Source organism: Meriones unguiculatus, chromosome X, assembly GCF_030254825.1.
Source record: "Meriones unguiculatus strain TT.TT164.6M chromosome X, Bangor_MerUng_6.1, whole genome shotgun sequence".
In the NCBI taxonomy this organism is placed as follows: Eukaryota; Metazoa; Chordata; class Mammalia; order Rodentia; family Muridae; genus Meriones; species Meriones unguiculatus.
In genome coordinates, this window is record NC_083369.1 from 147015099 (window position 1) to 147087187 (window position 72089).

General features: G+C 40.0%; 2 protein-coding genes across 2 annotated transcripts; one reads left to right on the plus strand and one right to left on the minus strand.

The window, feature by feature from the left end:
• Window positions 1–13666: 13666 nt before the first annotated feature.
• On the plus strand, window positions 13667–56056 carry LOC110544785 (acyl-coenzyme A thioesterase 9, mitochondrial). The gene is made up of 15 exons (XM_060375371.1): window positions 13667–13882; window positions 21205–21299; window positions 23405–23450; window positions 25853–26023; window positions 26252–26289; window positions 31448–31531; window positions 31894–31997; window positions 41757–41833; window positions 50023–50090; window positions 51536–51647; window positions 51794–51884; window positions 52035–52120; window positions 53070–53157; window positions 53299–53449; window positions 54048–56056. The coding sequence occupies exons 1-15, from the start codon at window positions 13863–13865 to the stop codon at window positions 54134–54136; spliced, it is 1320 nt and encodes a 439-aa protein (XP_060231354.1). The 5' UTR covers window positions 13667–13862; the 3' UTR covers window positions 54137–56056.
• A 5348-nt stretch (window positions 56057–61404) lies between these two features.
• LOC110543641 (E3 ubiquitin-protein ligase RNF168-like) lies at window positions 61405–63557 on the minus strand. Its single transcript, XM_021629909.2, has 2 exons — window positions 62217–63557; window positions 61405–61891 (listed from the first exon to the last, which is right to left on the minus strand). The coding sequence occupies exon 1, from the start codon at window positions 63555–63557 to the stop codon at window positions 62220–62222; it is 1338 nt and encodes a 445-aa protein (XP_021485584.1). The 3' UTR covers window positions 61405–61891; window positions 62217–62219.
• Window positions 63558–72089: the final 8532 nt, after the last annotated feature.

Genomic DNA, 72089 nt, shown 5'->3' on the forward strand with positions numbered 1-72089 from the left:
CAGTGAGTCTCAGCATCTGAGTTGAGCCCTTGTTGGGTGGAACCTTTCAGAGGATGCTCTAGAGTAGGCTCCCATCCTGTTTCCTCTTTTCCACTGCTTCTGATGTATATCCTGTTTGCCACTCTGAATGAGATTTAAGCATCCTCCCTAGGGTCCTCCTTGTTGTTTAGCTTTTTTAAGTCTGTAAATTTCAGTATGGCTATACTATATTATACGGCTAATATCTGCTTATAAGTGAGTGTATACCATGCTTATCTTTCTCTTTATGGGTTACTTCAATCAATATGATCTTTTCTAGTTCCCACCACTTGCATGCAAATTTCATGATTTCCTTATTTTTAATAACTGAGTAGTATTCCATTGTGTCAATGTACCACAATTTCTATATCAGTTTCTCCATTGTAGAACACTTAGGCTATTTCCAGATTCCAGCTATTACAAAGCTCTATGAACATAGTAGAGCAGATGTCTTTGTTGAATGGTAGGGCATCTTTTGAATATATGCCCAGGAGTGGTATAGGTGGACCTTGAAGTAGTGCTATTCCCAATTTTCTGAGAAAGCAATCAAAACAGCTCTAAGATTCCATCTTACACAGATCAGAATGGCTAAGATCTAAAACTCAAGTGATAACACATGCTGGAGTGGATATGGATAAAGGGGAACCCTCCTTTATTGCTGGTGCAAATGCAACTTGTACAACCATTTTGGAAACCAATTATAAAGTTTTAAGAATTGCTTCTGGTTGTTTAGTTTTCTGAAGTGAACCATTGTGAGTTCCACCACTTCAGAATGGAAAATCCATTGCTTTTAATTAAAAAGCTTTAGGCCCTAGGGCCTTGGAACTAATACACTAGATAGCAATGAAAGATTCCAGCTATGTTTCCTTCACTTGTAAGCTTTGGCACTCTTGTTTCCTGATCTATTTTTGCACAGTGATTGGTTATATATGTTCTACAAAGAGGCAGTAATTGGTTATTAGAATTTAGGTCTCAGATTTAAAGAGAAAGTCCCTACCTTGATGAAATTCAGCAAAGTTTTTGTCTGTGAAGATAGGATGTTGAGGGTAGTCAAAGAAATCTGTTAATAGAAATAGAAGTCTACCATTCAAAATGAGTTGTAAACAAGAGGGCATTGCAATGCATCTGTAATCCCAGATGCATCTTGAAATTCCAGGATTTCAAGTTCAAGACCACCTGGGAAATATAATCTGTCTGGGAAATAAACTGAGGCCTCTTGGCCAATACAAGCTCTTGGCCTTAATGGCATCATTTTTTATTGTAAACTGTGGCAAAAATTAGGGTGAGAAAACTTTGTCATTACCTTGGTTGCAAAAGTTAAGGAGGCACCAAAAAAAAAAGATAATGAAGATAAAAATGCTCCTGTGTAATATTTTTGAAAATCAATTACAATCAAGGGGTAGGCCTGAGTCACAGTAATGCTTGGCACTGGCGCTTTCCTCAGTAACAAAGGGAATGAATGATGGTGTTAACCATCAGCTGGGTTTCAGATATCAGTAAAAGTCAGAGATGAACTTTCCAAGTGAAATACGAAGAAATCCAGGTAAGCTGAAATAGAAGATTTAGAAGATTGGATTGGGAGACCATCTATCCCTGTTATGTGCTTCCAGAAGTATTTTCCCAACATCTAAACTAAGAGGTCATGCTATTATTATTATTATTATTATTATTATTATTATTATTATTATTATTATGGCAGCCACATCTCCACAAGGCACCTGGTCTAGAGCCTTGCATCTCTCTCTCTCTCTCTCTCTCTCTCTCTCTCTCTCTCTCTCTCTCTCTGTGTGTGTGTGTGTGTGTGTGTGTGTGTGTGTGTGTGTGTCTGGTAGGTTTCTAGAACATTCCTTGTGGGTAATACCCTGCTGTTGCACTTGAAACTGCAATATGTAATTGAATTTAACAATGAAGTGGAGAAATTGGAGAGAAAGCAGTGACATGACAAGAACTTAAAGCACATGAAGGTCTGTAGAGATAACTGACCTAAAGAATGGGGAACTCCTGAGGAAAACGTCACAGAATAGCAGTTTAGCTTTATGGGACCGATTTACTGAAACCTGTGTTTTAGCATTCTTGTCAATTCCAACATTTTAATTTTTCTTCCTAGATTGAGTTGCAGAAAATATCTGGCTCCTCTATGTTTTTCATATATGTTTAGAGTAATTCCATAAAACTTGGCTTCTATACAGAGGGAAAGGCAAGATAGAAATGTGCCATCTGTCTTTGGCCCAAATTGAAAATGAAATTTGTTCAACTGATTCATGAAAATGGTTTGATTACTTTTTCTGTTTTTGCACTACATATCCTCTACATATCCTTCATTTAAAAAATATCACAGCTTTATTTACTAATTGGAAAGTGTGTACTGTTCTTTTACCCATACAAATATCTGTTTTGTCTGTGAGAGACAGAATAGGTGACTGGAAATGTCTTGTTTTGGTCTTAGAAGCTTTGTACTAAAATAATGGTTCTGCTACTGTTGCCTTAGGTAAGGCTTCTAACTTCTCTAAGCCATTTTCTTTGTAAAAATTGTTGTATATTGATATTGGTAATAATGGATAATTAGTAAGAAAGGGAGTAGTAATAAGTGATGATATCAGCTATATTCTGGGTTTCTGACATCAAGAGCCACCAGTAACATGCATAGTGAGCACTTAAGATATATATGAATCCTGCACAAAACTAAAGTCCAAGTACATCAAAGACCTCAACATAAAATCATGAAAAGACGAAATCTAAGAATAATAGGAATTGATGAAAAAGAAGACTCCAGGCTCCAAGGTCCAGAAAATATTTTCAAGAAAATCATAGAAGAAAATTTTCCCAACTTAAACAAAGAGATGTCCATAAATATACAAGCGGCCCACAGAACACCAAATAGACTAGACCAGAAAAGAAACACATCACGTCACATCATAGTCAAAACACTAAATCTACAGAACAAAGAAAAGATATTAAAAGCAGCAAGGGAAAAAGGCCAAATAACATATGAAGGTAGACCTATTAGAATCACACAGGACTTCTCATTAGAAACTATGAAAGCCAGAAGGGTCTGGGCAGGTGTCATGCAGACTCTAAGAGACCACAAATGTCAACCCAGACTATTGTACCCTGCAAAGCTTTCAATCAACATAGATGGAGAAAACAAAATATTCCATGACAAAACTAAATTTATGCAATATCTACAGTTCAAACCAACCCTACAGAAGATACTACAAGGAAAACTCCAATCCAACGAAAACAACTTTACCCAAGAAAACATAGCATACAGACAATATCCCAACAAAAATAAAAGAAAACAAGCAAAGAAACACAGTAAGACCACCGACTCCAATATAAAAGGAACTAACATTCATTGGTCACTATTATCTATCAACATCAATGGATTCAACTCTCCAATAAAAAGACACAGACTAACAGAATGGCTGCAGAAACAGAATCCAACATTCTGCTGCATCCAAGAAACACACCTCTGCAACAAAAATAAACAATACCTCAGAGTAAAGGGCTGGAAAAATGTCTTTCAAGTAAACGGACCAAGAAAACAAGCTGGGGTAGCTATCCTAATATCTAATAAAATAGACTTTCAACCAAAATTAATCAAAAAAGATGAGGAGGGACACTACATTCTCATCAAAGGAAAACTCAGCCAAGAGGACATCACAATTCTGAACATTTATGCCTCAAATACAAGAGCGCCTACATTCATAAACGAAACATTACTAAAACTTAAATCACACATTGATCCCAACACCTTGATAGTGGGAGACTTCAACACCCCACTTTCACTAAGGGACAGATCATCTAGGCAGAAGCCAAATAAGGAAATAAAGGCACTTACAGAGGTCCTAAATCAAATAGATCTAATAAGATGTTTACAGAACTTTCCACCCAAACTCAAAAGAGTATACCTTCTTTTCAGCATCTCATGGAACATTCTCCAAAATAGACCAGATAGTTGGTTAGAAAGCAAGCCTCAACAGATACAACAAGATTGAAATAATCCCCTGTATTCTACCTGACCACCATGGGCTAAAGCTGGACCTAAACAAAAATGGAATTAGAAAAAAGCTTACAAGCACATGGAAACTGAACAACTTGCTGCTCAATGATAGCTGGGTTAAGGAAGAAATAAAGAAAGAAATTAAAAACTTCCTAGAAGTCAATGAAAATGAAGATACAACATACCCTAATTTATGGGACACAATGAAAGCAGTGCTCAGAGGAAAATTCATAGCACTAAGTGCCTTCAAGAAGAAATTTGTGACATCTCATACAAGCAACTTAATGGCCCAACTGAAAGCCCTAGAGAAAAAAGAAGCAAATGCACCCAAGAGGAGTAGACGGCTGGAAATAATCAAACTCAGGGCTGAAATCAATCAATTAGAAACAAATAAAACTATTCAAAGAATCAATGAAACCAAGAGCTGGTTCTTTGAGAAAATCAACAAGATAAACAAACCTTTAGCCAAACTAACTAAAAGGCAGAGAGAAACTATCCAGATCAGCAAAACCAGAAATGAAAATGGGGACATAACTATAGACCACCAAGGAAATTCAAACAATCATTAGGTCGTAATACAAAAGCCTATATGCCACAAAATTTGAAAATCTAAAAGAAATGAACATTTTTCTTGATAGAATCTATTTACCAAAATTAAGCCAAGATCAGGTAGAAAGATTGAATAGTTCTATATCCCCCAAGGAAGGAGAAGCAGTCATCAACAGTCTTCCTTCCAAAAAAAAGCCCTCTGCCAGATGGATTCAGTGCAGAATTCTACCAGACCTTCAAAGAAGTACTAACTCCAATTCTCTCCAAACTATTCAACAAAATAGAAACAGAAGGAACATCACCAATTTTATGAAGCCACAGCCACCTTAATACTTAAACCACACAAACTTTATGAAGCCACAATCACCTTGATACTTAAACCACACAAAGACCCAACAAAAAAAGAGAACTTCAGACCTATCTCTCTTATGAACATTGATGCAAAAATACTCAATAAAATGCTTGCAAACTGAATCCAAGAACACATCAAAGATATCATCCACCATGACCAAGTAGGCTTCATCTCAGGCATGCAAGGGTGGTTCAACATACGGAAATCCATCACATAAACAAACTGAAGGAGAAAAACCACATGAAAATCTCCTTAGATGCCCGAAAAAGCATTTGACAAAGTCCAACAGCCATTCATGTTTAAAGTCTTGGAGATATCAGAGATACAAGGCACATACCTAAACATAGTAATGGCAATATACAGCAAGCCTATAGCCAACATCAAACTCAATGGAGAGAAACTTAAAACAATCCCACTGAAATCAGGGACAAGAAAAGGCTGCCCACTCTCTCCATATCTCTTCAACATAGTACTTGAAGTCCTAGCCATAGCAATAAGACAACTAAAGGAGATCAAGGAGATACAAATCAGAAAGGAAGAGGTCAAAGTGTTACTATTCGCAGATGATATGATAGTATACATGAGCGATCCCAAAAAATCAACCAGAGGACTTCTTTAGCTGATAAATACCTTCAGCAAATGGCAGGATACAAAATCAACTAAAAAAAAAATATCAGAAGCCCTCCTGTATACCAAAGACAAAAGGGTCGAGAATGAAATAAGGGAAACAACACCCTTCACAATAGCCACTAATAACATAAAGTACCTTGGGGTGACACTAACCAAGCAAGTGAAAGACCTGTTTGAGAAAAACTTCAAGTCTCTGAACAAAGAAATTGAAGAAGATATCAGAAGAAGGAAAGATCTCCCGTACTCATGGATTGGTAGGATTAACATTGTGAAAATGGCCATCCTGCTAAAAGCAATCTACACATTCAATGCAATTCCCATCAAAATACCAACTCAATTCTCTATAGACCTTGAAAAAAAAGATTCTCAGCTTCATATGGAGAAACAGAAACCCAGAATCTCCAAAATGATCCTATACAACAACAGATCATCTGGAGGTATCTCCATCCCTGATCTCAAGCTGTACTACAGAGCAAGAGTAATAAAAACTGCATGGTATTGGCATAAAAACAGAAAGGAGGATCACTGGAACTGAATAGAAGACCCAGAAATAAACACACACACCTATGAATACTTGATTTTTGACAAAGAAGCCAAATCCATTCAATGGAAAAAAGACAGCATCTTCAACAAATGGTGTTGGTCCAACTGGATATCTACATGCAGAAAAATGAAAATAGATTCATATTTATCACTCTGCACAAAACTAAAGTCCAAGGGATCAAAGACCTCAACATAAAACCAGATACTCTAAGTCGGTTAGAAGAAAAAGTGGGGAACAGCCTAGAACTCATTGGCACAGGAGACAACTTCCTGAACAGAACACCAACAGCACAGGCTCTAAGAGCAACAATCAATAAATGGGACCTCTTGAAACTGAAAAGCTTTTGTAAAGCAAAGGACACCGTCATCAAAACAAAACGACTGCCTACAGATTGGGAAAGAATCTTCACCAACCCTTTATCTGACAAAGGACTCATATCCAGTATATATAAAGAACTAAAGAAACTAAAAAGCAACAAACCAAGTAATCCAATTATAAAATGGGGAACAGAGCTAAACAGAGAATTCTCGATAGAGGAATACTGAATGGCAGAGAAACACTTAAAGAAATGCTCAACCTCATTAGCCATTAGGGAAATGCAAATCAAAACGACCCTGAGATTTCACCTAACACCCATCAGAATGGGCAAGATCAAAAACTCAAGTGAGAACACATGCTGGAGAGGTTGTGGAGAAAGGGGATCCCTCCTCCACTGCTGGTAGGAATGCAAACTGGTACAACCACTTCGGAAGTCAATCTGGAGCTTTCTCAGAAAATTAGGAATAGTGCTTCCTCAAGACCCAGCTATACCACTCCTAGGCTTTTCTCCAAAATATGCTCAAGTACACAACAAGGACATTTGCTCAACCATGATTGTAGCAGCTTTATTTGCAATAGCCAGAACCCGGAAACAAGCCAGTTGTCCATCAATGGAAGAATGGATACAGAAATTGTGGTATTTTTACACAATGGAATACTAGTCAGCAATCAAAAAAGAGGAAATCATGAAATTTGCAGGCAAGTGGTGGGATCTAGAAAAGATCATTCTGAGTGAAGTATCCAAGAAGGAGAAAGACAAACAGTGGTATATACTCACTTATACAGACCTACAAGATATGATAAACATAATGAAATCTATACATCTAAAGAAGATAAAAAAGAAAGAAGACTCTGGGTAAGATGATCAATCCTCAGTTAGAAAGACAAATGGGATGTGCATTGGACGAATGACAGGAGTCTACCACAGAAGGCATCTGAAAGACTCTACCTAGCAGTGTTTCAAAACAGGTACTAAGACTCACAACCAAACCATTGGCAGAAGGGGAGTTAGTATGATGTGGAAAGGATAGGAGCTCCACAAGGACCCAATATATCTGGGCACAGGAATCTTTTCTGGGACTGACACTCCACCAAGGACTATGTATGGATATAACCTAGAACCTTTGCTCAGATGAAGCCCGTGGTAGCTCAGTAACCAATTGGTTTCCCATAGTACTGGGAACAGGCATAATTTCTGACAGGAACTCAATTCAGGCTCTTTGACCTCCCCACCCCCTAAGGGAGGAGCAGTCCTGCTAGGCCACAGAGGAGGACTTTGCAGCCAGTCTTGAAGATACCTGATAAAACAGGGTCAGATGAAAGGGGAGGATGTCCTCCCCAATCAGTGGACTTGGAAAGGGACAGGGAAGAGATGAGGGAGGGAGGGTGGGATTGGGAGGGAATAAGGGAGCGGGATACAGTTGGGATACAGAGTTAATTAAATGTAACTAATAATAAAAAAATAAAATTAAATTTAAAAAAAGAATGACCTTGTTCACAAGCCATTTTTGCCTGACAAATATAGTTCTTACTCCTTATCAAAGAAGCTGCTCTTTGCATCTGACAGAAACCATACAGAAAACTACAACTGGTCAAAATACACAGAAGAACTTGTTGTAGAATACTCATCCTCAGTGGATAACACAACTCCTGCACATAAGACTCAGGGAATAGTGAGGAAGAAAGAGCAGAAAGGTTGTAGTTACCATATGACCAAGAAGTCTGATGTGAGATTGTATCTCCTAAAAATGACAGTGAAGGTACACCCATATGCTACAACAATATGGCTGCTTAAACAATGGTAATATTATGTTGAAGGGGGGAATTTCAAAGCACTATCCCTAGAAAAAGTACTATGGACAAGTAATGATTGCTGGGCAAATTAGATTTTCCCTTGGATGAGCCCTTCAGTTGGTTAGCCGTAAAGTCATACACTTGGAAGCAACACTAAATACACTGAGTAGTTTATAGTTATATTTATATATTTATTTGCATGTATAACAATAGTACAATAAAGAGACCCTCAATTTGAGAGGGTGCATGGAGGAATTAGAGCAAAGGAAATGATGAGATTCATTATCTTTTAACTAAAATAAAATGAGTGGGCTGGAGAAATGGCTAAGAAGTTAATGGCATTGTGGAGATTTGAATAAGAATGGCCCTCACTGGCTCATATATTTGGATGCTTAGTCACCAGGGAGTGGCAATATTTGAAGGATTAGAAAAATTAGGACGGTTGAGCTTTATGGAGGCAGTGTGTCATTGAGGATGTTCTTTGAACTTTCAAAAGTCATGTCAGGCCCAGGCTCCCTGCTCTTCTGTCTATGGATTGGAATGCAGAATTCTCAGCTACTTCTCCAGAACCACATCTCTGTGCATGCCACCATGCTTCTCACCATGATGACTGTCAGAAAACAGTCTGTGAATGAAGCTATGTGAGAAATCTGATTACCTGTGAGAAAACTTAAAGACGAGTGTGACCTCAGTGCTCCAAAATACAGGATTGTTCTTGGAATGTGCTTTGATGATCCCTCTCCCCACCACAGGTGTAGTAAATAGAAGTAGGTTTACTTCCTGTCACCCATCATCTTACTATTATTCAGATGATGTTCCCAAGCAGGGGGTTGTCCTTGTGAGGACATACAGCTTGAACTCATGTTAACTGTGCTCAGCTCAGATGACTTCGCTTAACCCTCAGAATATAAATTGTCTGATCCTCTAAATAAAGTTAACTTTTGCACGAGACTTTAGCATGCCTCATTTTAAGGCTCCATTCTCCTAGGTTCACAGTATCAACAAGAGCAGTAACAGATGATAATGGACTAAACCTCTGAAACTATAAGACAGCCCTATTAATGCTTTAAAAAAAACTAAGAGTTGACTTGGTCATGCTGTCTCTTCACAGTAATAGAACAGTGACTAAGACAGGAATGCACTATTTTTGCAAAGGAGCCAAGGCTCGAAAGCACCTACAACTCCCCTTCTGGACTCCACAGGCACCTTCTCCCATGTGTGTGTGCATGCGTGCAGGTGTGTGTGTGTGTGTGTGTGTGTGTGTGTACACACACACTGTTCTGCCCAGTTCACGAACCCCAAAAGGCCAGGAATAAAGAGACTCCGCTGTAAATGCATGAGGTTCTTTTTATTATAAATCATTACAAGCTGCAGCTTGGGCTCACCCCCCCCCCCCATCGCCGAAGCGGTGAGAGCTGAGGGCCCCATGTTCAGGTTAGTTGGGTGATTTAAAGATTCTGGTCCATCCCAGCATGCCCAAGGCAGGGGCAATTCCAGCCTGGCAAGCATCTATTGGTCAAAATGCCACATTTTGAATTGATTGGCTATAGGAAGGTCCCCAGACCATTAATGATCTGTTGTCCCTCCCTAGGGGGATGGGCCAGTTTCCTAGCAACTGTATCTCTAGTGGGTGGGGAAAGAATGCAGCAAAGCGGTTCTTCCTCTCAGGGCATTACTGGACTTCTCCACCCACCTACTTCAGGCCTTAAATAATATCTGCTAATTTTTATTCTTTTTGTCTCTCAACACATAATGAAAAACTTAAAATATTTTTCTGTAAATAAATAAATAAGCCAGGCCTGGTGGTACACGCCTTATTCCCAGCACTCAGAAAGCAAAACAGATCTTTGTGAATTCGAGGCCAGCCTGGTCTGCAAAGAGAGTTCAGGACAGCCTGACTCTACTTTTAAGATGGCTTCACTCACACAGCTCTTAACAGAAACAATACAAAACTAAACAAGTCTCCTAATTTATTCTGGATTCTTTCCCCACTCTTTGGCATTAGGGCTCAAACACAGGACTTTACACATGCTAGGCAAATGCTACCACTATGCTAACATCTCAGCAGCATGCCTCCCTCACCCCAACACTTTAGTTTGAGACAAAGTCTCACTATTTTGTGGAGGCTGGCTTTAAACTCATTACCAAGCCCAGGCTACCTTCAGAATTCATGAGTCTCTTGCCTCAGTCTCCAAGTAGCTGATATTTCAGGCACATGCCATCATATCTGGCTTAACTGAATACTTTGGATTAGCTATATGATACAGGAAATGGGCCTACTTTAAAAACAGTTTCTCTATTCTATGAAACCATAGCATAAATTTCTACGAAAGCTGGTGGCTAGTCTCCAGCAAATTTCTTTATTTAAACCAGTTAGCCAGAATCTATATCAGCTCAAAGAAATTTGCTATTAATATTTTTCATTCGTATCATATGACTGAACTGTAACATACTTTAAGGTTTGTTACTCCATTGTTCTACTTTTATTAAAGACATTGAGAATATATCTGTCAATCTATCATTATGTGTTTTTATATTTTCATTACAAGTGGGATACTAGCAAGAAAAAGGTGAATTGGCAGACCGGTTGTGTAAGAACAGTGATGTTCATCATTATACAGTTGTTGCTTGTTTCTCACACTGTTGTTACCCATTTCCTGTCTGCCTTTGTGACTACTTTGCCATACCTGCTTTTCAAACTGTGGTACAGATTAAAAGCCTTACAATGGCAACAAGAACAACAGTGAGACATCAGTGTTTCTAAGATATTAATTAAAAGAATAAGAAAGCATTTATTTTTCTGTGTGTGATTCTTTGCTTGTATGTATATATGTAGGTAGGTAGGTATTTATGTATGTGTACTATGTGTATGGCCTGGTACCTGCAGAAGCCAGGAGAGGCCATCAGATCCCTTTGAACAAGTCTGAGCTGGAATATGGGTGCTGTGGATGGAACTCTGATCTCCTGTAAGAGCAGCAATTTTTCCAGCCTGGTTAAAAAACTGAGCTAGAGACACACATGAATACTAAGACAGAATATTCTGTCTTTAACAGAGCTTCTGTGACTTTAGAACTAAGATATGTTACCTAAGTAATGAGATATTTCCCACTTTAGATATTATCTGCACTGGAGTCTATGGGGTTCATTGCTCAGGATTTCTTTTCTAAGAAAATGCTTTGTAGTCTCATGAATGGTCACTTATGCAACATCTATATAAATAGATTGTGACTCAGCACCTGGCCATGGATCTGTGTAAGGGAATTCCTGGTAAGTAAATAAGATCTTCTCATAATTGATGATGTGCACAACAGGTATTATATGAGAAAGGTTTATTGGGTGAAGACGGAGACAGTGAGACAAGATGGGGGATGGGAGAGGGTACCCTGCACCTGCCAGGTGTGGCTACTTGGTGGGTGACACATGATGATATCATAGGTTGCTAGGCAACCCAGAAGCAGGCTGCCTAAATAGTAACATTCTTCCCTTTTCTTGTAATTAAGAAATGAGGAACTTGAACTGCTTCTCATGTAAGGCAAGTTAAAGTATATAAATGTAGGTTCATTGGAAGCAGCTCTTGTTTGCCATGCAAGGGGTAAGAGAGAGAGGAAAAAAGTAACAGCAACAAAATGTGCAGATTACATGGTGAGGAGGAAGGGAAAACCCTGCCCAGAAATGTTCAGGATAGAGGGTAGAGTTTTTCAGGCACATACTGCAGCAGATATGGACTAAGGAATTCTGGGAAAGCCTGGAGCTGTTTGTCCTGGGCCTGAAGCAATCCATTCCAGCTTTTTGTTAATAATAAGTGAATAACAGGTGGAGATTCTCTTCTGGTTACTTCCTGCTGACACTGGGGCCACTGTAGGGTGGTCAAAAGGCTGAAATATTAGCCATGCCCAGGAAGAGAAGGATGTTTTGATGCTGACCAGGGTCTGTGAGAACATTCGTTGCTGGGAGGGAAAGTGCAGGTCCAGCTTGAGGGAAGTCTGTGAGATCAGACTCGAACACCTGTGGTAGCTGCTTTGGCACTGTTGTGGATGTAGGAAACACCTGGATCTGGCAGGATACTGGCAGAAGACAAGAATAAGTATGTTATGGAGAAAATTTCTTTAGGTGGACATTTAAGACTTTTGGGAGAGTGAACAGAGGTGGAAGGTTTGGATCAAAGAATAGACCTGAACAAGGGAACCTCCATTTACCCAATCGCTGACAGTAATTAAAAAGGCTTTGCTTTGGATCTGTCATCTAAAGAAATTGAGGCTGTTTGTTTGCAGAACTGTGTAAGCTTAGAGGCCATTAAAACAGGCACTAAGTGTAGAAATCTGAAATTCTCCAGAAGACATCCCAGAGGAGAATCTGCGGCAACGGACAAATGAACTATTCCCTTTGGGCAAGTAGGAGTCAGTGACCTGTCAAGGTGTCCCAAGAGAAAGGTTTGACTCAGTAGATTAGTATGGTACAACCTGTTCCAAAAGCTTGTCAGTGTTGGCCAGAGACCAAGGGCACAGTTGCTGTAGCAGACATGGTTTACCTAGCCAGGATTTTGTAGACATGCGAGAAGGGGAGGAAGCAAAATGGTGCTAGTAGAGAGAAAATCTCACCCAGGAGAGAAGAAGGTCTTAGATGAAGGGTTTGGATGTAGTTTGGCGAGAGCATTAGGATGTATTTGTGCCAACCAAAAGTGAAGACTCACATCTATAGGCTGGTGTTGGGTGTATGAATGTAGCAGTTGGTAGCCAGGAGTTGATACCAACCAGAAGGGAAGACTCACCAATCAGCCTTTGTTGGGTATAGGAATGGAGCAATCAAGTAGCCAGGAAAGGAGAGTCCCAAAACCAGGGAAAGGGGAGGAATCCCAACCTCTGAGATGGGCAATAGGTGAGAAACTAATACACAAGCTGACTTCCAACTTACTCTGTAATCAAGCAAGTCTTGAATTTGTGATCTCTTAACCTCAGCCTCCTGGATTGCTTGGGTAACAGGCATGGGACACCCTTGAAATTTTCTTCAACTTAATTTTATCACTAAGCATTTTTTTAAACCAAAACTTTAAATAAAAATAGAAACAATATTTCTTAAAGTTGGCCTCAAAGTGTTGGGAATTCTTCTGCCTTAGTATACCTACTGCTGACAGAACACGCATGGTACCCCTGTTTTGGAAAGCTGCTCAGATGATGCCAAGGACCAGAACCACAGACAGGGCGTAAAGGTGCAAGACTCAAGAAGAAGAGAGTTCTATCAAGGCGGAGGAAAGCCCAGCCACTACGTCAGATGGTCAGCCCGCCACACGGAGCAATTCATTTACTCAACAACGGGGGGGGAGTTCTGTCTGAATATTAGTCTGGGACCCCACCTAGCAGATCGAGTGGGACGTTCCATTGATTCCGTCTTCAGCTCCCGGCCAATCAAACAGCAGGACCTGCCATTCTTTATGCGGTAGTCCCGCCCTCGGGGCAGCGTAGCCCTGCCCTTCCTATAGTGTGGTTCTGTTCCTTCCTGGTGATCTTGTGGCGTAGGCGCCTAGCTGGGGAGCAAGAGTCCGTCCTGCGGTGTTTGGACTTGGGCTCTTATGCTCTTCGGTCGCCTGTCTCCCTCCGCCCGGGAGTGTGAGGAGCTGTTAGTGCCGTAGTTGTCCACTCGTGGCTAGGCTGAGTACCATGAAGCGGGCAGCGATGCGGTAGGTGGCAGGGCACGGAAGGGCTAGGAGGGGCGCTGTCCCGAGCTATCCACGCCTTCTTTTGCCACACCGAGTTAGCGGGGCAGAAGAAGCAGTTGAGCAGGATGGAGACGGTGGATGTTTGGCTTTGGAGGGAACGGCACTAGCTGCCTGGACCCAGACTCACCACCAGCCTAGCCTAGAAGAATGTCACCCTCCTTTAGGGCCATCTGCCACTTTTAGAAGGGAAGATGTTGGGTGTTCCCTTGAAATTCCTATCCTTTTGCTCATCAGGGGTGTGGCTGGGACCTTGGGGTAGCCCCTTTTCCAAAAGCCTGTATGTTCAGTTCCGCCTTTCCTTGCCATCCCTTTACTCTTTGAAAAACATTTTGGAGGTTATGTGCTTGACACCCTTGGAATCTGACTTAAGTATGTTACCACGTTGTACAACATTGTACAATACCATTTGTCTTTTATAAGCTGATTCATTTGTTTATGTTGAAACTTTTTTTAGATTTATTTTTATGATTTTTATTATTTTTTTTCTTGTATGTATGTGTGTGCACTCCATGCATGCCTGATGCCTGGAATGGTGGCGAGCCTCCCAAGTGGAGGTTGGGAATCAAACCTTTTGCAACAAGTGCTCTTAACCACTGAGCCAACCCACCAACCCCTTACTTATTTAAGACAGGATTTCACTGTGTAATTTAGCTAGCCTAAAATTCTCTATGTAAGTCAGACTGGCTTCAAATTCAAATATGTCTATTTGCCTATGCCTCTCCAGTGCAGGTATTAATAGCTTGTGCCACTACTACCGGTTCTCATTTGTATATTTATTTATTGCCTCGAGATAAACAGCCCAAGGAGTATTGGCTGGCCTTGGACCCATGGCAGTCTGTCAGCTTTCAACTTTTATAGTACTGGGATTTACAGATGTATTTTATCATGCCCAGTTTAGAACATGCCTTTGATAAGCAGCAAGGCCCTTGTAATGAAAATACTTCCTTGGACCACATGGGCAGTTTTGGCAGGTCTAATCTTTCCAACTGGCACAATTAAGGACCATGGTCTTTAGACAGAAGGGCATATCTGGCTGTCCCACAGCATGCAAGTTCTTTTCATCTTGCCTGGTTTCCAAGAGAACGATGCTTGCTCTGGGTTCTGAAGTAATGTTGCTGTTGGTAGGCCTGACTTGAAGTGGGTCTCACTAATTCTCCTGGGGTCCTCCATCTGCCTTTACTGTTCCTGGGAACCGTGCCATCACTTGAACAAGGTGGGTTATCTCCCTAACCACCAGCATCTATGCTGGTGTCACACTTTTTAAAGACAGGTCCTTATAAGAAGGTCATGGTTACCTTTAGACATAATGTGAAAGGCTTCAACAAGTTTTATAGTCTTGCCCTTGTGTCTTCTTCCGTAAGACCTTTTTAAAGTGTTGTAAAATTTTATTTTCATATGTATGTTTTGCTTGTGTGTGTGTGTGTGTTTCATAAGCATGCTTGGTGCCAGTGGAGGCCAGAAGAGGGCATCACTTGCCCTGGAATTGGAGTTGCAGATGCTTGTGAGCCACCATGTGAGTGCTGGGGACCAAACCCCAGTCCTTTATAGGAGCAAGAACTACTCTTAACTGGGCTGGAGAGTAGGCTCAGCGGCTAAGGGTAGTGGTTGCTCTTCCAGAGGACCCAGGTTCAATGACTCCAGTTGTAGGAGATCTGACCCCCTCTTTTGGCCTCTACAGGCTCAGGCATACATGCAAGCAGACATATAAAATAAAATCTCAAGAATTTTTTTAAAAAGAAATGGTTTAATCATTGAGCTATCTCTCCAGCTCCCACCAGATCTTTCTTGAGCTCTCCTTCCCTCGATTTGGAAGTCCTTCCTTGCACTGTACCTTTGTGTTCTTTTCTCGTGAGTCCTGAGAAGTAATCCCTATAAGAGTACAGATTGTCTGAGGTGATTGGACTATTTGGTGTTTGCTTGTGTAGCGCTCTCTCTTTCTCTCTCTCTTTCACACACACACACACACACACACACACACACACGTCAGTCATCCCGCTTGATTTTTTTCTGCATATAGAAGTAATTCCTCAGTGTAGTGGGCGAAAGAATACACTTGCTTGTGCTGTAACTGTGTAGCTTCACTCATGCTTAGCAGGACCCCTACATTCTAACACCCCCAGCCTTGCACTGGCAATGCAGTAACATTTTTTTGCAATTTTCTCCATATTTGGAACCTAGGATGGAGCCAGGCCGTTTCTAGTCACAACTTGAGGTGACTTTGTGGCTCCCTAGGCAAGCCATGGAGAAGTTGAGATTCTTGGGCCTCTTTCATTACAAAGGCTCAGTCTCGGGCTTCTGGCCTGAGTATCCTAAAGGATGCATTTGCAGTTTCCTCTAAAACCTTGGATGCATTTGCAGTTTCCTCTAAAACTAGCCTCCTTATCTGCAATAAGTTGCAGATAAGGAGGCTAGTAAAGTAATCCGGAGGTACTGAGGGACTGGGTGTTGATTAAGCCATTCCCCCGCCTCTTTTATTTCAGCTCTTTACCATCTAACAGTGAGGCTATGCTCTGACCACAGTGCTGTTAAGAGATTATTGTCATTTATCCAACATTGCAGAGTGGATTTACACAACCCCAGATGAAATAGCCTAGACCAAATGATAGAGCTGACAGCTCCTGGGCTGTAAACCTATAGCACAGCACTGAATTGACAGTGTGAGTAATTGTAACACATTTGTAAGTTATTTTTTTTTTTTTGTCTAAAACAAAAAGATAGAGTAGTAATATGTAAAATATAAAAGGTGTACTTCTTTACCATTAATGGAGCTTTAGGACTAGAAGTTGTTCTAGGTGAGACAGCTTAAAAACACAAATATATGGTACAGCTGTTAAAAATCTGTTCTTCATATGACTGTTCTATAAGCCTTTTTTTCAAGTTTTAAGATATATAGTTCAGGGATTAGAGGTGGCTGTATGGTTAAGAGCTTGCTGCTCTCCCAGAGGACCTGAGTTCAGATCTCAGTACCTGTGTCAAATAGCTCACATTCACCTGTAACTTCAGCTCAGGAGGGTCAGTGCCTTGTGTTGGATGCCACAGTCACTCAGACATGCTCACGTGCATGTACACATTCCCATATATAGATGCACACATACTTTGGCCTCTCAGATACTGACTGAAGGCATGTTCCGTCATCTTTGCTGTTATATCTGCTGGAAATTGAACCCAGGGACTCAAGCATGCTAGAGGAGCACTCAAGCTATTCAGCTATATGCTCAATTTATACAGTGGTTTATTTTTTTTTTTATTTTTAAGTGTTCAAATTGCCTTTGAATGTATTTCCTAATTTTTAAGGCTGCACATGTAAATTAGGCCCCCAAGACTAACTTTCCAAATATGTCAACCCAGGTGTTTTTCTGCATTCAATTCTACCTCTTTATGTTACTGAGATTTCAATTTGGGGCTGTTTTGTCTTTCAGTTAATGGTAGCAATAGAAATGATTAGTGATTTTTTTTCAGCATGTTCTTCATATATGTGTGTGTACATGTTGGGTGAGGTGATGTATGTACATGTATGTGTTCGTTTGTCCATGTTTGCACAGAGAAACCATAGGAGGTCATCAGGCATCCTGCTCTATCACTTGCCTTATCCCCATGGGACAGGAGCTGTCACTGAGACTACAGACTATCGTTTAGGCTAGACTGGCTGGCCAGTAAGCCCTGGTAATTTTCTGCCTCTGGGGTTATAGGTACACATGCGGCCACACCTGACTTTTTATGTGGTTGCTTATATCTGAATCCAGTTCCTCCTGCTTGCACAGCAAGCATTCCTATCCACCAAGACGTCTTCCCAATCTCTCCAGTGCTTTCTAGTTAGAAAAAAAAGTGTGTCTATGTGTATACCTGCATGATGTGTGTTTGTGTGCATGTGTGCCATAGTGTGCATGTTGTGGTCAAAGGACAGCTTTGTAGAGTCTCTTCTTCACTTTAACCTTTCTGTGGGTCCTGTGGATTGAACTCAGGTTGCCAGGATTGTGACTGGATCACCTTCCATCCTCTGTTACGTTATTTCAGACTAGGTATACTCTGTTTATGAACCCCAGTTTATGAGATGGCAGGATAGAGGAGATTTGAATATACATAAAATGTATAATAGATTTGAATATACATAAAATATGTGCAATGGTGAAAAATAGAAAATCTAAATCACATTCTGAGAAAATTCAAATTTGAAGATTAAGATCAAGAAGACTATTAATCTGTGTAGAAAAGTACAGAAGAGGGAAAGGTTACTGTGTAAAAGAAGTCACTTACTGATGATGAATAAAGACAGCATAAAGACTAAAGTCTTTTAACAAGCATTTCTGTTTTAGTGGGACAACAGGGATTATGTCACAGCTAAGTAAGATGACCAGATGGCTAAGGTGTTAAAATTTCCAGTGAGCAAATATGCGTAATTATGTGTTCTTTTGCAGCTGAATTAATTGGCTTGGTGAAAAGTCAAAGACTGATTCTAGCAACACATAATTGTCAAAACTACATGTAGGTAGATTTTAACAAAACGTTTTTACTGAATGACTTTCACTGAACACTGTAATTTAGTAGCTTGGCCTGCAAGGAAAGGTAAAATTGTAATTTTTCGTTAGTCATTATCCTCACATTATGTAGTATGAATTTGCTAGTGACTTGAGCTAGAATAACTTGCCAGTGTTTGGTATTTTTGATCATTATGCTCACATTATGTAGTAAGACATGACCTGCCAGTGTTTGGTATTTTTTATTCATTCTATAACTTTCTAACTGTGCTTTCACATATCAGTTTGCTAATTTCTAGTGTGTGTGTTTGTGTGTGTGTGTGTGTGTGTGTGTGTGTGTGTGCACGTGTGTGTGCACTCGTAAGCTCCTGTGTTTGGGAAACAGTCTCACTTTCTAGCCCTCCAAGTCCTGGAACTCATTGTGTAGACCTGGCTGGCCTTGAACTCACAGGGATCTGCCACCACACCAGGCTGATATATATGTTATTACTGATACAGTAGTATACGGCCAAGAGTCAACACTTAGGCAACAGTAAGCTAAAATCAACTTACCCAGTTTACTTTTGAGAAGATTGGTAAAGCCCCTTGGGGTACATAGCTTTTATTTTATTTCACTAGGGACCTAGGACATTTCTAGACAGGTCTAGTTAGTACTTTTCTTTTAATGCCAAAGCGCTGATTCATAGTTCAAAGATGATTAGTTTGTAATTGACTTGATCTTATCTTTTGATGAAATATGGTGTGATAATGAGGAGCAAAGTAAATGTTCATAATTAATGTGCTTATTTGCTTATCAAATTAGTTTTGGGATTCTGAAGCCAAAAAAATGGAAAGGACAAGACAAAATTGATTAAACCTGGTTCAGTTCATATCTTTTGCTTATTTTGCAGATTATTTGCAGATCTGAGGAATTAGTTGGGCTGAGAATACAATAGATCAGTGGGAGAGCCCTAGGCTGGCATTTTTAAGGCCCTGGGTTCAATACCTAGTATGACAAAATCAAAACAACAAAAAACCGCGCCAACTTCCAATTGGTGTGGCAGGTGTGGTAAGGCACAGCTTTTGTAGCACTCAGAAGGTGGAGGCAGGAGGATCAGAACCTCAAGGTCATTCATTTTCAGCTACATATCAAGACCATGTAAGACCCTGTCTCAACAACAACAAAAAAAGCTAGGTAACTCTTGAGAAATCCACACCTATCCTGGGGTCTGTCCTTTCCCTGAGTGCCTCTCTTTCCGTTAATGTTCCATGTTTAATTCTGTCTTTAAATGTTTTCCTGACAAACTCTTGCTTGACTCCTCCTTTCAGTGGACTGAGGGAGGGGGAGGGTGGGAGAAGGAGGGAGGGTGGGACTCGGAGGAGGTGAGAGAGGGGGCTACAATGGGGATATAAAGTGAATAAATTGTAAAAAAAAATAATTAAATTAAAAAATAAAGCCAAAGTAGATGCAGGGGTAGGGGTTTGAAGGCACAGTGGTCTAGCTTGCATGGCACTAGGTTCAGTCTTCAGGCACACACATGGGGGGAGGGGACAGGCAGGCATAAGGGCTCATAGACCCTCTCTTAAAAAGTAGAGGCAGTCTGTCAAGGTGGATCAGTGAATAAGAGTACTTACCTGACAAGGTGAGTTCCATCCCTGGAACCCCTGTAAAAATTGAAAAAAAGAAAAAAAGAAGCTGAATATTCTTTTTTTTAATTTTTTTTTCTCAGTTACATTTTATTAACTCTGTATCCCAGCCGTGTCCCGATCCCTCATTCCCTCCCAGTCCCTCCCTCCCTCCCTCATCTCCACCGTGCCCCTTTCCAAGTCCACTGATAGGGGGGACCTCCTCCCCATTCATCTGATCCTATTTTGTCAGGTATCTTCAGGACTGGCTGCAAAGCCCTCCTCTGTGGCCTAACAGGACTGCTCCTCCCTTCGGGGGTGGGGAGACCAAAGAGCCAGTCATTGAGTTCCTGTTAGAAATAGTCCTTGTTCCCCTCGCTTTGGGAAACCAATTGGTTACTGAGCTACCACAGGCTACATCTGAGTGGAGGTTCTAGGTTATATCCATACATGGTCCTTGGTTGAATGTCAGTCTCAGAAAAGACCCTGTGCCCAGATATATTTGGTCCTTGTGGAGCTCCTATCCTTTCCCCATCAGACTAACTCCCCTTCTTTCTTATGATTCCCTGTACTCTGCCAAAGGTTTGGTCATGAGTCTTTGCTTTGAAAACACTGCTAGTTAGAGTGAAATATCCCAGAAGGAGAAAGACAAACATGGGATATACTCACTTATATAGACCTATAAGATATGATAAACATAATGAAATCTATACACCTAAAAAAGATAATCAATTGAGCAGATATGGGGTAAGATGATCAATCCTCTTTTAGAAAGACAGATGGGATGTGCATTGAACGTATGACAGGAGTCTACTGAGAGCATCTGAAAGAAGCTGAATATTCTTAATCCCAGCATTCTCATGGCAGGATAAGAGAAAGAGATGGGAGAATCATAAGGAATCTCAGAGGCCAGCTATGCTTGAGTTTGCAGCATGGCAGGAACAGAAGAGACACTGCCTCAAAAACAAGGTGGTAGGTTACCATAGACTCCTGAAGTTGTCCTCTGGCTGCTGCACATCACGAAAGCACACAAAAGGAGTAATGCAAATGATTAAGTACCCTTAAATCACACACTTGGGGACTGAAAACTCCTATATACTAACATTGGTATGTGGCTAGATACTCTGGAAAAGGTGAAATTTTGTAGGTTCCTCGAGAAGCAGCTCTGGAAACTATTTTAAGTATGCTTTCTCTTCTTTTCAGGCTTTGTTTCTTGAACAAGGGGCTTCTTACTCATCGCAGAGGACTGGCTCGAGGATCCCTGTACAAAGTACAAGAACCGTTAGACATACGTGAAGGCAAGCCTGGTTGTTTTTAACCTTTTGTGCCTACATGATGAAAAAGCCCATTTTGAGGGGATGGGGGAAGAGGATTGAAGGGTGGGACCAGAGGAGAGCAGAGAGGGGGCTGTGGTAGGGATTTAAAGTGAATACATAAATAAATTAAAAAAAATGAAAAAGAAAAGCCCATTTTCCTTGGTAGGTACACAGAATGATAGTTTAGAGGGAATGAAACATGCATGTTAAAGATTTATGTTTAATTAATTACTGTATATGTGGTGTGCACATGAATACCTGTGCATGTAGAAGCATCAGTGTTTTTTTAAACAAGTGCTTCTGAGGCACCTGATATAGGAACTAGGAACTGAATTCAGTCTTCTGCAAGAGCGCCACATGCTCTTAACCACTGTCTTATCTCTCCATCCCTGAGGTATACATGTTAACTGTTGAGGTTTCATAAGCACCCTATTTATAAAATAATGAAGATAGTTCACATAATAGCTTGAGGTAGATACCAGAGTGAGAATCTGAGTAGTTCCGAGGAGCCTTGGGGACTGAGCTTTTCTTATTTCCACTTTCTGTATAGAGGTACAGAAGACTAGACCACAGATCTAGTGCATGAGTAGGGAATGAGCCTGCCATTTGTACCAACCTAAACACTTGCCTGTAGTTATGTTAGAGAGATCTTGTTAATATATGCTTAACTGCAGTTAGTTTCACTTATTATTATTATATGCAGACTCCCGCATGCCTTAGAAATTAGGAGTACTTATTAAAATTATGACCTCTTTAAAGGGTCTAGAGAGAGAGAAAGAGAGAGGAATGTGTGTAAAGTTGAAAATTCTTGGTGCTCAGCCCCTCCACTCTTACACTAACCAAACTAGTGAGAACCAAATTATGTCAGTGAGCATCAGTAGTCTGTACACTGTTTGGGCTATTTTGTATACATTTTTTACTCAGGAGGAATTTCAGAAATAAGATAATTTACTAATGGTTATGTTTTGCAATTCTTTATGATTTAACTGTAATTAGTGCACCAAGTTGGTGATGTATACTCTGCATTCTGAGAAAAAAGCCACCACTTCCATGAGATTACATCTTTTTCTAACCATAACTGGTTTTGATCATTTAATTATTGAACTAGTGTAGCTACATTCATTTTCCCATGGCTGGAATGTGTATTTTGAAATGCTAGGAAAAAACATTATTTGAAATATTGTATGTTTATTTTCTAATTCAATTTGTTCCTGACGATTTAATTCTTTCCCTTTTTCCATATAGCATGTTTAACTATCCATGCTAATCATAGTGTGTGGTAATTAATTTCAGTTTTTCTCTTTAGCATTTAATATTTTGTGTTAAGCTAATTCACTCTTGTACGGTGGACATTGATTCATTAAATTACACTCTGCTTTACCTTTCTCTGTTTTAAACTGCTCTAATTAGAATTGTGCAAATATTTAAGAAATCAATTTCAATACAACTCAGTTTTGGATATTAGTATTAGTTGCTGAACTAGGTAATTTAATCCAATACTGCCTATAAGAAGGTGAGTGGAGATTCTGTTTATAAATATCTTTTGTTTCCAGACTCGGAAGATAGCTCAATATGTAAAGTCCTTGTCATGCAGGCATAAGAACATGTGAGACTGTGAGAACAAATATGACCATGATAGGACACAGAATCTGACAGTTATCATCCTGTCTCTTGCCTTTTCTCCCCTGTCATGCTTAGTATTGAACTCAGAACTTTGCATATGCCAAGCAACTGTTCTACTACCAAGCTATGGACTAGTATCCTTAGTACCCACGTCAAAAAACCGTATGTGGTGGCAAACACTTGTAATCCTAGCACTGAAGACAGGGAGTCATATGGATGGATATAAACAAGCCTCAGTAATTGCCCAGAAGTATGTTAATTTGTACTAAGGAAACAGTATAATTGTGAAAGCAGAAGCCTGATCCCTCTCCTGAGCTGTTTGTTGTGGTATTGAATGGGAATTCATGAATTTTTCGATGCTTTTTGAGTATGTGAGCATCTTTACTTAGTTCCTGAGCATCTTTTCCTAACCCACATTCACTATTTCTTTGTTCCATGTAGTAAAGTCTATTTTTTTTTTCTAGTTCGGAATAAGCTGCGGGAGATAGTAGGTGTATCCACAAACTGGAGGTATGTACTTTTGTATTTCAACCCCAAGGGATCATACTAAGTTATATGTAGGCTTAGTTTCTGATCCTCTCTCATGGATGGAGAGTCCTGTGTGGAGACAGGGCTTTTCTGATAGGGGGAAAGGAACAAAATCTTAACATATAAATCAGTTGCTGCATCATCACTGTGAAAGAATGTGATTTATTTATATTGTGAGTTTTCAAAACTTGTTTCAATGTATTTGCTGATTCTCATAAGGAACCTTGTGACATTCTTAGGACATATTCCATTTTTACACACAATGAAACTGAAAGTCAGAGTTGGAACTTGAAGTCAAGTCTTCTGACTTTAATATATTATGTAACTTGACCCCTTTATTAAAAGGTTTATGGTCTGGGAGAGTTCTGTGGTTTGGGTGATGGTTAGGGCAGCTCTTGGCCCATGCCTAGACCTCCTTTGCTAAGAAGGCAGGGAAAGGCCAGATCCAAGGTGGTTCACTGTTTGTGAGACCCCAGCTCAGTCTGGGAGGTTGAGAAAAGGCTTGGATGGATAGGTTAGGAGCACTCACCAGCCAAATCCCCAGAAGGGACTTGCAGATAGGTTGCTTCCTAGAGGAAGTCTAGAGGTTGGTTGAGGTGCAGACTAGGCCAAAGTACTGCTTGTGAGACCTGGGATAGATGTGGTAGGTTGCAGAAAAACAAGGATAGGGTTGTAGGAGGTATTCATCAGGCTAGACCCTAGAGGAGGACCTCCAACATCTGGGTATAGAGTTGGGTGGTGAAGGTGGAGCAAAAGGACCTGTGGGTAGATTCAGGTAGGACAGGTCCTAGTAGAAGTCTAAAGATTTCCTGGGGTGCAGGAGGAGGTGGTCAGACTAGGATTTACGTGTTTAAAACAATGTCAAGATGCAACAAAAGTTTTTAAAAGTTGTACCTGGTGGTTTTTGACTCTTTTCTACCCAATCTAAAGTAATTGACAATTCACATCTACATTTCCCCCCAGGAATTTGGCTTTCAAAGGGCTAAGCTATCTGTGTTAACAGTGTTTCACATTCTCAATTTAACTTTTTTCTCTGACTTGAGTATGTTTTATAAGTTTAACTTTTGGCAGTAATAGTTTATCTTTTAAACATAGTGAGACTTCTTATGTAATTGTGCAGTTAACATTTAATTTCCTGGTTTTTTTTTTCTCTTTTGTCTTTTACTTTACCCTTATCTTTCCTTCTCCTTTTGTCTTTTAAGAATGCTTTCTTGAGCCAGGCAAGGTTATGATACTAGCACTCCAGAAGGCAGAGGCAGGCAGATCTCTGTGAGTTCAAGGCCAGCCTGTTCTGCAGAGCCAGTCCAGGACAGCCAAGGCTACAAGGCTACACAGAGAAATCCTGCCTTGAAAAAAAAAACAAAAACAACAATAACAAAAAATGTTTTCTTCCTTTTTGCCTTCATTTCTGCTTTTCATACTTTCTATGGGTATCGTTCTTTTTTTTTCTCATTTGTCTCTTTTTTTAAACTGAAGGGAGGGGATAGAGGAGGGAGAAAGAGACAAAGAGGAGAGAAAGGAGAGGAAAGTGAGAATATGAGAACAAATATGAGCATGATAGAACACAGAATCTGACAGTTATCCTGTCTCTTGTCTTTTCTCCTTTCTCATAAACTCAGGACTTTGCATATACCAAGCAATTGTTCTACTACGAACCTAGTATGCTAGTATGAACAAGCCTTTTCTTTTCTTTCCTTTTTTTTTTTTGTTTTTTTGTTTGTTTGTTTTTCATGAAAAGGTTTCTCTGTATAGCCCTGGCTGTCTTGGACTTGCTTTGTACCTGGCTGACCTTGAACTCACAGAGATCCACTGCCTCTGCCTCCCGAGTGCTGGGATTAAAGGCATGCACTACCACCACCTGGTGGATAAGCCTTTTATTTCATAAAAATATTTCATGTGGATTGGTGTTTTCCCTGCATTTATGTATGTGCAGTAAGTGTGTGCCGTGCATGAGGAGGGCAGAAGGTAAAATCAGGTCCTCTGGAACTGAAGTTACAGGTGGTTGTGAACCATTTTGTGAGAGTGGTGTCAAATCTGAGTCCTCTGTGCAAGCAGCCAGTGCTCTTAACCACTGGGAGATATCTCAGACTCCTGGAAAAACTTTTTGATCCATTGACTATGTGGCTCATTTAGATGTATCTATATCACTAAGTATGTGTTTCTTAGGCAAATGCCTAGTTTCCAGCTATCTCAGTTGGCAGAGCATGAGACTCTTATCTACAACCCTAAAATGTCATCAAAAATGTTCAGTTTCCCTGATTGGTTCATGGGAAGGGAGTGAAGAAGTTCCTTCCATTTACCCTGTCTGTCCTGTTTGAGGGGATGGGTACTGGAATTATGGGACAGCACTGTTCTTGCTTTATGACCTTACCTTTTCTTCTCAGAGACCACGTAAAAGCAATGGAGGAAAGGAAGTTACTTGATAATTTTTTGGCTAAATCGCAGAAAGACCTCCCACCGAGGAAAATGAAGGACAGTTACATTGAAGTTCTCCTACCATTAGGTAGTGATCCTTCACTACGAGAGAAATATTTGACTGTTCAAAACACAGTAAGGTAAAACTGTTATTTTCATTGTTGTCATTTGTTTTTAATTTTTTCTTTTAAAATAACTACTGTGAGATATAAACCTTATAGTTCATCTATTTAAAGGTATGACTAGTTTTAGTATAGTTTTGTATAGGTATCACTACAGTCAATTTTAGAGCCCTTTCTTTATCTCAAGGTGAATTATGGGAAATCATTGTAATTTTTATTTAATTCATATTTTGTTGTGTTTCACAGATTCGGCAGGATTCTTGAGGATCTTGACAGCTTAGGAGGTACTGGTATTTGTATTCCAAATAACAGTTTCAAGTAGAAAATGAATTCTTGGGAAAAAAAAAGGCAATATTTTTTAACCCTGCACATATGAGGGTATTCTAAAAGGGTAAAAAAAGTCTATTGTCATATTGTTTTTCTCATAATATAGATTTCTCTTTGAGTTACCATCCAAATGAGCCTTATTTATGATGATTTTTAGTTGTAAAATTTACAACTAACTTGAACCTGGGAATTGACCCCAGGGCCTCAAGCATGTTAAGCACACACTCTAGATCTAGTTCTATCTGCAATGTCAGGGAATGCTATTCTGTAGGCATGACATGGCCATTGCACTCTTGTCAGCGAGGTACTAACTGTACAGGGCCTATGTAACAGTGGGCCCTTGGGCATTCCATCATAGAGAGGTAATGGATCTAGGTGGTTCTGCCTCTCAAGGAAGCCCTAGATACAGTTAACTGTTGCTAGGCAGAAAGGACTTATGAGGCCCCACCCCTCCCTGAGGATCCAGAGATAGTTAATGATAGCTGGGGAAAGAAGAGAAGTTTTCTTTTTTTCTAATTATTATTATTATTTGTTGTTGTTTTGTTTTGTTTTGTTTTGTTTTTTGAGACTAGGTTTCTCTGTGTAGCCATGGCACTAGATGAACTAGCTCTTTAAACTAGGCTGGCTTCGAACTCAGAGAGATCCTCTTGTCGCTGCCTCCCAAGTGCTGGGATTACATCCACTCCCTTAGCTTGAGACATTTTCTTCATTGGTGTAGTCACTGGCATATTGTGCTGTTTTTGCATAAATAATCCTTCACTTATGTCCATTTAAGCACCCCAAATTAACTCATTGGGTCACTACAATCTTTAAGAGTTTTAAAGACAAGTTACAGATGCCATATAAAGAATTATTTTCCTTGAATCTTAGGTGAGAGAGTAAATTGCAGACCACCGTGTATTTTAGTGTAAATTTCCTACAAAGAAAGACATCTCTTGCAGGGTGCAGTGGTGTACAACTTTAATCCCAGCATTCAGGGAGGCAGAGGCAGGTGGATAGCTGTGAGTTCAAGGCCAGCTTGGTTGACAAAGCAAGCCCAGGATATCCAAGGCTATACAGAGAAACCCTGTCTTGAAAATACCAACGAAACCAAACAAACAAAACAAAACTGAGCCTTCTCCATGACCTCCTGGATTTTTTTAAAATGTGTCTTCCATCATTCTTTGAGCACTTCTTAACTTTCTGATCAGTAAGACATTCTAGATTCATCTTCTCTTTTCTCTGGCCCAGCCAGACAGTTAGTCAAATTTCCAGGGGATCCTAGTTCTTTTTAAAGGAGAACATTTAGAAAACAAGGTCTATGTGCTAAGAGTAGCCGTTGCTACTGGTTGTCACTATTCCTGTATCCTCTCTTTTGGGTGAGTTGGGATATTATGTCCACATATGTCCATTGACATTTGTTCACTTAATTGATCTCTTTGTATATGGAAACTAGTGGCTTCAACTTTACTTTAGCACTCTATAGTTTGCATTTATATATTTATAATTTCTTTTCCCAGTTAACTCCATTATCCTTAATATATTTACCAACTTGACCAGCTTCCTGCATGTAACCCATTTACCAGGGCCACTGCCAGAATTCCTCGTGGTCATGTCCCTTACTTCGCTTGGACTCTGATACCCCCAAACCAAGTCCTTTCTGCATAGTCATCCTCTTCGTTGTGCTTAAGCTGCAACATGCTTCCATTGCTTTTGCCATCTCTCTGAGTATCCATCCTACTAATGCCACTTGTGCTCCATGCTTCAGGCTGCTTTTCTTACTCCCTTCTAGTGACTTTCAGACTTAACTGCTGCTAAAGGGCTTGAAGAAAGACCCTGATATCTCTTAAAGTACAGAAATGAGACTTCTCAGATGAGTGAGAAGAACATACAGCAAGAGGAAAGTGGACCAACTGCATTGAAATGTTGTTTGTTCAGAGTTGGGAATTGATTCCACACATGCTTACCTAGCACTCTATCACTGAGCTATAACTCTCTAGAGGAGACTGCTTCTCATTTAGGTTAGTTAAAAATTCTTACTGGTATTTAAAAATTATACACATTTATATTTGTATATCTTACTTTAGTTTACTTAACTGTCCTTCTATTCAAAAACTCCTTTGCCATTACCCTTAATTTTCTTTTTAAAATTCTTACAGTGTGTGTGTGTGTGTGTGTGTGTGTGTGTGTGTAAACAGGCAATCAAAAGGATTGCTTGTGGGAATTGGTTCTCCTTTTCTGCCTTGTACATTCTGGAGATTGACCTGAGGTTATCAGGCTTAGCAACAAGTACCTTTAGCACTTGCTGACTCTATCCTTGTGTTCTCCCTCCTGTCAACTGCCAGTCCCTTCCACTTGTTCTCTTAATATTCCTATGTGTTTCTTCAAGGAGCTTGCCATATCACTTATGCCTTTTTCTTTGTATCCCAAACCATTTCCCAACTTGACTTTTTCCTCATGTCATTAATATCAAAATTCTCCATCTTTAAAATTAAAAGTAGATAAAATCCCCTTCTCTTAAATACTCCTCCAGTTTCTTTCCCCCTCCCTTCATTGCTCATTTTTCTGGAAATATTTAGAAGTCATTTTGTTTCATTGCCCTTTATCATGACTTTGTCAGACTGCTCTGTTCTGCTGTCCTCTCTTCTGTACCATGGAAAGTGTTCTTACCACACTCACCATTGCCCCCTTCCTTGCACGGTCTACAGAGTATTTCCCCTTGCTTACCTGATATTTTTTGAGATTTCTGATAATCCCCCACCCCATTCTTGATCTCTTTGGCTACTCTTTTCCAGTCTTTATAGGCTCCTCTTTCTCTGTTGATCCATTAAATGTTGGCTATCCCAAGGTTTTTGTCTTCTGTACCTTTGAAGGCTACCTTTTCACATTCTATATAAATAGTCTCAATTATTTTGAGCCCTTCGGTTGCTATGAGTATGCTGAATGCCTGTGCAACTACATTTCCTGACTTCCCCTGAATTCCAGGTTATCTTCCTGTATCATCCTTTAAATGTCCTTTTAGGTTTCTCAAATTCAGCATTTTGGTCTGGGGGTTATAGCTCAGTGATAGAATGCTAGTTAAACACCTGTGGAATCAATTCCCAACTCTGAACAGACAAACAGCATTTCAATGCAGTTGGTCCATTTTCCTCTTGCTGTATGTTTTTCCCTCTCATCTAAGCAGGAAACATCTATCTTTTTATCTCTTGAATCTTTTTTATCTCCAGTTCTACTAGTATGATCACAGGTCAGACTCACAAAGATTTCTGGGAACCTGACAAGATTTTAAATGGAGTTTCTAACCTTTAACATTTCATGCCCCAAAATATCCTTTAATGGGTATATGGATGGAAGAATTAACTGTCATTCAGCAAGTATTACTGAGCAGTCTTTGCCCTGAGGATGGGTGAGACCCATTTAAGGAGATCATGGTGGGAAACGAGGAGCACCAATCAATGCATGCTATAATGCAAATTTAAATGAGTTCATAATTGTAAAGCACATAAAGCCATACTGGGCAAATATATAATGTGTGTTAAGATATAGAAAATAAGTCAGATAGTGGTGGTGCATGCCTTTACACCCAGTACTGAGGAGGCAGAGGCAGGTGGATCTCTGAGTTTGAGGCCAGCTTGGTCTACAGAGTGAACTCTAGGACAGCCAAGGCTACCCTGTTTTGAAAAACCACTACTACCAAAAAAAAAAAAAAAAGAAAACAATATAGAAAGTATACAGAGGACTGCAAGACATTGTGGAAACCAAGAGTGTGACTGGGAAAAAGGCATAGCTGAGTAAAACAACAGCATCATGATTAGGAAAGAAGTGGAAGGGAAACAGGCAGCTGAGTCCTTGTGCTTCCTCTCTCTCTTCTGGGGTGTTTGCTTGATACTGTAGGACTTGTCCTCGATTCTTACTTTGATTGCTGTGATGACAAGCTGCTTGTTGGGGCTTCACTTTGGAATTTGGTTTCCTTACTAAATCTTCAAGTAAGAGAAGAGTCAGAGTTTAGGATCTTCAGACTGATTCAGTTTATAAAATCTTTGAGGTCGGGTATAGTAGAGTGGCCTGTAATCCCAGCCACCTAAGAGACAAGGCAGGGGCTAGAGAGGGCTCAGTAGTTAGGAGCTCTAGCTGCTCTTGGAGAGAAGTATGGTTTAATTTTCAACATCTACGTGGCAGGTCACAACTGTCTGTATGTAATTCTAGTTCCAGGGAATCCATTGCCCTCTTCTGACCAACTGCTGGCTAGCTTTATGTCAGCTTGACACCAGCTAAAGCCATCACAGAAAAGGGAGCCCCAATTAAGAAAATACCTCCATAAGATTGGGCTGTAAGCCGGACTGTAGGGAATTTTCATAATTAGTGATTGATTGGGGAGAGCTTGAATGGGGAGGGCCCAGCCCATTGTGGGTGGTACCATTCCTGAGCTCGTAGTCCTGGTTTCTACAAGAAAGCAGGCTAAGCAAGCCACCAAGCAACAACCCTCCATCCTCTGCATCACCTCCTGCCTCCAGGTTCCAGCCCTGCTTGACTTCTTGTCTTGACTTCCTCCAATGATGGATTATGATCTTGATCTGAAAGTATAAGCCAAGGAACCCTTTTTTCCCCGTCTTGCTTTTAGTCATGGTGTTTCATTACAGCAATAGAAACATCAACTAGGACACACTTCCCACTTCCGTAGCTTCCAACATAAATGTGGTACAAATACTACAAATACATACACTTAGGCACATACACATACACATTAAATAAATGAATTGTTTTAAGGAGGGAAAATGACTTTGCCAAGCCTGGAGGCTCACATCTGTAATTCTAGTACTTAGAAGGATGAGATAGAAGAATCACCACAAGTTTGAGACCAGTCTGGGATAGATAGATAGATAGATAGATAGATAGATAGATAGATAGATAGATAGATAGATAGATAGATAGTGAGCTGTAGGCCAGCCTGGGCAACAGAATAAAATCTTATCTCAATTAACCATAAGAAAAAGTCTTTGGTTCTAGGATAAGATCATTACTTGAGTATTAAGAGATTTTATTGAAAATAAGACTTTTTGTCAATTTCAGAGAGAGAATTGTAAATGGGTGAAATAATTCCGCTTTCCTCTTTTATGCTTTTCTGGTTTCCTACAGTTCTTATTTGCTACATGCACACCAAAGATCAATCTGTCAAGATGTCTCCTTTATCAATAGTTACAGCCCTGGTGGACAAGATTGGTAAGCAAGATCAGCTTCCATGCATACTTAGAATTTTCAGTAATTATAAAGTATTATTGGGATTGAGGAAAACTGTTTTCTTTGTAGGGAATTTTAATGTATATATGAAATTATCTAGAATATAACATGATGTTTATATAATTAAATGGAAGAGTTATACTTGATTCCAGTTTTTATAGTCTTTGTATGGTCTCCAATTTCTGGAAAGACATTTGGATTTTTTTTGCGTGTCAATTTTTGTTTTAAATTTTGAAGATAAGAAATATAATACAAGACTTGTCAGCTTTTCAAATGATATTGTCCACGTATACTACAGACTTTTCTGATATGGTTTGTATGGATCTTGACTTTCTATTTTGCAGATATGTGTAAACAGAGCTTAAGCCCTGAACAGGACATTAAATTCACTGGCCATGTTAGCTGGGTTGGAAAGACATCCATGGAAGTGAAGATGAAAATGTTCCAGGTGTGTATGTACCCGAAGATCCCCCACTGTTCAAATATAATCAGCTAGTCTCACTTGGAAAAAAGCTGTCTATATTCATGGACAGATATGAAGTTTACAGCTTTGAAGCAATCAACAGTTCAAGGAAAATTAGCATTTTTCCTTTGCACAAAAACACATTATCTGCTATTTATGTTTAAAGTATATTACTTTATAATCATACAGCTGTACATTAAGTTGCTTGTTGTTTCTGACTTTGGCCTGGAGGATTTCACAGAACTCTAAGATATATTAGATGTGAATTGGATTAATTACTCTATTACTTTCCTAGGGCTGCTGTACCACAAAGTACTATAACTGGAGGCTTAAAAATCCCTGCAATTTATTTTTTGATTTTGGAGGCTCTTATTCCCAGAGCAAGTGGTCAACAGCAGAATCACATTCCCTAAGAAATGTGCTGGAGATTATCTTTGCTTACCTCTTCTTGGCTTCAGGAGGCTTTTCTGCTTTTGTCATTGCATGGTTTTCATGTGTCTATATTTCTATGTCTTTTCTCTTACTAATATGCTAGTTATATTGCATTGAAGGCTCACTCTGCTTCAATATGAAGTCATTGTACTTTATTTTGTTTTTTTGTGTTTTTTTTAATTAATTACACTTTATTTGCTTTGTATGTGTGTTTTTTTTTTGTTTTGTTTTGTTTTTGTTTTTTGTGTGTGTGAGAGAGAGGACTTCATGTAGTCCATGTTGGCTTTGAACTGGTCCTCAAGAATGTGTTAGTATCTGATGGTAAAACAGCTGGTGGTGGCTTTGCTGTTGGCACAGCTAGTGAGGTAACCGTACAGAAGCAGTTGGAGGCTTTTGTTTTGTTTTGGGGTTTTGTTTTTGTGAGTCAAGTTCATTTCCTGTAGTGTAGGCTGGCTTCAAATTCCTGAATCTCCTGCCTCTACTCCTCAAGTGCTTGAACATAAGCATTTGCCAGAATGTCTGGGCTAGTCTTTTGGAAACAGACCCTCACTCTGTAGCACAGGCTGTTCTGAAACTCATAGCAATCCTCCTACCTTAGCTTCGCAAGTGCTGGGATTACATGCATGAGCTGCTAAACCTGGCGTTTATTATATTTTATCTAATTATATCTATAATGCCCCTGTTTTCAAATATTCCCACCTGCAGGTTTGGAGTTTAGAACTTCTTCATATCTTTTGGGGAATGAAAGACACCTTTTAGTTCTTTTCTTTTTGTGGTACTGGGAATCAGATTCATGTTCTTGCATGTACTAGGAAAATGCTTCACTACAGAGCTACATCCCAACCCTCAGTCCTTAATAGTCATTTGTGTCTAATGAGCAGAACTCAGAGACTAATCAATGCAGAAACCAAATAACTTAGAGTCTACCCAGTATTTCACTGTGGAAAACTTAAGAGTGATTTATTTAATCATGATGTGCTAGTCAGTGGACTTATTATTCAAATGCATTCTTTTCTACTGTAGACTTCTAAAGCATTTCACCTCTTGGTAAAAAACAAATTTCAGGCAGGCTTGGTTATGCACTCCTGTAATCTCAGCACTCAGTGAGGCAGAGGCAGATGGATCTCTGAATTCAAGGCCATCCTGGTCTACAAAGTGAGTCCAGAACAGCCAAGGCTGTACAGAGAAACCCTTTCTCAAAAAAACAAAACAAAACAAAACAAAAACTAAAAATATGAAAACAAAGAAGTCTGAAGCTTGCTATGTATAGTGATTGTCAAAACAAACAAATTTGCCTTTATAGTTTTAAAATGTATTATTTGATAATTTTAAAAAGGCATATATGGTATTTTGAACATGCGTTTTCGCCATTACCTTCTCTTAGCCTAACCTTTTGAGTACCACTGAACTACTTGTATCCTTCTTTCCAACTAGGACCCGTCATACTTTTGTGTCATTTTTTTGTGACCCACTGATTTTAATAAGGTTTGCTAGCTTGAACATGAGTAAGGAGTTATTTATTGGTACAGTGGCTACACAACTAAAGAAAAGGACTCCTTCCTCAGTAGTAGCCATTAAATGCCAGTGGCTCCCGAAGGAGAGGTGTGGCCTCCCAAGCCCCTCATGTAACCCTGGTGGAATGTTTAAGGTCCCTATCTCTTGCAGCTCTAGTGCAGGTAACCACAGCTGCTATGACTTTGTGAGAGCAGTGGCCAGATATTGAAGAGGAAACAGCATTTTACAGTACTTCTCCCCATTCTCTGAGTCTTATCAGTTTTTCTGTTGCATTTCCTGAGGTATTCCTCAAGCCTTGGAGGTGGGGTGATATAGATGTCCTTATATAGGGCTGCATACTCAACAGCCACTTAATTCCCAGCACTCTGACCCATTAAGTATGTCTGCATTAACTACCAGATAATTTTTAAAAATTAAATACTATATTAAAGTGATTGAATTGTATTTCCATACTTATATAATTGACAGTAAAGCCAAGTTTTTTTTTGTTCTTTTGAAAATAATAAAACACTTATAAAGTTTCTGTGAGTCTATAATTTGTAGACACTTAAATTTCTTGGTTAATTTCAACTCTGCCCACTGGTGAATACAGTAGATTCCTGGCCTACAGCCTACATTCCAGGGAACCCCAGCTATTTGAATCATGTATAACTAGATTAGAAAACAGATACAGAACTCTAGGAGGGAAGGCAGGGAGGGAAGGAGAAAGAGAGGGAGAGGGAGAAAAGAATGAAAAGTCAAGTCATTGTCAAACAAGTAAAACCATTTTTTCTTTTTTTAAGATAAAGTGTCATGTATATCAGGCCTAGAATTTGCTGTGTAGTTGAGAACGACTTGGAATTTCTGATTCTCTGGTCTCCATCTCCTGAGTGTTGGGACTACAAGTGTGTGCCAGTTTTCCTGGTTTATGCCATACTAGGGATTGAGCCCAGGGCTTCTTCCAAGCACTATACCAACTGAGCTGTATGCCTAGCCCCAAAATTTTGTTTTAAAGTTGCCTTCCTTGTTGGCTGTTTGACTGATAACTCATAACTTTTGCAATATTTCTGTGCCAGATAAGTGGCATAGAAATTCCAGATAGGTGGTCTTTTGCCTCATTTTCGAATAGACCTGGATCTGATCCCAGCTCTGCTGCCTGTTAGGCATATGGCTGTGGGCAACTGTTAGTTATAATAAATCATGATGTGATTGTTTAGCAGTCAAGTCTCTATTAATGCTTTTTCCTTTACCTGAACTGTCTAGTGCTCTGATTGTGTACATCCCCACTGTGATTTGGGGTCACATCTTGGCTCCACCCCTTCTTTGACATTTCCAGCTTGGAACATTTGCTCCTTTTTCAAGACTTGTTCTCTGTCTCTTCTTCCTGACACCTGATACTCTCTGTCCTACAGAACTTTGTACAAACTTATTTTCTCTTCTACTATCTAAGCATACTTTTCAACCATAGTTTCAGTCACCGAACACACTTCACAATGTCCATTCATGAAATCAATTTGGCAGTCATTTATTGAGCATCCCTTCGGATGTGTGTATACAACAGCAAGCAAGACACACAAAGTTCCTGTCTCTTAAAGCTTGTATTTTACAAGGTCCATTGATGAAAACCCCAACTCATTAATTTTTAAAACATTAATGGCATATCTATCTGCCAGTATTTCTGCTTAGTTTTGGCATTGTACATGTGAAGGAAAATGGTCCCAGTCCACAAGTACCTCGCCGTATCATAGGGAGATAACCACATAAATAAATAATTGTGATATATTACGGAGTATTTCCCAGAAGAACTATTTTGGCACTTTATCCAGGAAATTTCTTAGTTCTAAAGACCTGCCTATGCACTGTGAGATATTTCACTTCCTGGTTGTCCTCTATATGATTTATTTGTTGCTATAAATGCCTATCTGGTAGTTTGAATAAGAAATATTCCCACAGTTTTAGGCATTTCAATACTGGGTCCCAATTTGGTAGTGCAGTTTGGGTAGGTTTAGAAGATGTGGCTCTGCTGGAGGATTTGTGTCACTGGGAATGGCCTTTGAGAGATTATAGACTCATGCCATTTTTAGTTTGTTTCTCTGTTTCCTGCTTGTGGTTCAGCCATCATAGTTGCTGCTATGCTCCTCCTTCATAACAGACTCTTCCCTTTTGAATTATAGGTTGCTTTGGTCATGGTGTTTTATCCAAGCAGTAGCAAAATAACTAGTTGCTGACAAAAGCAACTTAAAGTAAAGGAGAGAGGATTTGTTTTGGCTGATTTTCAGAGGTATTTTAGTCCATTTAGGATAGTAGTAGCATAGCATTTTCGTCAGTGAGAATATGGCTGGGGCTACTCAAATCATGGCAGCAGACAACAAATCAGAGAGCACAGTCTAGAAGCAGAAGTGGGAATAACTCTTCAATTCAGTGTCTGTTCTAGTTAAATAGTTCTGCCAACTAGGGTCTACATCCTAACAGTTCTATGACATCCCAAAATAGTGTCACAAGCTGGAGATCAAGTGGTAAAAGACTTGAGTCCTAAGTAAAGGAGCAAACACATGAGTCTGTTAGAGCATTTCCTATTGAAACTGTAACATTTCACCTTTAGCCCCCAAATGCTCATGGCTCTCTCATAAAGCACAATGTATTGAGTCCAGCTTTAAAGTCCACATAATCTTGACAGTTTCAAGTCTGTTCTAAAGTTCCTTGTCTCAGGGCCTGGAGAGATGGCTCTGCATTAAACAGTGATTACTGCTCTTACAGAGGACTGGAGTTTGGTTTCCTCACCCAGTCTGGGTATTTCACAATGGCCTATAACTCAGCTCCAGGAGGAACTGATACCTCTGGTCTCAGCAGTCATGTACACACATGGACACACACACACACACACACACACACACACACAATTTAAAAAGTACTTCAAAAAGTTTGACATCTCCATTGAAACTCAGGTTAAACATTTAAGCTGTGAGCTTCTGTAAAATCAAAAAACAACAATACTTTTATTCTACAATGCCACATGTTAACATTCCCATTTCAAGTTTCAAAAGAGAAGAATAAGAAGTTAACAAGACTGAAACACAGCAGAGCAACCGTTAAACTCTGTACCTCCATGTCTAGTACCTGAGGCATGCGGTGGCATCATTATACACATATCTATCTGTATGTAATGCATTTTGATCATTTGTACCTTTTTCTGTTCCGATTCCCTTTGAACCCCTTTTCACCAAGTCCCCTTCCTTTAAGACCCAGTGTTTAAGTCAGAGTTGCTTCCGTGAGCTCAGATGGGGGATTACTTACTGGAGAATAGGCCACATACTAGTGGCTTCACCCGTGAAAACATGATTCCTCCCTCACCTAGTAGCTATTAACTGCCAGTAGCTCCTGCTCATCAACAATGGAATGTTGACAGCCTGTTTTGTACAGATGACCGTAGCTGCTGTGAGCTCACAAATGCAACAGCCACAGCATATCTAGCATTTCACAGCGTTCTTCCCCGCCTCCAGCTGTTTCATTATTTTTAACCTCTCTTCTGCTGTGTATCTTGGTTTGGGTGATGATACAGATGTCCTGTATAAGGCTGCAGTTCATTAATTTTGGTTAGTATTTTGCTCTTTTGAGACATGTTTTTCAGTCTCTTCCTGGTTGTCCCGATTTTCTCTGTAGACCAGCCTGTCCGGGAACTTACAGAGATCCACCTGCCTCTAGCTCCCAAGTGCTTTGATTAAAGGTGTGTGCCATTACATAGGGCTTTACCTCATTAATTTTGAATTAAGGGTCATTCAAATTGCAGGATATACACATACACAATGAGCCAGATTCTTTGCCAGAATACAAAATGAATATCCTCTGGTCTAGCTCCTGACAGAAGCCTTATACCTATCTGAAACCCCATGAACACTGTTTTACTGTCCACATTTCCAATAACATTCTGGTCTGCTGAATGGCCCGTTAATTTAGCCCAATTCTCCAAACCAAATTCTACCTTTAAATCATTTTCAAGGATCCAAGAACTTCACAGTCTGGTTTATCACAGCCATCTTCGTGATACCAGTTTTCCATATTGGTTACTTCTGCTGTATTTCTTTCTTTCTTTCTTTCTTTCTTTCTTTATTTAAAATTTTGTTTTGTTCTACTTTACGTGCATGAATGCTTTGTTTGAGTGCATGTATGTGCACTGTATGCATGCCTGTTGGATTCCCTGGAACTGAGGTTACTGACGGATGGTGTGAGGCTACAGGAGCAACAAATGCCTTTAACTATGGAGTATCTGTTCTGCCCAGTTATTTTTGTTATTTCTATGACAAAATACGTGATAAAGATCAACCTAATGGAAGGATTTATTTTTCTTACTGGAGAAATAGAAAAATCATTTCTCCTTGGATGAGGTGGCTTAAAGTTAGAGAGCCCTTCCCTATAGTGTTTCTTCTTTCCTAGACAAAACCAAAAATGTCTTTGGATACAGGTAAGGTCAAGGAATGTCTTTAAGAGTCTTTAGGGTAGTTAAATGATTTACCAGGTGGAGCACGGGTAATGGCAAACACAAATAATTAATAGTAATAATTCCAAACTAGGAACTATGAATCCCAGGTCTTCAGATCATCTGAACTGATCCCCTGTGGTCCATTTTGCAAATGCAAAATGTAAATTCTTGATTGGTGCTTAACTGTCTTAGTGGGGTTCCTGTGTCTCATCTTAAACACTACTGGAAAATTGGGCTTTATTATTCACAGGTAAACCCTGTGAGTAATTCTTTGGAGTCTGTCACCTGTTGGAGCTACCTTTGAAATGAGCCGAAGTCTGTCTCCCATGACTCTCTTTTTTAAGTGTTTGTTTAGAAGCCTCGGAATTCCTTGTCAAACTTGGCCAGAGTAAGCGTTTAGGAGTTGGTAGAACTTTGTGGTTGTTGTAGGCTTTTAATAAGTATAGTTATTTAGTATTTCACAGTTCCATATAAAATCATATACTTTGAACATATTCACACACAGACACTGTAATCCTCTTTGGATTCCCTCCCACCACCTCCTTTCTTTTTCCCAAGTCCTCCTATTTTCATGTAAATTTTTGGTGACCCACTGGATTTAATTAGATTTACATGTAAAAGCATAGGTGGGGGGGTTATTTCCTGAAACATGAACAAACTTAGCCAGTGGCTATGCCATGGAGAAATGTACTACTCCTTCCACAGCAACCATTAAGTGCCAGTAGCTCCTTTTCACGGTGGAAAGTTGATAGGTACAGTGTTGTGCAGGTCTCCTGTGGTCACCAGCTCTTCTTTGAGTTCAAGAGTACAGCAGCCATGACATGTCCAGAGCATAGAATTCCAGAGCCGTCCTTCCCGTCTTCCAGCTCTTAGATTGTTTTTTTTTTTTTTTTTTCATCCTCTTTCCATGGTGTTCTCTGGACCCTGGACAGGGTGATACAGATATTCTTAACATATATATATGTTAACTGATTATATATATATAACATATATATATTAACTGATATATATAACTGATATATATATTTATATATATATATTTAACTGATTAAGCAGCTGAGGGTGGTGATGCCTGCTGACTTGTCCTGCCATGGCAGGAGGATCATGAATTCAACTTGCTTACATAGCAAGTTCAAGAAAGCCAGCCTGGGCTACATAAGAACTTGTCTCAAAATACAAAACAAAAGAAATTGATCAACATAGAGGCCCCATATCAGTAATTGGAATTTGTTATAGGAGTTATCTGAGCTATTTGAATTGTTTTATCTAGTTGTTTGAGGAGAAACTTCAAAAACTTAAGTAGCTTTAGTCCTGAAAAGGGCAACAGTGAAACTTCTCTTCAGAGGAAGGGCATTTTTGCTTTAAGTAGTTCCCCTATTTATAGAGAGGCAGAGCTCTGTTTTCTAGAACTCCACTGAGCACAATATATGACATGGTTTTCCACACAGTTGCAAGTGTTACTCCCTTTTGGATGCATTTTACATATTAACATAAAAAGAATTAGTTCTCATTATGACAGTTTTTTTTTCTTTTTTGTGTGTGTAGAGATGAGTGGACAATGTTGTGAAGGTGGTTCTTTCTTCACATTTCTATGTGGGTTCTGTGCATTCAAGCTCAAGTCTTCAGGCTTGCACTGCAAGGGCTTTCTTTACCTGCAGAACCATGTCACTAGTCCCATTATGGCATTTTCAATCAAAATTTGGTTTTGTTGTCCTTTTTTTTTGTACCATTTAATTTTTTTCTTCCTTCTTCTCCTCCTCCTTCTCCTTCTTTTTTTTTTTTTTTTTCTTGAGACAATGTTTCTCTTTGTAGCCTGCACTGTAGACCAGGCTGGCCTTGAACTCAAAGAGATCAACCTGCTTCTGCCCCCTCAGGTTTCAGGCTTAGGATTCTCCTACTAACTTAGTAGCCTTTAAGGAATCCCTTTTGTTTCCTTGAGCACAAGTTTTGTAAGGTCTTGTCTCAGACCATTTATCTTATCTTTGTAAAATATAAGACTAATTCTGTTCTTAAATTTATGGTCCTGAGTTCTGTACTTGAACTGGATGGTTTTGGAGTCTACATCCATTCTGTAGACTTTCTGAAGAAGGTTGTAATTAAAATAGGAAAAGTAGAGAGTATCAATAAGAAAGTTTTAGGATTAAGATAGGAGGGCACAGAAGTGGGCATTACATGGATATTTTTGAAGATAATTTAATGGTAACATAATAAGAGCTGAAGAGCTAGTGGGACAGAGAATATGGACGTTTTTATGGCTGGTTAAAACACCACAGATTGGGGCTGGAGAAATAGCGCTGTGGTTAAGAGCACTGTTTGCTCTTCTATAGGATCATAGTTCAATTCCCAGCTCTCTCGTGGCAGCCCATAACTGCCTGTATCTCCAGTTCCAGGGGTTCTTGTACCTTTTTCTGGATTCTGAAGATACTGCATGCACTAGCTGCACAGACATGCATATAAGCAAAGTACCCATACACACAAAATAAAATAATTAATTAAAAAACCCACCACAGATTTAGTCAGAGACTACTGGAATTTGTCTTTTTTTTTTTCTTGAACAGTATGTTTAATGGCATCCATTTGAATAAATCCTGATAACTGGCATAGTACTCACAGTCCTTATTTCTGTTTAATCGAGTTTAATAGTACCAATTCTTTCCACTCTTTAGTTATATTTTCCCTGTCTAATGTCTCTTCACTCTGCAGGCTATGCACTGATTAGTCTAACCTCTGGATCCATACCCTCTCTGATCAAAAGGACAGGTGGACTTACTAGAGTTGTAGAGCCCTTTTAGTGGGGTCCTGGTCGACCTTGAAAGGCATGAGTCCCAATATGAGTTATCCTCTTAGTTTCTTTTTTCACTTTGGATTTCCTCGCAATGTTTTGGCTGTTGAAAACCCTGGAAGTTTTTTTCAGTGTTTTTTGTTTTTTTTTTTTTTTTTTTTATTTCAGAGGCAGGACTATAGTCACATAGGACTAATTACACAGGGTAGCCTGAAACCCACCAGGCTAGCTCCATCTCATAGGCACTGTTCTGTCTCAGCCTCTCAAGTTGCTGGGACTGCAGGTATGTGCTACCATACCTGGCCAGTTTTTTCAGTCTTCAACTGGTAGTAATGGGTTTTAATTTTGACATTAATATAACATCTGGATAAAGCTTAAGTTTAGAGTACTTTTAATTCTTCGGGGTCTGACATTTTTAGCCATATTCACATAAGGTGTTGACTATACTATATAGTAAATGATAATAATAATAATAATAATGTATACTGTCACAGTTGTGGTAGGTCTTCCCAGTAAATGCATTCTTTACAACTTTGTTTTTCTTTTCTTTCTTCTTTAGGTGCACATTGATAATGAATTCTGGCCTGTTTTGGATGCAACATTTGTAATGGTGGCTCGAGATTCTGAAAATAAAGGGTAAGTGCTGCCTTTTCATGGTTCCTTAACTTCAAAATTTTTCAAAAATACATAAGATTAGAGAAAAAAACTAATGAATTTCCATATGCCCATGACCTGGATTTAACAGATTTAACTGTAATATGTTTGCAAAATTAGTTTTTCTTTAAAGAAGATGTATAAGATTTTAAAACAAATCTCATATACAGTGACATTTTACCTCAGAATACTTTAGTGTAGACCTTTTTAAATGTCGATAGTTTGTTTTATTTATTAACTACATACACTCTGTGGTGAGTAAACCACCTTCTGTACTCCTAGAGCTGTAGTAGTCACCATCTTACTTTCAGGTTGACTTGTTTTAAGCTTCTGCGTATGAGAGACAAGTGGCAGTTATTGTACTGTGCTTGGCTCATTTCACTTAGCATAATGCACTCTAATTCAATACATTTTGCTTCAGATAACAACTGGATTATTTTTTTCCCCAGACATTGTTTCTCTGTGTAGCCTTGGTTGTCCTGGACTTGTGTTGTAGACCAGGTTGGCCTTGAACTCACAGAGATCCACCTGCCTCTGCCTCCCCCAGTGCTGGGATTACAGGCATGCACCATGGTGACCAGCCAGAACTTGGTTATTAACAGCTGAATAATACTCTATTGTATATATATGTATTTCATTTTATTTTTCTATTCTTAAACTGACTCGATTATCTTAGTGCTTATTAATAGCACTCCATTACATAGAAGTGTACAGGTATCTCTGTATACTGGTTTAATTTTCTTTGAATATATATATATATATAGAAGAGAGATAAAAGGGCCACATGACACAACTATTTCTGAAAATAAGTTCTTCATGATGGCTTTACTAATTTTACATTTCCTATAAGATTATCTACAGTTCCTTTTTCTCCATATCATTGCTGCATTAATTAAAAAAAAAAAACATAGCCACTTGGGACAAATTGGGATATCATTTGACTTCCTGATTATCTGATAGTTAAAGATATTAAGTACTTTTTAATTTATATGTTAGCCACTTATGTTTCTTTTTTGAGAACTATTTAGATCATTCGCCCATTTTTAAAAATTAGTTAATGAAATTCTTTTGAGTAACGTGTAGATTGGATATCATCCCCTCCTAAAATATGTGTTTACAAAGATTTTTCTCCCACTCTATAGGTCCGCTCTGCAGTCTGCTGAGTTTTTCCTTTGCTCAGTAGAAACTTTTTATTTTGATGTAATCTCATTTGCTTATTTTTCCTTTTGCTTTTTGTGATAGAGATACTTTCCCAAAAGTCCTTCTCTACTTCAATGTCTTCAAGTGTTCCTCTCTCTCTTTTCTAGTAATGGTTTCAGGTCTTAGATTTAAGGGTTTAGTTCATTTTCTTTTGAGGCAGAGTTTGTCTGTGTAGCTGTTGTTGTCCTGGAACTCACTCTGGGTAGATCAGGCTAGCCTTGAACTACCAGAGATTCCCTGCCTCTGCCTCCCAAGTGCTAGGATTAAAGATGTGTGCCATCACTGACAAGCTATTTCTTTTATGTTCTGAGAGATTACTCTAGTTTCTTTATTCTGCTTGTGGATACCCAGTTTTCCCAGTACCATTTGTTGAGCAGACTGTCCTTCCTACTATATAATGTAGATATGGTATTGTACTTCTAATCTCTCTAGTCTCTTCAGCTGATCTGTATGTGTTTTAATGCCAATAATGTCCTGTTTTGCTTTTTAAATCTATGTAATTTGTCTTATTTGTTTTTTGACACAGGGTGTAGTATAGCTCAAGCTGTCATTGAACTCTGTTTAGCTGGGAATGACCTTCAACTCCATCTTATGCCTGGGTATTACAAGCATGGATGACCAATGTTCAACTTTGTTTTTGTGATTTGGAGGCAAAGTCTAGCAATTATCCTGTGCTTACTTTAAACTCACTGTGTGGACCAGGTTGGTCTCGAATTTGCAGTCTTCCTGCCTCAGTCTCCCAAGTGCTAGGATTATAGATGTTTGCTGTCATATCAGGTCTCTGACATATCTTGAATTCAGTTATTGTGATGCCAGAACTGGCTATTTTCCTAAATAAGTCTTATCATCATGCTAGGGACTTAACTCTATGGCAGCATGTTGGGTACACACATGTGAGGCCCTGCGTTTGATTCCCAGTACTGAAAAAAAAAAACATGAAAATTCAAAACTATATTACCATTGTCATATCTAACAAATATAAGTAACCTTTAATATATTATATATTATAGTATTCATTCATACTTAGTTTCTCCTTAATCTCTTTTAAAAGGGATTTGTTCAAATTAGCATCCAAAATCAGGATACATATTATAGTTGGTTTTACATCTCATAAAAATGTTTTTTGTTCTTTTCTTTGGTTGGTTGGTTTTGGTTTTTCTGAGATGAGGTTTCTCTGTTTAATAGTCCTGGCTGTCCTGGACTCTGTTTCTAGACCAGGCTGGCCTTAAACTCACAGAGATCTGCCTGCCTCTGCTTCCTGAGTGCTGGGCATACAGACATGCTTTAAATAATTTTATGTTGAGCTGTAATTCATATACTATCTGATTCACTGACTGAAAGTGTACAATTTAGATTTTAATATACTTACAAGTTGTATATTCTTAAGTGTGTTCTAATCTAGCCTAGTTTTGTCTCCCAATAATCCTTTTATTGTTGTGTATCATTAATTTTTGAAAGGCTGGGATAGGTAGTATATAAAATATCCTACTTCCTGGACTTGCCTTATTGCTTTCTTTTTATCTGTACCACCAAGATTTCAACAAGATTTTTAGTTCCAGTTCCCTGTTCCTTTTTATTTATTCTTCTGTTACTTCATAAACACACACACACACACACACACACACACACACACAAAATGTAGTTTGATCAGATTTACCTCTTATTCCTCTCCTATTCTTTCGCCTAGTCTCTTAGTCTTCTTCTCACTCCTGCTAAATCCCTTTTCCCCAACAAGTCCCTTTCCTACTTTTTAGTGGTCTGCTGAGTTTAATTAGGGTTGCTTACATGAGCATGGAGGAATGTTATTTACTGGAACATGGGCAGGTTATCAGAAAGTACTCGACTAAAGAAAATGACAGGTTCCCTGAGGCAATTCTCTGGGAGGGGCGAAACTTCATGAGCCTCTCCCCATCCATGATGAAATGTTGATGGCTTCCTGTTAGTGCAGGTAACCACAGTTGCTGTGAGTTCATAAACGTAAACTGTCATATCATGTGCAGAAGATTCATAGCATTCTTCCCCATCTTCATGCTCTTATATTTGTATCCTCATAGTTCTCTGAGTCTGGAATGGCTGATAGAGATACCTCATTTAGCAATGAGCACTCAGCAGTCACTTTTTCTCAACACTTTGACTTGTTATGAGTCTCTCTATTAACCTCTGGCCACTACGCAAAGAAGCTTGTCTCTGTAAGGCTAAGAGGAGCATTCATCTATCCTGTTAGTTCTTTAAATGGTTTAGGCTCATCTTTTTTGTTATTCGAGACAGGGTTTCTCTGTGTAACCATGGTTATCCTGGACTTGCTTTGTAGACCAGGCTGGCCTCAAACTCACAGCGATTCACCTGCCTCTGCCTCCCTGAGTGCTGGGATTACAGCCGTGTGCCACCACTACCAGTTTAAGCTCATCTTAATACCTTTCCTTCCCAACGCCTGGAGTCAGCCATTTGTCCACAGAATCCTGAGGCCCCTTTTAATGGGAACTGATGATATCTGGCTCTGAAACATAGGCACTGGACTATATTGGTAGTAATATTTTGTCACTGTTTCTATGCCTCAGTGTGTAGATGTAGGATACATGTTTAACATGTAGGATACATGTTAAACAAACCAAAACCTCAGGAGTTTAAATGGACGTTTCTGTGTGAAATTTATCTATGCAGGCTTTATGTTTTTCACTCTTAACAGCGAGTACTTGGGTTCCAGCAACAGTTACTTGTCCAAGGGTTACAAACTGAGAACTGTTCAGTTGGATATGGGGATGGCTGCTGTATTGTTTGCGCAGGACAGTCTGGTGATGTAATGGCGAATGTATTTAAAACTCAATTTAGGGGTCAGTAATGAAATTGTTTTCCTGTTATATAGAAGGCTTGTTTGGAAAAGCAAGTTAAGAATGAAAACTGCCTTAAGTTGTGTGTGGTGGCACATGTTTTTTATAATCCTAACACTTGGAAGGTTGACACAGGCAGATTGTTAGTTTATGGCCAACTTGGGTTAAGTGAGACCTGTTGTTTTTAACAAAATCTCAGTTGTTCGATTTTACCAACTCAGGAACCAGATGCTGAGGGGAAAGCCTGCTAGCTCAGAGAGACAGAGAAAACAGCCAGCTGACCTTTCTCTTCACCCAATGTCCCGGAAATAATGCCTTCTCTCCTATGCTGTCTTACAAAACCTCCTTCAAACTCAGTGTTCACCCTTCTTCTTCCCTCTTTCTCTATAATATGTTTACTTCCTGTCAACTGGTTGTTTGCTCTGCATCAAGCAGAAAGCTCTTGGCTTAAAGGTGTGTGCAAAGGCTGAGCCACACCACAACTAAAAACAGGTTTTTAGAGTAAATAACACAATCTAACACAATCCCCTAATAGGTTCATTTTACCTCCTGTGCCTAGTAGATAGCCTAATACTCATTTGCAAAACTGAAGCAATTGCTTCAGGTTTCTCTCCCAGATGATACATTTCAACTTTCCATTTCAGTTCTTTTGTTTCTTGTTTTTTTAAGTTATTTATTTATTTATTTATTCAGTTTACATCATGATCACAGCCCTCCTCCTCTCCTCCCAGTCCCATTGCAACACTCCGTCTCCCCACTCTGCCCTTCCCTTATCTGGCTTCAAAATACATGTGACCAAGGCACATCAAGTCGCAGCAGGATTAAGTATATCCTCTCACACTGAGGCCAGTCAAGGCATACTAGCTAAAGGAATGGGATCCAAAAGCAGGCAGCAGAGGCATAGACAGCCCCTTGCTCCCATTGTTAGGGGACCCACATGAAGAGCAAGCTTCAAATCTGCTGCATATGTGTAGCAGCCCTAGGTCCAGCACATGCATGCTCTTTGGTTGGTTGTTCAGTCACTGTGAGTCCCTATGGGCCCTGGCCAGTTGTAGATCTTCTTGTGGTTTCCTTGACCGCTCTGGCTCCCCTCAATCTCACTCTTCCCTAAGGCCACCTGAGCTCCGCCTGTTGTTTGACTGTAAGGTCTTTGCATCTGTTTCTATCAGCTGCTGTGTGAAGCCTCTCAGAAGACAGTTATGCTAGGCTCCTGTCTGCAAACATAGCAGAGTGTCATTAATAGTGTCATGGGTTGCCTCTCTCCCATGGGGTGTGTCTCAAGTTGGGCCAGTCATTGGTTGGCCATTCCCTCAATCTCTGTTCCATCTTTTGTTTCTTTAGAGCAGCAGTTCTCCACCTGTGGGTCGAGACACCCATAGGGGTTGCATATCAGATATCCTGCGTATCTGTAGATACTTACATTATAATTCCTAACAGTAGCAAAATCATAGTTATGAAGTCTCAGGGAAATAATTTTATGTTTGGGGCTCACCACAACATGAGGAACTGTACTTTTTTAGTTTATTTATTATTTATATAGTTCTCTGCCTTCATGTATGCATACACACCAAAAGAGAGCACCAGATCTCATTATAGATGGTTATGATCCACCATGTGGTTGCTGGGAATTGAACTCAGGACCTTTGGAAGAGCAGACAGTGATCTTAACCACTGAGCCATCTCTCCAGCCCAAGGAACTGTAGTAAAGGGTCTCAGCATTAGGCATGTTGAGGACTACTGCTTTAAAGACTTTTAAAATTGTATTTATTTTTTGGTAGGAGTCAATTCTCTCCTTCCACCATGTGGATCTGTGGAATAAAACTCAGGTCATCAGACATGTCAGCAAGTTCCTTTATGAGCTGAGTGACATTTTTGGTCCTCTACAATTTTTTTGTGTGTTACATAATATCTTGGTTACTTTTCCCGTTGCTGTGTTAAGATGCCCTGACAAAAGAATTTATGGGAGAAAGTATTTCTTGTAGCTCACAGGTCAAGATAGAGAAGTCAAGGCAGCAGGACCTTAAAGCAGTTGGTTAAGTTGCACCCACAATCAGGAAGCAGATAACAGTGACTGAATGCTAGTGTTCAGCTCACCTTTTCTATTTCTTATATTCCTGGATCCCAGCCAGAAAATGTTGCCACCCAGTGTGGGCTGGTCTTCTCACCTCAATTAGTGTAATCAAGGTAGTCTTCCATAGGCATGCCTGCTCTTGCACATCCATCCAGAAGCCTATCTTCCATAATACCAGATCCTGTCAGATTGACAGCACTCACCATCACAGCATGCATTCATTGTACACAGTGATGCATTGTATAAAGACAGTTTTGTACAAATGTATTATAGACTTGGATAATATTGACCCAGCCATCTTTTTTCTTCTCCTCTATTTCTATGCATTTCCACAGTTAGCATCATTTCTAATTCATATCATATACAACATTTATGCATGTTTCTATGTATATATGTGTGTGTGTATGTGTGTGTATATATATAATTTTGTGTTTTAGTTTGAAATCTAATATTCACAAATGATATGTATATTGGGTTCTTTTACTACAGTGAAGAACTCCCTTTTCTTTGTTTTTTTAATTTCTGAGAAATTCATTTTTTTTATTTTGAAGAATTCTTATTCTTTTATTCACTTTTACTGATTCATTATATTTATTATTTGTTCTGTTTTTGAGGGATTTTGAAAGGTGCAGTGAATCCTCATAATCCTTTTACCAAAATTTCCTGGTCAGTCAACATGATACTAAACTTATCTTCCACTCTTACCCTCTGTAAATTATACGCATGGAGTGTTTTTCCCCAAATCATTTAAATGTAGGTTTTTGTTGGCTTTATACCTGTCAGTTTTAGTGTATGTGTCTTAAAGGTAATCCTCCTACATAATTCCAGTGCCTTTATATTACAATGTTCCCAAGATATTTAACAGTATATTACCTATTAACATATATTATCTGATATATGATCCATGTTTGGATTTCACCAGATGTCCCTAAAATATCCTTGTGAAATCGTGCCTCAGGTTCAGGATCCAGTAAGGAAGGTTCTCAACCTTCCTTATGCTTCCATACTTTAATACAGTTCCTCATGTTGTGGTCACCCCAACCATAAAACTATTTCATTGCTACTTTATAACTGTAATTCTGCTACTGTTGTGTATTATAATGTAAAATAGCTGATATGCAACTCCTGTGTTGGTCATGACCCACATGCTGAGAACTGCTGCCTAAAGGGTCCTGTGTGTTTGTTTAGCAGAAATGCCTCTACTGTTTTTGGTCTTTGCAGACATTGAGAGTTTTGTAGAGTCCAAGTCAGTTGTCTTGCAAAATGTTCTAAACTCGTCTTTGTGTTCTCATGAGTATAATCAGGTTTAAATTTGTAGCAAGTGCTGGGCAGTGGTGGCACATGCCTTTAATTCCAGCACTCAGGAAGGCAGAGGCAGGCAGACCACTGTAAGTTCAAGGCCAGCCTGGTCTACAAAGCGAGTCCAGAACAGACATGGCTACATAGAGAAACCCTGTCTTGAAAAAAATAATTGTAGCAAGTAACTGTATCCTGTTTTCTTTGTACCTTTTTGAGACATGGCCCTATGGAGGACAGGCTGGCCTTAACCCATTATGATGATGACCTTGGCTAGACTCCTAATCCTTCTTCCCCTGTCTCTCATGTGCTAGGATCGCAGGTATACGCCTCTATGTCCAACTAAAGTATTTTTTATAATATGCACTTTCTAGTGTATAGACAGGTCTGTAAAGAGAAAACTAACTAATTAATTATTCCAGTGTCCTTGTGTGAGGCTCTCCGTACCCATTACCTAATACAGATGTCAAAATAAGACCTTTTCATGTTGTTAGTGCTGGCCACTAGGGCCTTACATATGCCGGGCCCAGCACTCAACCATTGAGTCATAGCCTGATGAAGGTCTTAAAACGGAAGTCAGTTATTCATCTTAAATTGTTATTAGATAGTGGTATATACTGTGGAAGGGGTTGTTTTGTTTTCTTTTTAAGGCTTATTTTTTTGACAGGTTGGCCTTAAACTTGACATCCTCCTGTTTCAACATCCCTAATTGTTGCCATTACAGAACTGAGCCATCAAAGCCCACTCTTTAAACTAAAATTTTCTGTTTTCTTTAGGCCGGCATTTGTAAATCCGCTCATTCCTGAAAATGAAGAAGAAGAAGAGCTCTTTAGACAAGGAGAATGTATGTCAATTTGTTTATAGTAAAATTAAAAATTTAAAGTATGTTAATTTTACTATATATCTTTATATATGTAATATCTACTATTTATATATTTATTTAGATTTTTTTTTCATATTTGAACATTATATGGATTCTTTACAACAGTCAAATGTCTTACTCATGCCAGGAATTTTTTGATAGTAAAAAATGTATATTTTGTCCCATAGAGTTTGTGCTTTGAACAGTTTTATTGATGAGACAATATTACATGAAGCAATTTGTCTTTTCCTTTTTTTTGGTTTGGTTTGGTTTGGGGTATTTGGGTGTTTTGAGACATGGTTTCTCTGTGTAACCTTGGCTGTCCTGGGCTCACTTTATAGGCCAGGCTGGCCTCTAACTTAACGGAGATCCCCCTGTCTCTGCATCCCTGAGTGCTGGGATTACAGGCGTGTGCCACCAAGTCCAACATCTTTTTATTTCTTATTGCTTGAGAGAATTTCATACATACATATAATGTGTTTTGATTAAATCCTCTCACCTCCCCCCTAATTTCTTTCTCTCCCTACCCATTGCTCACTTTTCTCTCCAAACTTCATGTACTCTATTTTTTTTAAACTCACTTAGTCCACTTAGAGCTGCCAGTATGTGCTTGGGTTTAGGGCCATTTACTGGAACACACGTAGCTATTTTTAATAAAATTAAAGTGTATTTTAGTGCTAGTCAGGTCAGGGCTCTAGATCAGGATGATAACCAGTATTCTCATACTAAACTGATATAATTTCCACTTGAAAGAAAATATTCAGTCTGGAGAGATGGCCTAGCAGCTCATCCAGCAGACCCGGTTTCAATTCCCAGCACCTACATGGCAGTTCACAACTGTCTGTAACTCCAGTTCCAGGGGAACCTGATACCCTCATACAGACATACATGTAAGCAAAAGACCAGTGCACATAAAATAAAAATAAATTAAGTCATTAAAAAAAAGTCTCTGAGTAGAGATGATACATGTCTTTGATCCTGGCACTTGGAAGGCAGAGACAGGGGTCTAAGTTTGAGGCCAGCCTGGTCTGCAGAAGTGAGTTCCAGGATGGCCAGGGCTACACAGAGAAGCCCTGTCTCAAAAAAAAAAATCATAAATAAATAAATAAGTATCTTTAAAAATTACTCACTGGAAAAACTTGTTTTTCATTTTTTTGTATTTTTGCTTTTGTTTGTTTGTTAGTTTTTTATGGTGCTGGGTTTGGAATCCAGGGCCTTGTACATATGAGGAAAGCAGTTTACTGTGTCACTGTGTCCCTGCTCCATTGCTGGAAATTTTCTGTGCTCTCTGCAGCCTTCCCTTGAATAAATGTATAAATTATTCTGGTGGGATTTTGAAACTTAGAAATACTTTGTAGGCTGCAAGGCACCCTAGGTGCTGTGGGGTGACTGTCCTGATCATACTTCTTCATTCTTGTACACTTCAGTGAACAAAAGCCGGAGGATTGCCTGGAGCTCCGCCTCATTACTGAAAGTGGCTCCCAGTCCTGAGGAGAGGAATACCATACATGAACTGTTTCTTAGCACACTGGATCCAAAGTAAGTTAAGATGGTGAGACTCCAAGTTGAGGATGTATTTGAGTCTTCTCCAGAGCCTTACTTGCATGGAGAGCTTTTATAGCCTCTTTCTTCTCAACATGGAAAACATGCCAGTAACAGCGTTTAATTCATCTTCACTTACATAGGACGATAAGTTTTCAGAGTCGAGTTTTGCCTGCTAAGTCAGTGTGGATGGAGGATACAAAACTCAAGAGCTTGGATATATGTCACCCTCAGGTACTAGAACATTGTGAGCAATCTTCTGAATTTGCTGGATTACACTCATTATAATTATCTAAAATTTGACCAACCTTTACTATGCTATTTTAATTTCTTTATAAGGGTAACAACAATGTTGATTTATTATTACTCATTTATGTTTAATAGGAGCGGAACATTTTCAATCGGATCTTTGGTGGTTTTCTTATGAGAAAAGCATATGAACTTGGATGGACCACTGCTTGTAGCTTTGGGTGAGTTCTGGGAAGCAACTTATTTCAAGGAAACATTTTAATCCAGTCTGGGTATGAACTACACTCTAGGATTATGCTTTTTAAAAGATTTATGTGGACAGGGGGCAGGGGTGAGGAGGTGGTGGTGGTAGATTATCATACTATTGGCAAATGTAAAAGATGATACTATGATATTACAGGTCCAAAATTACTGTTTCTTTTCCCTTTTACATATTGCTGTATTTTTTTCAGTAGGTTTTTAATTAATAGGCTAACAAAGTCAGAGAAACAGTATTCTGAAATCAAAGTCAAATCTCTCTGATAGTGATTTTTTTTCTTTTTATTATTAGTTACATTTTATTAACTCTGTATCCTAGCTGTATCCCGCTCCCTCATTCCCTCCCAACCCCACCCTCTCTCCCTCATCTCCTCCCTGCCCCTTTCCAAGTCCACTGACTGGGGAGGACCTCCTCCCCTTTCATCTGACCCTGTTTTATCAGGTTATCTTCAGGACTGGCTGCAAAGTCCTCCTCTGTGGCCTAGCAGTACTCCTCCTCCCTTGAGGGGTGGGGAGGTCAAAGAGCCTACCATTGAGTTCCTGTCAGAAATAGTCCCTGTTCTCCTTATGGTTACTGAGCTACATGGGTGCTGAGAACCGAACTCTTATATTTATGGTTGTGAGCCTAGACTTTAACAGCTGAGCCATCTCTCCAGTCCTTATAATGATTTTTATGTAAAACTTTTATTATATATTCCTAGGTAATTTCTTACCTAAAAACAGCGTAATTAGAGCCTATCCAGTCCCACAATATTGCTTTAATGAGTACCACTCTTATAGTAGCTGCATTTGACAATTTTCCCTTTCTTTACATTTATTTTTTGACTGTTATTTCGCATCAGTGAATTGTTAAGGGAAACCTTTGAGACTTGAATTTTGCAATTCATTACAACTTTGGCCTTCCTCCAATAGTGGTTCCCGGCCATTTGTGGTAACAGTAGATGATATCATGTTTCAGAAACCCGTTGAAGTTGGATCATTGCTCTTTCTTTCTTCACAGGTAGGTGTGTCATGGGAGGTGAAAAGTATTTTTGTCATTTGGGTTTAGAAAAAAACGTTTTTACAGTCTTTGTTTCTCTTATGACTGGTTTCCTTCCCCCTTCCTAAAACAACTGACTAACTCTTGTGTCTCTTTGTTAAGGTCTGCTTCACTCAGAACAATTATATTCAAGTCAGAGTACATAGTGAAGTAGCCTCTCTTCAGACTAATGAGCACATGACCACCAATATCTTTCATTTTACATTCATGTCGGAAAAAGAAGTACCCTCGGTTTTCCCCAAAACATACGGAGGTAAGCTGTGATGATTACTTCTTCCTAATGAGAGGAAGAAATTCTGAAGAGAAATGTTTGCTCCTTCCCGCCACGCCTACCATGGTATGGGAATGAACCGAGGGCTTTTGGTTGGGCACGTATTCTGCCATTGAGCTATATTCCCAGCCCTCTTTTAAATTATTCTTGAAACCAGGGAGTCATATGAGCTAGACACGTGATTTACCACGGAGGTCTATTCCTAATCCTCTTCTTTTAAATTATCCTTAGCAGTGTCTCCAAGCCTGATAGCTCGGGAGCATGTCTTTGGGAGATTCTAGTTTTAAAGCTCTGTAGCTCTGAAGGCCCCCAGAGAAGCTGTTGCTGGTTTGCACAGCTGCTGTAAACAGAGCTGGTGTGAACTGCAAGCACTGATGATGGAAGACTAGTGCAGCCAACTAAAAGGGATGGAGTCAGGGTCTGCTCTCTTCGAATAGTTGTTTAGGTCCAGCCCCAAACTGCATCCCTGTTGTTGGTTTTGCACTTGCAGTGTTGTCCTAGTATTCCCAAATAGTCATTCATCTGTATGACTGTTCAAAGTGCTGCAAATTTCTCCAGAGATGCTTTTCTTGTGTTTCAGAGTCCATGTTATATTTAGATGGACAGCGCCATTTCAAGTCTATGAGTGTCCCACTGATCTTGAAAAAGGACTACCCTGTGGAGCCCTAGGAAGATCTCACTTGTTGCAAACCAGCACTCCCTGCATGGTGGCATTGTGCCTAATAAAGGCATGCTGGAAAGTATTGATGTTTGCATTGCTTTTCACCCTCCATAGACGAGACTATATTTAGCTTTTAGAAGGATCACAAAAGCAGAGTGAGGGGCTGAATGGAGCTGAGAGTCGGAAAAAAATGATTAAACAGCAAAAATTTTTATAATGATGTGAATTGTGACCCTACCATGTTGCTTCTGACCCTTGTCTGCTAAAACTTTTAGCCAAACGTCTTTTTATACAGTTGAGCGTGTTCTTTGGAGTGATATTCTTTTTAAACCTGACTGACATCCTTATGATGTCTAAAATGCTAACAATTCTATATGATTGGTTTCTTTGTTTGTTTGTTTTGCTTCTCTTCCCAAGGTGTTAATGTTGATGGAGGGTAGATAGATGGAAGGGAGATAAAGGAATTCATGAAAGTCTGTCTGTGGTATCTGTAAAGATTTATGGGAAAGTTTAAATCTGAAAATATCGTGAAGTGTTCAGGGATGAGCTTGATGAGAAAACTCAGAACCATTTGTTGCTTCTTGCATTTACTAGATATACTATGCTTTGAGCTGGGCAGGATATATCTTGGTGGAAAAAACAGTAACTTCTCATGCTTCTGAAGCATTTACATGTAGGCAGGCATTTGGCCTGTATGAGATCATATTTCTTCCAGGAATCAGAGAGGCGGGATATGTAACTCCCCATAGGGTCAGCCACTCAGGAAATTGAAGCATATGGAGGTTAAGTGCCTTGGTCAAGGTCCAGCAGTTCAGAAGTGGACTGCTGGCACTTTGAGTACAGGGTATTCTTGAGAAGTATTGCATGCTACATTCAAGAAATGTAGCAGGAGGTTTTACACCCACTGGGATCTCCAAGGGAAGCATTCCCTTTCTTTTTTGCTTTCCTTGCCCCTACCCACCACCCCCTGTTCTTCCTTCTCCTCACCTCTTATTATTTTCTTCTTCTCCTCACCAAATTTCTTTTTTCTTTTTTCCTTTTTGGTGTTATAGGTTAAACCCAGAAACTTGCATGTGTTCTACCACAGTGTTACACTCTAGCCACCAGTGCCACGAATTTGCACTCAAGAAAGTTTATTACATGATGGGAGGGGAATCTGATCCAATTTAGAAAAGCAGGGAGCAAATTAGAAGCTACAATAGAAGATGAAAGAAATTTCTGGCAGTGCCCTTCAGTAAGGCTTCTAGATTAATAAAATCAAACACAGCTCAGCCTTGGAATGAGCTGGGATTCTTTAAAACTCATTCATATAATATTCATTAAAATCATAGTCACTATAAAATATCTGGCATGAATAGTCATGGGGACAAACAGCTTACTCTGAAGTATGCAGTTTAATTGAATGGGATCAAGTCTTATTACTACGTGGTGATTCACCTGGCCATTTGGTCCTGTGCTTCGTAGATCTGTGTATGACATGGGTACCTATAGCTAGATGGCTAAATGGTCCCCATTTAAGAGATTGACTATATATCTTTTTGTATGCATGACTAACCATTTGTGGGTGTACACTGAAGCTTTTTCTGGAATTAATTTATTTTTCTATTCTAAGCACAGTGTTGTAAGAAATATCCTAAACACCTAAAACATTTGGTCCCTAAATTCTTTCCTCAGGAAAAATGGGAAGAAGTAAGCTCCCTAGGCCAAACAGTGTGCAAACAGTGAAGATAGAGAATTCCACAACAGCCAAGCACACTTAGTTATGCGTCCATAGTTACTCCAGACTTTGTCTGCTTTTTGTCTTTTGTTTTAAAAATGTCTTTGTCATTCAATAGATAAAATGACATTTTTTTAACTGTCTTTCTTTGAATCCTGCTGAGATTAAAAATAAATAGCATCTTTGTTTCTAATTAAACATTCCAAATGATTTTGGGTGTCAGAAAATTTTTTTAGCATTTACCAATACAAGTATTGAGTTCTGTGCTGCATCTGTATTGCTTGCCTGAAATGTTCAACTTCAAGCATAGAAAATAAAGTTGGTTTTATTTTAATACAAGTTTTTAAGTAGATGAGATTAAAGCATACTTTTTTCATAGTCTATTTTTATTTTCTTATTTTTATTCATTTTATCCTGGTCATAGCCCCCTCCTGCCTCTCCTCCCAATCCTACCTTTCCTCCCTGTTTCCCTTTCCCCCTACACTCAAGAGAATGGGAGCTCCCACACACCCCCACCATCACCAGCATGTCAAGTCGCATCAGGACTAAGTGCATACTCTTCCCCTGTGGTCTGGCCAGGTAGCCCAGCCAGGGGAAAGTGATAAAAAAGCAGGCAACAGAGTCCATGTCAGGGTCAGCCCCCATTCCATTCCCCTTACTAAGGAACCCATATGAGGACCGAGCTGCCCAACAGCTACATCTGTGTAGGAGTCTTACCTCTCGTCTCGACCATGCATGGTCCTTGGTTGGTGCTTTAGTCTCCACGGGACCCTCTGGATCCTGGTTATGTGGCTCTGTTGGTCTTCTTGTAGAGTTCCCCTCTGAGTCCTTTATCCTTCCCTCCCCCACTCTTCCACAGAACTCCCTGCACTCCACCCAATATTTAGTTGTGGGTCCCTGCATCTGTTTCCATCAGGGGCTGGGTGAAGCCACTCAGAGGACAGCTATGCTAGCACAGCAAAGTGTTGTTAATCACTGTCAGGGGTTGGCTGTCTCCCATGGGGTGAGTCTCAGGTTGGGCCAGTCATTGGTTAGACATTCCTTCAATCTCTACTCTATCTTTATCCCTGCACACCTTGTAAATTTGGGGTTGAACTTTTTGTGGGTGGGTTGGTGTTCCCCTCTCTACACTACAAGTTATGTCTAGTTAGAGGGTGGCCTCTTGAGTCTCCATGACCCCCTAGGAGTCTCAGCCAGAGTCACCCTAATATCTTCCCAGGAACCTACCCTGTCATTGGTCTCTGGCTTGTCACAGGAGTCCTCGTCCAAGGTCTCTTTGCGAGCCCTCTGTCTTCCCACCTCCACTCTTCCAAGGTCTGATATTGACCCTCATTTCTTTCTGGGCTCCTACCCTGTTCCATCTCTTCAAGCCCTTCCTCTGTCTATTCTATTTCTACTTCTGAGTGGGAAGTGGGAGTTAAGTATGTTCTCTTGGGTCCTCCTTTTTACTTCTTTGGGTTTGTAAGTTGTAGTGTGATTATCCTGTACTACATGGCTAAAATCCACTTATAAGTCAGTATATACCATGTGTGTCTTTCTGATTAAAGCGTACTTTAAAAGACAGATTATTTCTAGATTATGAATGTTTTGTTTCTCTTCCTTAAATAATTGAGAGCTGGGAGAAGCAGTGGTGCAAACCTTTAATTCCAGCATTCAGAGACGGAGGCAGGCAGATCTATGTGAGTTCAATACCATCCTGGTATTGAAACAGGGACGCCTGTCCAGGACAGCCATGGTTACACAGAAAAACTCTTTCTCAAAAAACTAAAAAAAAAAAAAAAAAAAAAAGAAATAATTGAGGGAGCTGAGGATGTAGCTCAGTTGGTAGAGCATGCATGAAGCCCTGTGTAACCTGGGTATGGTGGTATACACCTGTAACCCTCCATCCTTGTGACAGAAGCAGGAGGACCAAGTTTAAAGTCAACCTTGGCATGGTAGCACATGCCTTTAATCCTAGCACTCAGGAGGCAGAGAGGCAGGTGGATCCCTGAGTTTGAGGCCGGTCTAGTCTATATAGGGATTTCCAGGACACCTGGGGCTACATAGTGAGACTGTCCAACAACAATAATGATGATGATGATGAAGTTATCCTCATCTACATAGTAATTTGCAAGGACAGTCTGGGGTGAAACCTTGTCTCAAAGAAATAGATGAGGACATTTTTATTTATTAATTTTTATTCCTTTAATTTTTATATTCTTAACATGTGTACAGCTTTAGTTTTCACTGAGAAATTTAGAATTTTTTTGTATTCTACCAAAGCGAAAAGGTTGGTAGTGCATTCCAATCACTGGCACAGATATTTTTATTAGTCTAACAAATTCACATATGGTAGAAAAAGCAAAGATTAATAGAGAAAAATATATCTTAAAATGAACTTTAGGGAGACATCTTCACAAACAAAAATATAAATCCTAAATATATCACGATATAGCCTTTTTAAATTTTAGTTTTTGTCTAGTCTAAAAAGATTTAATTACATACGTTTTATTTTGAGAGGCTCCAAAAATGTCTACTACTAATACTGCTCTTAGAAACAATATTGATGTGATGAGAAGAGATATTTGTCTTTTAGAAAAATGTTAGTTTCCAATCAGTACTACATTATCATCACAATCATTGCTCAAAGGATATTTTTTAATGAGAAAACGCAAATCAAATGTAAAATTGGGAGCTGGGCGCAGTGGTGAACATCTGTAATCCCAGCACTGGGTGAGGCAGAGGCAGGCAGATCTGTGAGTTCAAGGACACCCTGGTCCATACCAGCCTGATCTACAAATTAAGTCCAGGACAGCCGGGCTACACAGAGAAACACTGTCTCTAAAAACAAAAACTGAAATTGGTACCAGAGGGCTGGAATATACTTTGTGGGGCAGTGCATGCCCAATATCTGCATGGTCCTAGGTGCTATCCCCAGCTATGCAAAAAAATTAAATATATCCAGTAAAATTGATACAGATAACATTAAGTATATGAAGATTAACAATCATCACAAATTTTGGAGAGCACATTGAAATAATCATTGAGAAACATAGGGTAGATTAACCATAGGACATAAAAGACAAACACTACATACACAAATCCTAGCTTCTAAGTTTTATCTGTATAAATTCATGTGAGAGTGGGTGTGTGTAGAGGCCTGGAAACTAGAAATGGCCCCCTTTAGAGGAAGGGAAATGAAGCTTTAAGGTAGGGAGGGCAATAGAACACTAGATATGAAAATGGAAGGGGGATTATTGAGGGTGGATTTAAGTGTGTGTGTGTTTGGGGGAAATGGAGGAGAGGAGGTGATGGAGGAGGAGTCAGGGAGATGATGGAGAAGAGTGGTTGAGAGTGGGGTCAACCAAAGCTATGCATGAAGATATCCAAAGGAAACCTACAATGTTATAAGCTAATTAAAACTTTTAGTTAAAACTAATTAAAATGTTAAATGAAAGGCAAAAAGGATGTGACTCTTAGAAATGTTGCAACTATCTGCTAAAAGTTTATATTAATGACATAAAACCAAACCAATAGACAGAAAGGTGTCTTCTGGCAGCTTCTGGCAGTCTCCATCAATTGCTGAAGATCTAAGTGTTCCCTGGAGAGTTGTTACCATCAGGCTCTTGTTGACAGGTGGAGGCTGGAATCTAATGTCTGTTGGCTTCTTCAGTGTTTTCCATCTGGGCCCCCATTTCCTTCAGTCACCTCCCACAGAGCAATCTCTGGATACTTCACTAGCTCACAACTATCATACTTATTTTATTCTTTGTTTTTATTTTATTCTTTGTTTTGGTACTAGGATACAAATCCGGGGTCTTACACCGTATAGTCACCTATGCTACTTCTGCACTAAATTCCCAACTCCTGTTTTTAAAACTTTGAGACAGGGCCTTGCCATGGAGCCCGGGCTGGCCTTGAACTTGTGGTTCTCCTGTCGAAATCTCCTAGATGCTGGGATTATAGGCTTGTGCCACCAAACCCAGCCCCTAAATATCTTACTATTTGTCTCAATACATACAAAAAGTAGTATCAACAGAAGGGATGCTATGTGGAAATAATGTAATTATTTGAAATTCCTTAACCATAAAATATTTTATGGTTATTCTCTTGGAGTAAACTCCTATATTCTTATCCGTTTCTTTTTCACCATTTTATTTTTGTTTTCCAGACCAGCAACTGGAACTCAGAGCACTTTAGTACTAACTTATACCTCTAGCCCTTTCATTCCATATTAAGTTTGTTCTTTTATTTGGTCTATTTTGTCTGAGATGGGCTCTCCTATAGCCCTCTGAAACCTACTATGTAAATAAGGCTGGCCTCAAACTTAACAGTTATCTCCCTGCCTCTTTATTCCACACAAAACAACCAATCAACCCAGCAAACAAAAAACCTTCCAAAAAGCTTGTTTAACTTGCAAGCGATTCGTGGGTTGGGGATACAAAACCTCAAAAGGTCTAGCAATCCCAAGGCATTTTATATCTATAAGAACTATCAAACTTGAAAGAAAGGGGAGATGAAAGACCTGGAGGGGACAGGAGTTCCACAAGGAGAGCAACAGAACCAAAAATTCTGGGCACAGGTGTCTTTTCTGAGAATGATACTCTAACCAAGGACCGTGCATATAGCCTAGAACACATGCACAGATGTAGCCCATGGCAGCTCAGTCTCCAAGTGGCTAACAGGAACTGTCTTTGGCATGAACTCAGTGTGTGGCTCTTTGATCACCTCCCCCTGAGAGGGGAGCAGCCTTACCAGGTGACATAGGAAGACAATGCAGCCAGTCTTGATGAGACCTGATAGGCTAGGGTCAGATGGAAGGAGAGGAAGACCTCCCCTATCAGTGGACTGAGGTAGGGGTATGGGGGAAGATTGAGAGAGGGTGGGATTGGTAGGGGACTAGGGATACAATGTGTATAATAATAAATAAAAATAAATAAATAGGAAAAAAATAAAGAACTATCAAACTTAACACCCCTACTAACAATAGCACATCTATTAATAGCATGGATGCTAGGCACCCTTGAGTATCACTTAAGTTTTACAGAACCACATTTATATTCTCTATAATCATAAATAAAAATAAATAGGAAAAAATTAAAAAAAAGAACTATCAAACTTAACACCCCTGCTAACAATAGCACATCTATTAATAGCATGGATGCTAGGCACCCTTGAGTATCACTTAAGTTTTACAGAACCACATTTATATTCTCTATAATCATAAATAAAAATAAATAGGAAAAAATATAAAAAAGAATTGTCAAACTTAACACCCCTGCTAACAATAGCACATCTATTAATAGCATAGATGCTAGGCACCCTTGAGTATCACTTTAAGTTTTACAGAACCACATTTATATTCTCTATAATCATAAATAAAAATAAATAGGAAAAAAATATAAAAAAGAACTATCAAACTTAACACCCCTGCTAGCAATAGCACATCTATTAATAGCATGGATGCTAGGCACCCTTGAGTATCACTTTAAGTTTTACAGAACCACATTTATATTCTCTGTAATCATAAATAAAAATAAATAGGAAAAAATATAAAAAAGAATTGTCAAACTTAACACCCCTGCTAACAATAGCACATCTATTAATAGCATAGATGCTAGGCACCCTTGAGTATCACTTTAAGTTTTACAGAACCACATTTATATTCTCTATAATCATAAATAAAAATAAATAGGAAAAAAATATAAAAAAGAACTATCAAACTTAACACCCCTGCTAGCAATAGCACATCTATTAATAGCATGGATGCTAGGCACCCTTGAGTATCACTTTAAGTTTTACAGAACCACATTTATATTCTCTGTAATCATAAATAAAAATAAATAGGAAAAAAATTAAAAAAAGAACTATCTAACTTAACACCCCTGCTAACAATAGCATAACTATTAATAGTATGGATGCTAGGCACCCTTGCTTTTCACTTTAAGTTTTACAGAACCACATTTATATTCTCATAAAGTCCATTAAAGATGAATGCAGCTTGTTGTAGTGATGCACACTTGTAAATACCATGCTCAGAAGACTAGCAGGAGGCTCTCAGGCGTCCCTGTTTCAAAAATAGCAAATCAAAAAAGACAGTGAAAGTGTGCCCATCAGATAACAATTTTAAATATTTACTAATACACTTAAAAATTCTATCACAGAAAAGAATGCACGTTTAGTTCAAAACATCCTACCCCTGCATAATTTTGTTTACCTCTCAAAACATTTGAAAACAAAAAATACTTTTCTGAGAATTACTTGGCAAGGGGCTGAAAATCTTATGTTTGTAATTCTCTCTAGTAAAGTATGTCATCTTGCTGCCATTAATATTAGCTAAATGCTTCAACTGCATCTTTTTAAAAGGTGGCAAATTTAATCATTTACGTTACCTTTCAGATGTTCTTATCTTTGGAATTGTCTTTTGCTGAGGTGTCTAGATGGAAGGCCTCGTACTGCGGTGGATATTTCCTTGGGTACACTTTCCTCCGCGTTTCCCTTTGTAGGTCTTCATCCCATGCTCTTTGAAGCTCCAGTGCGTATAGTCTGTCTTGTTCTTCTTGTTGATGCTTCTCAAAATACAGATTCTCCAAATCAATCAGCCTTTTGGTCATGAAGTCTTGCGGTTCCTCCTCGTCTGAGGAACCCTCAGGGGGCGTTTCGTAAGAAATGCCCGGCTCCCTGGCTGCCGCAGGTTCCTGATGCTTCCTCTTGGAAGTATGCTTTCTGCTCAGAGTGTGAGGTACTTCATCTTTTGCCTCAGCTGTGTGGTCTTCAGGTTCCTCTTTCACGCCTGACCCACTGTTCCCACTCTCTGTTTGGGCAGAGGAGTGAGCAGCGGCAGCCTCCGGTTCAATGTTCTTACACCGGGTATACCTGCTGTAGTTAGAGCAGCTAGGTTTGGGCGCCTCGTCTTCTGAGCTGCCCACGTTCCCATCACGGCCGAAAGGTCTCGATGTGCCTTGTTTTGGACTCACCGGACTTGACGAGAGAGTAGCTGCTGGAGTATCTTCTTCAGTTTTAATGTCTTGTCCTGTAGGGCTCATCCCATCCCCGTCGGTTCGCGCAGATGTTTTCTGGCCATCTTGCACAGCTCTGTGCTTCGATGCTGCCTCAGGCTGAGCCTGAAGAGAAGACTTTGAAACACCGTCACAGTGTTTCCGTTTGCACTTTCTTTTTCTTGGGGATGTGCCCGATTCACTTAGGCTGAGCTGTTTGGCCTCTTCCTCCTCCATTTGCCGTTGTTTCTCCAGTCTCAGCTTTTCTGCCTTTTTTCTTTCTTCCTCCATGTCCATGGCCAATAACTCTCTTATGTATTCCTCACTAGCTCTGTTCAGTCTTTCCTCAGTGGCCTGGCGCTCGGCCTCCATCCTCATCATCTCCTCTTCATATTCTTTCCTCAGTTCCCCAGGGTTGCTTAGTTTTCGGACAGGTGAATCATCTTTGAAGACCAGCGATGCCCTGTCTATGCATTCCTGCGGATACTGAGCTTGAATCCTCTCCCACAGTTCCTCATTGATAAAACTGTCCACGCAGATATCAAACGGAGCCCAAGAAGAGATCCAGCAGCGGCAGAAAGGGCAGGACAAATTTTCATTTTGCATAAGTGCCTCAAAGCAGAACCTGCACATCGTGTGGTTGCAAGGCAGAGTTACCGGCTCGATGAGGAATTCCATACAGATGAGACAGCGGCACTCGTCTAAAGACAAGGCCGGGCCTTTTGACGAAGCCATTTCAACGAGTTAAGAAGGTCCAAGTCACACCAGTACCGTGTCCTGAAGCTGCTCCGGATGATCCCTGGTCAGCGGCGATGGCGACGACAGCGACGGCAAAGGTGGCCTCGAAGGTGGCGGCGACGGCGGCAAAGGCGTCGGCTGTGGCGAGGAAAGTTAAGAAGGTCCAAGTCACACCAGTACCTTGTCCTGACGCTGCTCCGGACGATCCCTGGTCAGCGGCGACGACAGCGGCGGCGGCAAAGGCGGCCTCAAAGGTGGTGAGGACGCCAGCTGTGGCGAGGGAAGTTAAGAAGGCCCAAGTCACACCAGTACAGTGTCCTGACGCTGCTCCGGACGATCCCTGGTCGGCGGCGACAGCGGCGGCAAAGACGGCCTCGAAGGTGGCGGCGACGGTGGCAAAGGCGTCGGCTGCGGCGAGGGAAGTTAAGAAGGCCCAAGTCACACCAGTACCTTGTCCTGATGCTGCTCCGGACAATCCCTGGTCAGCGGCGACAGCAACGGTGGCAAAGGCGGCCTCGAAGGTGGTGAGGACGCCGGCTGCGGCGAGGGCGTCGGCCTGCCGATGGCGGCAACGACGACAGCGACGGCAGGAAGGTGACAGCGACGGCAGGAAGGTGACAGCGACGGCAGGAAGGTGACAGCGACGGCAGGAAGGTGACAGCGGCGATGGCCGTGACAGCGGCGACGGCAGTGACAGCGACGCGGGCGTTGCCGATGGCGTCGACAGCACTAATGGCGGCAGCGGCGACAGCGACAAGGCTGTGGGACTCGGAGAGCCCCTGTTTCCGCTCTGTGGTATCTGTCGATTTCCGGCTACGGTAGCCGTGTGGCTGCTTCAGGCGAAGGTTTTAGAAGTCCCTTGGCTTCGGTCAGCCGTGGGAGCTGTGACCAGCTAGCTAACCGTGGGAAAGCGTCCTGAGGAGGCTCGACAGTGGTTTTCTGTATCACACGAGGCAGGGATCTACTGACTCTGTAGTCCAACCAGCCTCCCCTGCGCCGGGATAACGGGCTGCCAGACGGAGGATCTAAGCTTTGGCTCAGACCTTTCCTAACTGAGCCGTCTCTGGGGATACTACTTTAAAAAAAGTGCTCTGTGCTAGATGGCAAGGAACTGGCCTCACTTAAAGCATCCATGTTTCTCCTGGGTGAATTCCTGTTAGCCGAGCTTCTTCATTCACAAGTCACGATGAGGACAACCCTGTCTTCTCTGAAAGCCCCCTCCCTGGGTGTATGTAAGGCGTGTTCGCTTGCGGAAGGTTGAGTGCTTAGCGGTAAACTCCTGTTTCATGCTCTGCAGTTACAGCTGCGCTTTCGGAGGTCCGCAGTTTGCAGTTTGATACCTAGCACCCCTGTGGCTGTTCACCACTGTAGAACTCCAGGAAATCTGGTGCCCTCTTCTGGTCTCCGTGGGCACTACTGCATGCACATGATGCATAGACATGCAACACATTCATACAAAACAATAAAATAATTTTAAAAACTCTGCTTCCCTTTCTAATATAAGTTCCTGTGAAACATATTTGAACACAGCTACATCTAAAAAAATCTGTCAGCATATTAAGCAAACTAGGAACTTCTGTAATTTTTAGGAAGGTTGAGACTAGATGCTGTTTTATAGCAAGAAAAACATTATCTAAGAAGTAAGTTGGTGTCTTCTTTTACTATAAGAATTATTAGTTTTGTTTCTTCTAAAATATAGTCTCTTTTAGTTGAAACATTATGATACATCATTATGAGTAAGAGAATAATATTTCAATACATGTATATAGTGTACAGTGATCATTCTTTTTGTTAGGAATATTAAAAAACCCTACTTTTGTACTTATTTCAGAATATGTGTGTCCTTAATAGCAGTTTAACTGTTGTGTTGTGGGACATGAGAGTTATTCTTCCTATTTCACTGACCATCCTTGCTGCAATCTCTTCTAAAGCTCTAGTAACTCATTTATAGAAACTTTTTTATTTGGGGATTCCTTAAAGCCTCTCTCTTCCAACTCCTCAATCCTAGGTAGTAGAGAGAAAGTTAGTGGGGAGAGGGGTTGCAGACTCCTTTACTTCTTCCAGATGTTTAGGGTCGATGGGGCTCTTTTGTGGCTATGCCAATCTGGCAACAGCAAAGGCAGCAAGTAGTCTCCTCCAAGCTGCTGTTCCACAAAGCATCTCTCTAGTGTCTCTCCTAACCACCACACCATCCATCTCTGGTCTCTTTAAACTGTTACTGCTTTCCTATTTCTGGGCTCTCATATTTATATCCCTCAGACTCCTAGACCACTCCCCTCTCTGGGCTGCATGAGGCAGGTCTTTACAAGCTGGCAAAGACCACACCCCCAGGAGACAATAGTCAGCTGAGGACAAACTAAAGCTCAAACTAAAATCTCACACTTGGGATTAAAACAAAAACATATTAACACAACATAACATTTCTTTTTTTTTCTTTTTTAATTTAACTTAATTTTATTAATTACACATTATTCACTTCGTATCCCCCATAACATGTCTTTTTAAAGAAACTAAAACTTCCATTGCAAGTAACCACTACACATTACCTGAATGAGATCAACTTTTCAACTTCTATATACAAATGAGAACACACAATATTTGTTTTTCTTGGGCCTGATTGTTATTGCTTAACACAATGTCCTCTGGTGGTATTGACGTGCAAAGAATATAATATTGTTCTTTTGTGACCAAATAATATTCCCATATATGATATATTTACCTTATCCATTTGTCTGGCTGTCGTGAATAATTCTGCAAGAAATATTCATAAGCAGTTGTCTCTTTCATTTCCTTTGGGCATATACCCGTTAGTGGGGTTGCCTGATCATATGGCAGATCTGTTTCTGTGTTTTTGAGGAACATCAGTATTTCTATACAGGCTGCACTACTTTCCATTCTAACTAACACAAATTCAGAATGACACTTTAGACATAGCTGACCTTTCCAACTTTGAAGGGCTGGCAGTTTTGAAAAAAGACAGTATAATCGATTGCTGTTGCTGCTGATATTTTATAAAACGTTAACTTAAAATAATAAACTTTACAAAAATCTGAATAATAATCTTTTAGCAATGTGATTCACTCATCTTATATATAAGAAGAGAAAGATGCAAAGAATTAGTTCCCGAGGATGGTAATGATTAGTTCATGATTCATTTTCTTCCATATTTAAAATATTGTATTCACATTTAAAAATGTTAGTCTGTGTGTGTGTTTGTACCACAGTCTGCATATGGAGATGACAGAGGACAGATAACTTGTGGGAGTCTTACCTTTCAGCATAAGAATCATGAAATCTTGGGGATTAAATTCAGATCATCAGGCTAGTACTCATACCCTTTACCTGCTGAGCCATCTTGCGGGTCCATTTTTTCTGTATTTGGATAACTTAAGTTTGTTATTATTTCTGCTTCAGGCCAATAGCTTAATGTTATTCTTTTTTTTTTTTTTTTTTTTGAAACAGGGTCTTATGTAGTTCTGGCTGTCCTGGAACTCATCATCTAGACATAGCTGGTCTTGAACTCACAGGGATTCACCTGTCTCTTTGCTCCAAGTGGTGGGATTAAAGTTGTATGACACCATGCCCAGCTTCAAGCTATTTTTTTTTTTTTTTTAGTTACTGGATTTAATTAATTAATTTTTTATTACTTACAGTTGATTCATTTTGCATCCCAGCTGTAGTCCCCTCCCTCATCTCTTCCCAATCCCACCTTTCCTCCCTCTTCTTCTCCCATACCACTCCCACAGTCCACTGATAGGGGAGGTCCTCCTCCCAGCCCATCTGACCGCATCCCAGCATGTCTCATCAGAACTGGTTGCATTGTCTTCCTCTGTGGCCTGGTAAGGCTGCTTCCCACTCCAGGAGGAGGTGATCAAAGAGCCAGCCACTGAGTTCATGCCAGAGACAGTTCCTGTTCCTTTTACTAGGGAACCCACTTTGAGACTGAGCTGCCATGCTCTACATCTGTGCAGGGGTACTAGGTTATCTCCATGCATGGTCCTTGGTTGGAGTGTCAGTCTCAGAAAAGATCCCCTGTGCCCAGATTTTTTGTTTCTGTTGCTCTCCTTGTGGTGCTCCTGTCCTCTCCAGGTCTTGCTGTTTCCCACTTCTTTCATGAGATTTCAAGCTATTTTTTAATTAAAAATTATTATCATTGTATATATGACTGTATCATGGCATGTAGGTAGAAGGCAAAGGGCTTCTTTGTGGATGGAATCAGTTCCTTCACCTTTATGTAAGTTTCAAGGATTGAACTCAGTTTGTCTAGCTTCCATCTTTAGACAAGAAGTTCCTTTTCCAGTAAGTCATCTTGTTGACCCTTCTAGCTATAATTTTTGTTTCATTTTTTTTATTTATTACAGTTTATTCACTTTGAATCCCAGCTGTAGCCTCCTCCCTCGGCCCTCGTGATAATATAGGCAGCTAGTATGAAATGTGAGAAAGGATGCCAGTCTAAATGTCTGACAGTGAGGCCTCCTCTACCTCCCAATTATCTGGTTCTGAAACTTAGGTGAGGATTAATCTCTTGTGATCTTGTTCCTCTACAATAAACGGAAGGAATGTTTCTTGTTTCAGGCATCTCTGACTTATCTCCCTCCTTCCCAGGCTGGCCTCAAACTTGTCATCCTTCTACCTCATCCTCCTAAGTGCTCAGATTTCACACCAGTACCACCGCACTTGGTTTAATCTTGTACACTTCAAGTTGATTCAGCTACAGATACCAATACTCTAACCAACGACCATGCATGGAGAGGAACTAGACCCCCTGCTCAGAGGAAACCATTGGCTGCTCAGTTTCCAAGTGGGTATCCTAGTAAGGGGGGCAGGGGCTATCTCTGACATAAATGAACTCAGTGCCTGGCTCTTTGATCACCTCCCCTTGGTGGGTGCAGTCTTGCCAGACCACAGAGGAAGATGATGCAGCCAGCTCTGATGAGACCTGATAAGCTAGGGTCAGATAGAAGGGGCGGAGGTCCTCCCGTATCAATGCACTAGGGAAGGGCCATGGGTGGAGAAGAGGAAGGGTGGGTGAGACTGGTAGGAGACAGGGGAGGGGGCTACAGACAGGATACAAAGTGGATAGATTGTAATAAATAAATAAATAAATTTATTTTTAACAAAGAAAGAATAATACATACATACATATATATATGTGTATATATATATATATATATATATATACACACACACACACAAGACATGTTCTGCATTGACACACTTCAGTTAACAAGAACAGTTACCCAGAAGCTGAACTACAAAGACAAAAAACAAGGTCAGTACATTTAGAGACTTTCCCAGAACTATGACTTGGATTAGGTCTTTGTTTTCATTTTTGCCGTATAGTACTGTCTACTTAATGAGTTTTATGGCCTGAATGGTACTTCCGTCAAGGAGTCGGTTGTGCTAAGGTCTGTAGCACTGTTACTTTTCCCACCGGTCTTGCTGAATGAATCAAATAGTGGACTCATCTTGCTCTAAAGAGAAGTGGTTGGCCCTAAGGACCAGTAGCTTTACTGAACTGATACATAATTGGTCATATAGTTGAAGATGCAGAGCCTCAAAATTAATCTAATCAGAATGAGAATTAAAGATACAGCCAGTGCAGATGGCAGAGCAGTTAGCCAGGAGGACCAAGAGATGAGAGATTGGTACCAATTGTTTGATTAATGTCTTTATCTCTCTCTTTGAGTTTTTTTCCAACCATGACAAGAGATTTTTTCATTACTCCTGATCAATTAGAATAGAAAGAAGTTTTTCCAAAAGCTAGTCATAGTTTCCTTTATCTCATGAGAAGTCTAAGCCCCTCTAATTTTGTAAGACAATTTCCCCAAGATAATCTATAATCTGTTTTAATATCTTTAGGCCCAGATCAACCTACTTAGTTTGTAAAGTATCAGAAGAGGCACATTTAGTCAAACCATTTGTACATGCAGAGCGAGTCATCTCAGGGGTTCGATAATATTGCCGTTATCCAGATGAATTCACCCATAAGGCAGAATACTAAGCATCAAAATTAGGGGAAGGACCTAGGTTAAAGGTTTTAGATATTAAACAAGAACAAATTTACACCCCCTTTTAAAATCCTCTAACATTAATTTTGGCAGCTTCCAGTCACACTGACATTTTGTCAGTCAGTGAGCTTGACTATCTGGGTAGTTTCTATCCCTACGGTTTCTATCCCCAGGGTTCCACCCCGTGGCATAGAGTCTGATTCCCCATGGTTTCCCTGCTTCACAAAGGCCAGAATTTTTTCTAAAGCAATTTCCAAATTTTTAATTTTATGGGTATTGGATTTCATCCTGTTGTGCAATCCTTAGGAGGGGGCTTTCTTTCTATATATATTCATCTGTGTTTTCAAGAAGCCTCTGATTTGCAACCCCAATATTTGCAACAGAAACTGCCTAGTTTCTGGCAACCAGGGTGCCCAGCCTCAAGACTTACATAGAATGGTAAACTCTGTATTCCTACCTCAAAAGGTAAACTCCCACATCTTTCCTTTCTCCAAGATAATCAAATACTTAAAGTGGGCATCAGTGAGCCAAAAAGGGTTAAGATGTATATGGGTTGTTGGTCAATAGTCACACTAATTAATACCTTCCCTGTACCTGTGTTTCTTAGTTTCTAGGTCCAGAGGGTAGCGGAGGTTGGCCCATAACCCTACATTCATACCAAACATAAGACTCGGACAGAGGTGGAGGGGAAGGGCCTTGGGCCTTGGTGAAACTTTAATTTTTATGGAGACAGTCCATTTGGCAGCATCTGAAGGTTTAACTTTCTTGAGTGTAATTGGATTGTTAGGCCCAGCAAGAGCCTAAATATAAGAAGATATGAAGAGAACTCAGGAAACTAATCATCCATCGATGCAAAAACGCAAGAGACTCTTCTTGACCATTGCACAATGGGGTCACCCCTGCTGGTCAACTAGGAGTGGCACCGGGAGACAAAGACCTTGGGTTTTTAAAAGACACAAGGCGGGAATCTCCTGGCATTGCCTTCTTGGAGATTCAGGGTTGGATGAAGTGTTTAACTTTTAAAATAATTGGTCAGTTCTGGTCACCCTTAAGTCCAGTCAGCCCTGTCGTAAATATCTGATCGTCAAGTCAGTTTGGAATTTCCTGCCATCCACAGTTAAATGTGGGAGGGTGATTAACTCATCCCATGTCTGTTCTGAGGAATGGGGGTTACAGGCTTTGGATCAAAGGTCAGGAGAAGGATTGGGACCATTTGGCCCAGTTTCCAAACAAAGCCCATCTCACCGGTGCCAGCCGGTGATTTTTTTCTAGATCTCTGCTTGTTCTCTTCCTTATCTCTGCCCTCACAGATGGCTAATGTCAGGAACTTTTACATTCCTCGGTTCTCTGGAGAAGGACTAAGAGGCTTTAATTAACATGGGCCTAAAACTTGCAAATATAAGTTATAAGGCAATTAAAAGAAACATAGGTTACAAAGTTAGTCTGATTCTTTCAGGATCCATGGTGTAATGCCAACTATCTTCACAGCCATAGGAGTGGAGAAACTCACCATGTAGGGTCCTTTCCAAATTGGTTCCAGTTCCCCTTTGGCTACCTGTTTGACCCAAACAGTGTCACTAGACCTGAACAAGAAAATGATGGTAGACTTGGAGGTTGGCTGAATCTCTCAGATAGTCTGAGAAACAGACTATTTTATCGAACACTTCAGGCATAGTGACGTGAGAAAGGAAAGATTAGAGTTCTGCCAACTTTTGTCTCTGAGCCTGGGAAGCAGTGGAGATGTGTTCCAAACATAATCTCATAGTGGGTAAATCCCTGCCTATCAGGGGCAGGAAGCTGGGTTCAGCAGGCCTTACACAAACCAGGAAGGTGTTCTGTCTTAGATAATCCATGCTAGATTCTAATGACAGTTTTGTTAGTTTTTTTTAATATCCTGTTTATTTATTTACTTTTGTACCTGCCCAGAACTATGAGTCCTATATGCACAATGAAGTTTTAAATATCTGTCTAAAGCTTTAGCTACTAATTGAGATGTTTTGACTATAAAAATCTAGGCCATTGTCAGACCTGGTTGCTGTGAAGTCATATTGGTGGACCAGTTCCTGGGAAGCTTTTTAGCTATTTGAGTCTCTTAATTCTGGGTAAGGAACACTTCTACCCAGCAAAAGTATCTATAAAAACTAGCAAGTATTTGTATCCTCCCCCATCAGACACAATCTTGGTGAAATCTGTTTTTCCAGAGTTTGTTGGAGTGTTGGTCTCTCATTTGGACCCATTCCTGGGTAAGAGATCTCCATTTTGGATTTATTTGAGCACAAACCTGGAATCTGGCTAGGACATCTTGTGCCAGACTGTCCAGTCTAGGTATATCACACCTTGGTCTGCGCAACTCAGAAAGTTTTATGGACCCCAGGTGAGTAGCCTGGTGAGGGTTAGTTACCAATAGTCCTGCTAGTTATTTCTGGGAAAATAATCTTTCGTTCTGGTGTACTCTGTCAATCTGTTTATTTCTTCTTTACCTTGGAGTCTTAGGCAACACTAGATTGGGATATATCAT

What these genes read in the sequence shown, in the direction of transcription:
- LOC110544785 (XM_060375371.1), top strand. Translation starts at nt 13,863, where the DNA reads ATGAAGCGGGCAGCGATGCG. An exon ending in ATGAAGCGGGCAGCGATGCG is followed by an intron (nt 13,883 to 21,204) that starts GTAGGTGGCAGG and finishes TCTTCTTTTCAG; the next exon opens with GCTTTGTTTCTTGAACAAGG. An exon ending in TTTCCCCAAAACATACGGAG is followed by an intron (nt 53,450 to 54,047) that starts GTAAGCTGTGAT and finishes CTTGTGTTTCAG; the next exon opens with AGTCCATGTTATATTTAGAT.
- LOC110543641 (XM_021629909.2), bottom strand. Translation starts at nt 63,557, where the DNA reads ATGGCTTCGTCAAAAGGCCCGGCCTTGTCTTTAGACGAGTGCCGCTGT.